Genomic DNA, 71684 nt, shown 5'->3' on the forward strand with positions numbered 1-71684 from the left:
AGCTACAGTGGCTATTACTTCTTAGTAATCCACCACCAAGTGCCAGCTGTCTAAGTCCAAGGCTTGAAGTGAGACTCCATGGAGTCAAGGTTTTTAGCTGTTTGCAAATATGAAAAGAGAAATCACCTGGGCCTGGTGCTGCATGGAAGAGATTCTGGATCAGCCTTCAGGGACGTGCATCTCCTGCCCATCACACTGCCCCTGAGCACAGGGCAACCTGCAATGATCCATCTCATCTACCGTTACGTCCACCCCCAGAGCCACGCTTTTCACACTTCACCTACTATGGTCAAATGTCAAAAGTGATGTGGGAATTTCATCCTTCATTACTCAGCATGTGGAAAAAAGCCAAAAGAAGGCTTTGAAAAAGTCAAAGTTATTGTCATCACCAAGCGCAATCACCAAAGCCTTCATTCATGGCCATAACTCACATTTGAGACAAAATTTTAACAAAGTTAGTTATCTGATATTCCAAATCACCACAGATTAGATATAATGAATTAAGAGGGGACAGAAATTTTGAAGGCAGATGATAGTAACAAGAAGTGGTGGCTGACAATGAGAAAAGAAATGGAAACACTATATAAAGCATCTAAAAGATTCTAAACCACACAGCAAGCTGAGGCCAGTTCTAACAGAGGCATCATCTTCAAGAGGACAAGGCAGAAAGAAATGACGAAAGGGTTGAGGGCCACAAGTGATCCTCTGCACAACCTCATCTAGCTCAAGACTGAGCCGGATCTCGGATCTCGACTGCCCAAGCCTCTGAGGGGTGAGGTGACCTGCTCCTGAGGTCACGCAACAAAGTAGCATAGAGTCAGGATGAGGAACACATCTCTAAGTCCCCAGCCACTGATTCTTTCCCCACCTCCTCTGCTTCATAAGTTCAGAGGTGCCAATGGCCTGGGGCAGTCCCAAAGGAGCGTCTGGGAGCTCGAGTTGACCAATCAGAGGGAGGAGGGCATGAGAGCTCAAGCTGACCAACCAGACGCCCCTGTGGCCTGAAGCTCAGACAGGAGTGACCGGGCAATATGAGGGACCCCAGCTCCTCGGCCAGTCTTGGACTCTACCTGCCTCCTGATTTGGATGAGCTTCTTAACCCCCTAAACCCCAGTCCACTCAGCCACCAAGTAAGGATTAGAGTCCCTGTCCTACCTGCCTCATGGGCAGTCTCAATGGTTAAATTTGTTAAATGTCAGGGAGCTTTAGAAACTGTTATTGCTGTGGGGGCAGTTGAGCACAACAGAGGGGAAAAGACTAGACTCGCTGGCTCACAAAAACAAGACAATTCTGCATATTCCACGTAATCATCGAGCCCGCCTGCGGGAATATCCAGGAAGATTGCTCAGTGACAAATCGATGCTGGAGAAGCTTTTGTTCTAAAACAGAGCAAAAGGAAAACTTGACTACAAAACAGACTACAAAACTTGACTACAAAACACTGGCAGGTTACTCTATCACAATAGAGAGTCTGCAGTTATTTTATTTATTTATTTATTTATTTATTTTTTGCCAAGCAATTTTTACAATATGATATATTCGTTTTACAGTTTTGGATTTTATTTTTCAAAGAGATGTAGTCCTTGTAAACACTAGGTGCGATTTTCACATAGTTTATGTTAAATCCAGTGTGACCCATTGAGGTGAGTTTTACTTTGATCCTAACAGAGGTCATTCATGAATGTCGCCCTGTCTCTGTTTCGGTGGATCATCTGAAGACTGGTTGGATGAGAAAACTGAGGTCCAAAGCGAGTATGGAGCTGGCCAACCAAGGCAACTGAATGAAAAGATGAGATGTAGACCAAACCTTCTTTACTTCAAAGACTTTGTGGGTGTGATGGTAGCTTTAAGGGGGGAAAGAAGGCTCAGAGCAGGGAGGCCAGGGCTGAAGACTTGGACATTTTAATTGACACTGTACATCTGAGGGGGTTGGACATTTCATCCTCATCACGAGGAACCTATCTTCTTAAAATTTCTTTGAGAAAAAAACTGTGTTACTCTAGCATATATTAACTTATGGTTCAGGGTTTTAGTCACCCAGTGATATTCCAGGTGGGTCCTCTCTGGGCTGCTGGAAGTTTCTGGGAGGAGTCCCTGAGTGCATATTGAGATGATGTTTGTGGTGATCTAGAACAGGAGCCTTGCCTTGGTGTCAGAAGAACTGGAAGCTAAGACCTGAGAGGACATTTTTCCTGCTGCATAGAGATAGCCTGTTGGCAGCAGGAAGAAATGGAGCCCTTTGGAGATTAGCAGAGAACTAGGGAGATGGGGAGTGAGACAGAGAGCATCCTGGTACCACCAAAAGCCTTCTCCTCCCGCTGAATCAGCTGCTCTTCTTATTCACAGTAGCTGTTCCAGCCTCCCTCCCCCATCATTTGATGCTAAACTCAGCCCCTTTTCCAGAATCCAATGACAACAGGCACATTGAACTTGTGAAGCTTTTATGAAGATGGCGAGGGGTCGCACTGCAGGGCAGACAGATGGTGCTCCATCCCTAAATCCCACCACCAACTCCTTCTCTCCCTCAGTCTCTCTCCCTGGCCCAATTACCTGATAGCCCCATGGCCTGACTGCCTCCTCCCCACTGCCAGACACTGGTTCTAAAACTAGGAAATCAATGGAGGGGAGCTTTAAAAATTGCCGGTGCCCCAGTTCTAACCCAGACATTCTGATATCACTGGTCTGGGGTGTGGCCTGGAACACTGAAATTTTTTAAAGCCCATAAGGTCACAGCCACAGACTGCGGGTCCCCTCTCAGGCTGGGCCATTCTGCCCCATCCCTGGGCTTGCAGCCCCTACTCCTCTTGGAGTCAACTGGGCATGTGATCTCCAATTTTCCACAGTCCCCACCTCTCCTTGTCATCTCCCCACACTGAGGCTGGGCATCCCTGATTTTTTTTTTTTTTTTTTGAGCTGGAGTCTTGCTCTGTCACCCAGGCTGGAGTACAGTGGCACCATCTTGGCTCACTGCAACCTCCGTCTTCTGGGTTCAAGTGATTCTCCTGCCTCAGCCTCCCAAGTAGCTGGGACTACAGATGTGTGCCACCACGCCTGGCTAATTTTTGTATTTTTAGTAGAGACGGGGTTTCACCATGTTGGCCAGGCTGGCCTCGAACTCCTGACCTCAGGTGATCCACCCACCTCGGCCTCCCAAAGTGCTAGGATTACAGATGTGAGCCACCATGCCCAGCCCCTGATTCTTATGGTAATGATTGCCCTGTCAGTTTTCCTACAGCTCAAAAGAAAGGGGTGTGTTTATCATCCCCATGTCTATCAAAAAAGAGATGACCAATGAAGCTGTAGATGTATTCCACCTGGCCTGCTTCATTCATTTACCTTGAGGGCGTTTCAGTTTGTGACCCTGACATGGTTGTCACATCATCCTATTATTATCATTCCTCTTTTACAGGCAAGAAAAATGAGGCTCAAGGTCATACACCTTGTGACTAGCAGATTCTCTCAGGTCAATTGACTCAGAAGCCCAAGCTCTTAAGATCTACAGGATTCTGCCTGCTTCGAGTGAACTACCCTAGGAACCTACTCTGCACTATTCCCGGAGAGCGCTGGCAGTTGGAAATTCCTCCATAAATGAAGCCCCCAATCTGCTTTTCAGCTGCAAACATGACACTCACATAGAGAGAGAGGGAGGAAAAGTGAGTTTAGGGGCCAGGTGAATGTTGGCTGACCAGCAAGTGCCGCTCAGCTGGGGGCCAGCAGTGTCTTCACTATCTGGATGGACTGCCCTAGAGATGGGGCCCCAGGATTTCCACGGAGCCGGTGGCTGTGGGCTGGAAAGGAATCGAGGAACTCACAGCCAACAGGCAAGAAGCACAGGAACCTCTGGCTGACCAGAAGTGTGGGATTGAGGGGAAACAGGAAAGGCAGAGAGGAGGCGAGAACCTGGATCACAGCACCTGATTTGGAGCAGAGGTTGAAAGGATGCCCTTTGGAGATGGAAGAAGGAACACAGGTGACCTCTGAAAGCTAGAAAAGGCAAGGCCACCGATTCTCCCCTAGAAACTCCAGCAGGAATGCAGCCCTCTAATGCCTTGATTTGAGGACTTGTGACCTGTAGAACTGTAAGAGAATACATGTGTGTTGTTTTAAGATACATTTATGGTTATTACAGGAGCAATAGGAAACCAATACAGTTAGAAGTTTGGGTCCTTCTAGCATGTATTAGTTTGCTAGGGTTGCCATGACTACCGACTGGGGGCTTACATAGCAGAAATGTATTGTCTTACAGTTCTGGAGGCTGGACATCCGAGATCAAGGTGGGCAGACATGCTGCCTCTGAAGGCGCCAGGGTAGGCTCGGTTCTAGGCCTCTCTCTGAGCTGCTGGTAGTTCCCTGGCTTGTGGCAGCAGAACTCTAATCTTCACATTGCGTTTTTTGTTGTTGTTGTTGTTGCTTTGTTTGTTTGTGTGTGTGTGTGTGTCTGTATATTCAAATTTCCCCATTTTATAAGAGTATGATATTGGCTGGAATCTAATATTACCAGTCATATTGGATTCCAGCCCACCTCAATGACTTAATAGCTTCATCTTAACTCTGATCATCTGCAGACATCCTATTTCCAAATAAGGTTCTATTCACAGGTACTGGAGGTCAGGACTTCTACATCTTTTGCAGGAATACAGTTCAACCCCTAACACACGATTATTACTAAGAGTCGCCATCCTCTACAAATCGCAGGGGAGGAGGGCAATCATTATTTCCCTGCAAGAAAATGACCCTCCAACTTCCTCTGTCTGTTCCTCAAGCTCCCTGTCTCTGTTCCCCAGAGGCCAAAGCCCAGTGCTCTGGGGCAGTGTTCACCGCCCGCCCACTCACTGGAACTTCAGCACACGCTGCAGGGATCTGGGGGTGCTCAAGGGCCTCCCTCATTCCTTGCAAGACTGGGAAATCCTACCAGGCAGGAGCCATGTCCGTCCGTGATCCTAGGGCTTCCTCCCAGTGTTTGCCACCTGCCTACGCCAGCAGGAAGTGTGCCAGGCCCTCTGTTCATCATTGTTTTATCTTGTCTGCCTCCCCAGCAGAACTGTGCAATCTGCCAGGTTAGGGTTCAAGTCTTCTTCACTGTTTTATCCTCAGCATCTGCTACATGCTGCACACCCAGTAAGCGTTTGTTGAAATCATGCATTATTCATCTTTGTTTCCCATCCACCAAGCCTAGGAAAAACATCAGCCTGAAGTCACTATGTGTTGAATGAAAATATGGCCCCAGGAAAGCTTCCCTCAATGCAGAAGAGTTGAGTTCAACCTGTTTTCAAGAAAGGCAGTGTGGTGTATGAGGTGGGGCGTGCTCTGAATCTCTAGGACAGCGTATGTGGCTCACTTCTGAGGCTCAGGCCAGATGAAATTGAAGCCAGCTCTTCTTGACTCAGAAACAAAGATCCTCTGGGAGGCTAAGTAGACAGAGACAAGGAGGAGTGATGACTTCTCTCTCACCCTCACCCCTCGTGAATTCTGCAGAATGAGGTTTCAGACAGAACCAAGAGCTCATCTTCAGGGCACCCAGTCTCTGGAATATCCATTGGGTCTGCGGTATACATCACGGATCTCAAAGAGATGTGCGGAAAACCCAGCCCAGAGAACCCTGCCCAAGCATCAGGACTCTGTGGATTCATAAAGATGTTCTGAATGCCAAAGCACCTGGAATTCTCAGAGACTGAGGCCCACCCTGGGCCTTACTGAAAGAAAACAGCAAACGCTGCTCCCACCCACAAGAATACATGCCCCTTCCCGGGAGCCTGCTCCAGAATGGTCTCTGAATGGGGGGTTTTCACTGTTGGTCCTGGAGGCTGGAAAAGTTTCCATCTCTTTTCTTGCACGGGCCAGTCTCCCCTGTCCTGGCAACTGCTCATGGAGGGGAGTATGGCAGTTTGGGGTTCACTTACTCCTTCTCATTCTCTGATGGAAAATCAAGGTCAGGGTGGAAGGAATCCCAGTTAGATGTGGTACTCAAGTCAGAGCTATTTTCCCCCAGGTGGGGGAAGAAGGTAAGGAGAGCGAGTCTGCGCTGGCTCGAACGTGAAACCGAGGCTGTCCAGACATGGCTCGGGACAGCACCAGACCAAGGTGGCTCCGATGACCCGGGACTCTAAACAGGGTCTGCAAATTACATACGGACCATGAGCCAAAATCTCGTTTTTATGATCTGGCTGCCGCTTATTTTTGTAAATAAAGTTTTACTGAGACACAACCATACCCCTTCATTTATGCATTTTCTGTGGCAGCTTTTGAGCTACAAGGGCAGAGGTGAGTACTTGCGACAGAGACTATATGGCCCACGGAGCCTGAAACCAGGGCAGTGCAACCCATATGGCCCCATGCTTGGGAGATGCCACAGCTTGATTTCACCATGTTGAAATTTTTAATCATTTTTTAACAAGCGCTGATTTTTGGTTTTTCTCTGGACCCCTCAACTTATGTAGCCAGTCCTGCCAGAAAGATTTACTAAATGGTCCTACAGTTTGCCCTGTTCCTCTACTTTTTGAGTCCTTGGTTCCCTTTTACTCCTCTACCTTAACGTTTCTGGACCCAGGAAGCCAGCCCCTTTCTGAAGCAGTCTACTACATCTCCGGAAAACGTCGAGGCAGTCCTTCCTGGTACCCTTACCGAGAACTATATCAGCTATCATTATCAGTAGGGCCAACTGTGACCCAGACCCTGGGTTGAGTCAAGCCAAAGTCTGCCACTTACTTACCAGCCCTTGGGACCACCCAGAATAAATCTCATCCCTTATGCCTTCAGAGATTTGAGGAAAGTTCTTCTGTCCCTCTCGCTGAGTCTTCTCTTTAGAACCCAAATTTGTTCTGTTTCTCACAAGACATGTTTCAAGCTCTTTCTTAAAGGAGCTTCCTTCCTCTATAGATATGATCTAGTTTCCCAAGACCCCTCTTCAAGCATGGAGCCCCAATAGAGCTCCAAGTGTAGTCTGACCAGTGCACAGCTGGGTAGGATAGTCACCTCCATTATTCTAGAGTGTTTATTGATGCATCCTGAGATCACTCTGTCTATTTTGGAACCCATTCCAAAAATCTCCCAATTCCCTCATGATAGGAAAAGATAGTCTGTTATGCTCATTATATAGGTGAATAAACCGAAGTTTGGAAGGGAGTGGCCTGTTCATGGGCATATAGCAGTTCTTCTGTCTCAAAATCCCAAGCTCTCCAATCCACTAACTGAGATTTTTGGGCGCTCAGTTTCTTCATCTGTAAAATGGAAAAGCTGTGTCTCTTCCACGCTCGAGCAGACTGTGTTTTGTTTTCTAAATACAGACCCCAAAAGCCAAGTCATGAAGAAAATAGAAGCTCTCAGCCCAGATCTAAAACTTGTAGGAAAAACAAAAAAGCTTCCTTTCCTGCTGATCATTCTAGACTTACCAGCCTTGGGAACATCTGCGTGAGTCTTGCTTGTTAACAGTAGCCCTAGACTTGCTAGTTCACTGAGTTTTCAGTCCATGGTACCATCACTTTCTTAGTAAGTCAGCTTATGTAAGCTTTCCCTTTCCTATTACTTCCCCTGTTCACACTCCACAAATTTGACTTCCTGCACATCCCATTTTCAAAATTATTTTCTCTCTCTTTTCCCTGACAAGCCAAATAATAACAACAACAAAAATCCTTTAAAATAAGAACGCAGAGTCCTCTGTAAAACCCCAGAAACAAAATGGGCTCTGGAAAGCCACTTTCTCTCCTTAATTGCTTTCTCTTGTTAGCTGCATCACCCCAGGGTTGACTTGAAAGTTTCATCTGTCAGTACGTTCTCTTCGTAACATTTTATCTGTGAGTACACAGCCCCTCTGGTGCCCCATTAGGTTTTCACACTGTGTGGAGGGGCACAGACTCATACGTGGGGAATACAGGCAGGTTTTACCATCCAAACTTGACAAGTAAGGGCCCCAAGACTCAGAGAGGGGGCTCAGAGCTGCTTCGCGATGGGGCCAAGAAACAACTAATGGTTCCCAGCTTAAGTGCTCTTTTCACCAGCGAGGTTTTGGGAAATACAGTTGTCATAAGAAAATGAGAGATGACTCTTTCTCTGCCTCTGACATCTGGCCCTTTCTTCTCTGCCTCTCTGATTCCACTCATCCTTCTGGTCCAGCTGAAGCACACTTCCTGTGAAATCCACAATGTGTGTTAGTTGCTCCACTCCCTTGGCCCTCAGCAGTGATCACCAGCTAGGGGCAGTGACCCTTTCAGATAACAAATGAGCCTCCTTACACACACTAAGGTGCCTTAGAATGAAGCCAAGCACGTCATGAATCTCAACAAACGGTAGTTGCTATTGCCATTGGCGCTCATTGTTTCAGTGATTATGGTTGTGAAACAAGCTCCCCCAAAATCCAGTGACATGAAAAAATGATTATGATCATGAACTCTGTGGTTTAGATATTCAGACAGGACACAGAGAAGACAGTTTCTCTGTTTCATGGTGTCTGGGGCTTCAGCTGGAAGACAGGAAGATTGGGGATGACTTGAAGACTGGGGACTGGGAATATCCAAAACTTTGTTCACCCTCATGCCTGACGCTGATGTTGGCTGACAGCTGGAGCCTCAGCTCCTCTCCATGTGGTTTCCCCACATGGGCTGGTGTGGGCTTCCTCCTGGCATGGCGACTGAGGTCCAAGAGCAAGAACCCTGAGAGGAGAGAGCCAGGAAGCCAGCCAGGGAGGGAACACAGACCCTTCCTTTTGGTGGAAGGATTGTCAGTCTCGTCATCTTTGGAAAAGACGGCCTTCCATCATCATTATTACTATGACGTTATGATTACTTCCCTTTAGGATGATGAGTTCTTCCAGGTGGCTCTTCCATCCCTTGCAACAGGACTGCCATTAGTTGGTCCGTCTTTCACCAGACAGATCTGGTTCTACAGTACACAAAACTTAAGCTCAGGCTTAGATCCCTGCGGCATCCCTCGTGAATACAAGCAAGAGTGTTCTTTTTGTGTTCCAATCTCTTTGCAGAATATTCACATACCTGGGACCAGGGGGACCTGGGGACCCAGGCAAGGAATGGAAAAGCAACAAAAAATGTTAACTCTTAATCCTAAGAGACTTAGGGACATTTTTCTAGTTGCCTGCCATTTATCCCTAGTAACACTGTGGGGGCTGAAAATGTACTCAGCTAAAAATCTATAGTTCCATCATTGTTTGCCAGGACAGGAGTGACCAATGAGATATAAACAGAAGTAGCTGGGTGGGACTTCTAAGAAAGCTTTCTAACAGAGCCAACTCAGTTGGCAGATGTCATTTCTTGTCCCTGCCCCTACCTGTTTCTTCTTATCCAGACTCAGAGATGATGGCTGGAGGAGCAGCAGCCATCTTGTGCCTATGAGGTAGCTTCGAAGCTAGCAGAACAAAAGGATGGGAGTCCAGATGTCTGATGACATCATGGAGCCACTATAGTATTTCTGAACAATTTGTGTTAAGTGAGAGAAAAAAGTTCCTACCTTATTCAAGCCACTATTATTTTTGCATCCTTGGTATTAGTAGCCAAATGTAATTATTGATAAAGCCTTAATCACCTCTGGTTTTCCCCCTCCTACCTCATACTTCACTCAGCTCCAATCTACCCTCCAGCAGGCCACCGGTCCTGCTTTGAAGCCTTCAATGGCTTTCCAGCAGCCCTAGATAAAATCCACATTACTTAGTATGATATTTGGGATACTGCACCCCCTAGGCCTGAGCTGAGCTGTATCTCCTGTCTCAAACCCAGACACCCTGTGCTCCAGTCACTCCACATTTTTCAACATTCTTGTCTATACTACTCTTCGATACCCATAATCCTGTAACTTGAAGTGTTCTAAGTGGTGAGCTCCTGCTTGTCATTCAATACATATCTGCAAAGTCACCTCCCACAGGAAGCCTTCCCTGATGTCCTCAAAGTCACTGACTCCTATGGACTTCTAAGACCAGTTCTTTGTAAAATATCTCTGATGTGTGGCACTTACCACACAGTATTATAATCACTTATCGTTTCAACTGGTCTCCCCCCGCCCTTGACTGGGAGCACTTCAAGGCAGAGACAGAGCCTTGCTGCTCTGTGTATCCCCGGCTATTAGCAAATCCTGAATGAAGGAGTGAATAGACAGGTACATGGAAGCACAGCCCCTGACCCCTGCGGATTCAGAGTTGCCATCCTTCACGCTGCTGGGTCCCAGGGGATGGCTGAGCTAGAAGAGGGCACAGAAAAACCGAGCAGATCTCTAAGAGAGGTGCACCCCACTCATGCATGTGGAGTGTCTGGGGCCCAAGAAAATCCTGGAAGCTGTCACTAGGGCGGGGTGAAGGGTAGCACGAACATGAGCTTCATGTTCCCCGCACCGGGCATATCCCAGTGCAGGCTCCAGACGGCAGATGAGGGGCAGTCCCACAGCAGCTTCCTCTCCCTGTTTCATCCCCAGCCTGGCCCCACACCACAGTCCATCAACTCCTGCTCCAGGTGAAAACCTCAGAAACCCACAAAGCTTAGACCTGCTCCAGGTCACCAAGCAGCAGGGCCAGGCACTGGCAATCCAACGAGAAGCCCCACAACATCACATTTCCAGCTCCTGAAGCCATTCCTAGGGTAGGAGAGCCCTAACTGTTATTATCTTGTCCCCATTTTATAGATGGGGACAGAGTGACCCAGAGAGGTGAAGTGTGCCAAAGGTCACACAGCCAGCCAGAGGCAGAGGAGGGACTAACTCCTCTTCCCTCCATGGGCAGTGCACCCCAAAGGAGCCCAAATGCTGATAGCAGTGGGGCAAATTCCAGGGGCCCCAGAGCGACAGCCAAGTTGGCCACAGCCACACAACGCATAGGAAATGCCAGGCCCTCTGCACCCTCTCTTGAGGCCCAGTGCCCCAAGGCAGCCCCCTTTAAGGAGTGATCGGCCTTCCAGAAGAGCTCCAGTCTTAATTTTAGCTTGGAGGCCTGCCACAGGAGGCTTTAGCGAGAGGCAGGCTGAAGTTATGTGGGACAGCTGTCAGCCGGCATGCTGGGTGGGGCCTATTCAGCTGGCAGGGACATAAGTCTGGGGACAACTGAATTGGTCTCTCTGCCCCAAGGATTTTCAGCCCCAGCCGGCCACACGGCGCGGATCTCCTCCTGTGGATCCCCCCAGCTCCGCGATGATGGCAGAAGAGCACACAGACCTCGAGGCCCAGATCGTCAAGGATATCCACTGCAAGGAGATTGACCTGGTGAACCGAGACCCCAAAAACATTAACGAGGACATAGTCAAGGTAGGCTCTGCGGGCCTGCCTAGGCGGGCGGAGGGTGTCACGCTTGTGAGAGGTGGGCGCTTGGCAGGGGAGGGTTTCTGCTGCAGACACAGCTTGCCTGAAAAGAGACTTGTTGCTCTGTTGTCTCTGTATCACCCCACCCCACTCCACCCCGCCCCCCAAAAAAGGCTTGTAAATCGCCCAAGGACCTTTAGCAAAATCAAGAGCAAAAAAATTAGCCTCATCTCCATGACCTAAGTGCTAATCAGGGCGGGAGAAGCGAGTCACAAAGAAAATCCCTCCTTACTACTGTGACGTTCCTGCCACTCACTCCTGGCCCTCATCCTGGGAGGAATAGGAACGGGCGGCCAAGTTGGGCTCCTTTCCATGCCAGGGGGCATTTCTGCGGTCTCTCTAGTGGGTACAGGGTTAATCCCCAGAGGGCAGCTCCCAGCAGGGCCGGCAGCCCCTCGAGGTGCACTCACTCCCCCAGAGCACTGCCCAACATCTGTCCCTAAGGCTGGGGGCCATGCCCAGCCCTCCCCCAGCTCCCTCCTCACCCCAGGTCTAGTGGCCAGGACAGGGCAGAGGGCACCTGGGACCCTGGAAAGGAATGCTCAGAGTTGTCCAGCCCTCAGGGAGTCTTCCAATGTCTGAAGTTGGGCCTCTTTCCTCGCCCTTTCCTCGCCTCTTTCCTCGCCCCGGTGACACTAACAGACCTGCTGCCTCCAGGCCCACACCTTCAATCCAACTTCCACCCAGTACCCAGAGGGATCCTTCTTTTTTTCTTTTTGAGACAGTCTCGCTCTGTCCCCTAGGCTGGAGTGCAGTCACACACTCACGGCTCACTGCAGCCTCAACCTCCCAAGCTCAAGCGATTCTCCCTCCTCAGCCTCCTGAGTAGCTGGGACCACGGGCAAGTGCCACCATGCCCGGCTAATTTTTGTATTTTTAGTAGAGACCGGGTTTCATTATGTTGACCAAGCTGGTATCAAACTCTTGGGCTCAAGTGATCCTCCTGCCTCCCAAAGTGCTGGGATTACAGGCACAAGCCTCCACACCTGGCGCAGAGGGAACTTTCTAAAGCAGAATTCCTCCAAGAAGGGTCCCCGGCCACCAGCATCAGGGTCACTGGAGGGGCTGTTAAGAGGGCCAGTGTCTGGGGCCTCTCCGATTCTACTGAAAGTGCTGGAATCTCAGGCCAGGGCTGTCCAATAAGGATACTGTTACCACAAGGAATTTTAAATTTTCTAGCAGCCACACTTTAAAATGCAAAAGCGAACAGGTGAAATTAATGTTCATGATATTTCTTACTTAACCCTATATATTTAAAATAGTATTATTTCAACATATAAGCAATATAAAACAATTATCAATGAACTATTGTACAGTCTTCAAGTTTAAAATCCAGTGTGCTTCCAACACCCATAGAGTATTTCAGTTCAGACTTCACATTTTCATCCAACATGCTTGTTCTGCATTTACATTTCATAAAATGTACATGTGAAAATCAATTCACATGCCTGTACTGTTTCAAACATTCTGTAAAAATTTTTCAATAATGAAATCAGGGTTTACATTTTAATTAAAGTTAAACAAAATATAGAATTCTTCAGTTTCGCTAGCCACATTTCAAGTGTTCAAAGCTCCTGGTCACTGGATCAGACTATGTGGCTGAGGACTTGTTCTAAAGCACAGGCCTGTATTGCGGTCTTTCAGTGGGGCACCCCTCATGCTGGAGAAGCCTAGCCTGTCCATGTGGCTGTCCAAACCCAACACAATCTGGCCCCAACTTGCTTCTTCTGCCTAGTTTGCTCCCACCTGCCAGCCCACCCACCAGAGTACCTTCCTGTGCCATTGCCAGAAGTGCATGTCCCCTCTTTTCCAGGTGGTGAATGCCTCACTCAGCCTTCAAGGCCCAACTCCAATGCAACCTCCTCCAGGAAGCCTTCCCTGACTCCTCCAGGCAATTAGTTGCTCCCACTTCTGTCCCCCTGCTTCACTCAGGGCATTCCTCCACAACAGCTCTTATTACACTGGATATTATATTTCTATACATTATGAGTGATGGAGATAGAGTACATAATATAGCTCTGTGTGAAAGTTGCAATAAGGAAAATTAGGAAACAAATTTTACAAACTGTAAAGCACTGTATACATGTAAATAAAATTGCACATGTAAAATATTATTAGTTATGGTTTCCATCAGTGTGATCTAGCAGGAATAGTCCTGGATTTGACTTTAATAGACTTGATTTCAAATCCAGTCCGTTTTACTTAAAAATGATAACACTAGACAAGCCAACCAGGTTTTCTGAGCCTCAGTTTCCCTGTAAAATAGGAATAATATAATTTACCTCCACCAGGTAAACGAATCTCAAAGCAGCACTGTACAATATAATGTGAGGATTGAATGAGATGAAGGGTTTGAAAGTGTCTAACACAGTCCCTGGCACCCAGCAAGGATGTGACAGTGTGAGTCAAAGAAGGGTCTCAAAGAGCTTGCAATCTAGAGGCAAGAGAACTAAGCCGGGAGCCTGTGTCACGCCCAGGTAACCATCTGGTACACCCTGGTGGGCTGCAGGGGGATGGGAAAGAGGACCCCACGGGGGAACATGGTTTCTAAAGGACACCCACAATGAGTGGTAAGTACAGAGGGAGCCCTGGAGGGAGCCAGCTGCAAGCCACAGGCCTGGATTATGACACAGAGGGAGCAGCGGGGGCGGCAGCACAGATGCAGCGGCTTTACGCAGCCTTCCTGGGGCTGAGAGCTGTCGTCTCCTGGAGGCCCTGAGCCCTAGAAAAAATAGCAAAGGCTAAACAAGGGTGCCACACATAATTTTGTCCAGAGGAGGTGGTTATTTGGTATGTTTTGGACATTCTCTGCTTTAGGGATTTATTTGACTTTTTCTTTCTCTTATTTTTAGTGAGTGAGAAATGAAAAAAGTTTACTGCAGAACAAGGATCATAAACCAGACTCAGATATATATCAGATTTAGATAGATTTCAGGTCTATGTTACAGTCTGTTAAAGAATAAAGAAAAGAAAGAAGGAGAGAGGGGACTGTGGCTAGGAGGGATAAAGCCAGACTGTTCAGCTTCTCAATTGCCAGGATTTCACCACTGATGGAGGAAAAAAGAGATGGGAAGGAAAAGGGAATGAGGAAGACAGAGAGAGATGGAGAAACCGGACAGAGGCTGAGAGGAGGGTGCAGGAGGCCCTGGCAGTGCCCCAGGTGGCAGGTGGCAGGGTGGCCTCACAGGTGGTAGCAGGTTCCTCGTGGGCTAAGATGAGTGACACAGAAAGAAGGCTGGAATAGGACCTGGTTACAGAGACTCGAGTTCTGGTCCAAGACCTGACAGTAACTTGCTGTGTGACTCTGAGGAAATCCTTTGCCCTTTCTGGGCCCAAGTCCCTGGTGCCACCAGCCACTTCTGTTTCACATTTAAAAAAGCCAAGGATGAAGAGTAGGAGATAGACATACTACATCCATGGATTTGACCCCCAGTAGAGGGGAGGCACCCCTTTTTGGCCCTGCCCTTAACCCCAGGCAGCCAAGGACAGAGGAAAAGCCCCGTACACCCCAACAGACTTCAATTGTGGTCTCCAAGGCTGGGGGCCCAGGGCAGTGTAGAAGGTCATGGAGATTGGAGCTGAGGAACTGGGGGGAGCACACCCCCATTCCTGTTGCCACTTGCCTCCTCACCAACACTGATTCCACAAATCGCTACTGAATGCCTGCTCAGCACAGTCACTGTGCTATCCCAGAGGACATGGTGATGAGCAGGACAGGCTCACTGCATGCAAGCCCTCCAGGTTGCGGGGTTGGGAATGTCTGCCAAAGGTCCTCAGGGTTCTCAGCTCACCAGTGGGTACACCCAAGGATGCCTCAACCTTCAGAGCCAGGTTGGAAAGGTTCTAGCCCCAGTACAGGTATACCTCAGGACCTCAGAGCCACCCCACACCGTCCCCAAGTTATTTCTGAGAAGGCTTAGGGCCACCTCACTGACAACGCTCTCTCTCTCTCTCCTCTCTCTTCTCTCTCTTTCTTTCTCTTCTCTCTCTCTTCTCTCTCTCTCGATCTCCCTTTCTTGACTCACACATAGGCCCCCCAGGGTCCTAAAGCAGTGATGCTTGAACCTGAGAGTCATGCAGGTCCCCTAGCTTCTGTAGTCAACTCCTCCCTCTCGAGCTTCTCTCTAGTTGCCCTTCAAGCAGGGGAAGGAGATAGACAGGATCCCAGCTCCTCCATGATACTACTCCCCACCCGCCTCCACCCACATCTGCCACAGAATGCCTGCCTTCTTCAGAAAAACAAACTCCCATTTGCCCCTCGGCTCAGGCTACACAACACCCAGAGGAACCAGATGCCCACCAGCCCTACAAACTCTTGTTCCAGATTTGTGCCCATCAGGGACACCCTGTCGCACAAAGATGAAACTGACCTGGTACCTCCCCTGCAGAGGAATCCAGCCCTGGGGAGAAGATGAGATGAGAACATACAGGAGAAGGTGCTGAACACCATAAATGAGTGCCAGGTTAAGTGTCATGGGAGGTTAGGAGAGGAAGAATTACTTTCATCGGGAAAAATCAGAAGCCAGCTTTATGGAGAGGTGGTATCCATGGTGCATTATAAAAATGAGAAAAATTAAAAATGTGAAATGGAGGAACAAAGTTTTCCATGAAAAAATGGAATAAGCAATGGCTTTCCCAACACTGGGAAGAATGTTGGGCAGAGTCGGCAAATGTGAGAGACTGTCATTACCACTGCCCCTTCCAGTGTTCATGGCAGACATGACTAATGGATCACAGCACTGCTCCATGGAAGCCATGAACTATCAGCTAGTCATAGTGGGTACAACAGATAACACTTCACTGCTGCTCTGTCTGCAGGAGAATAATGAACTATCAAAGAGGATTAGGACAGAGTATCTGAAAGGGAATTTGTGGGAGAGAAGGCAGGAAGGGCAGATTGAAACTAAATAATGGAGGGTCATCCAATCCACCTGTCATTCCATATTGGCAATTCCTTCCTTTTGGAAATGTCTTGCCCTCTGTCAATGACCTCTAAGAAAGGCTACATCAGACTAATTCACACTGAGGTATTACAACTTAGTGTTATGAGGACTCCTGGGTATCAACTGATCTAGAGTTTTTCAAAATGCAATCCACTTTCCCAGGGTCCACTGGTGGGAGCGCTTATTAAAATGCAGATTCCTTGGCCTTGACCCCAGAAGTTATTCAGCTGAGCTGGTGAATGTTTGCATTTCATGTTTGAGCATAAAAGTTTCATGCTCAGGCCAGGCACGGTGGCTCATGCCTGTAATCTTAGCACCTTAGGAGGCCAAGGCAGGTGGATCACCTGAGGTCAGGAGTTCAAAACCTGACCTGGCCAACATGATAAAAACCCATCTCTACTAAAAATACAAAACAATAGCCAGATGTAGTGGTGGGCACCTGTAATCCCAGCTACTCAGGAGGCTGAGGCAGGAGAATTGCTTGAACCCAGGAGGTGGAGGTTGCCATGAGTCAAGATCGCACCACTGCATTCCAGTCTGGACAGCAAGAGCAAAACTCCTTCTCAAAAAAAAAGAAGAGTTTCATGTTCAAACTTGTCAGCTTGTCAGCAACCAAGTCCCATTCATCCTACAGAAGACACCTGGGGCCCAGAGTTATCCCTTGTTTTCCTTAAAGACAGACAGTATCAGTTATCAATTGCTGAGTAACAAATCATTCCAAAACTTAATGGCTTAAGGAAACAACCATTTTTTGATTTCTCACAGTTCTGTGGGTTGGCAGGGCTCAGTTTGGCAGTCTTGCTGGTCTCACTGGGGGCCTCTCATGTGGCTACAGTCAGATGGTGGCTGAGGCTGCAATCACCTGGGGGCTCCACCAAGCTGGAACATCCAAGATGGTTCACTCATAGCCCTGGAATACTGGCAGAGATGACTGGGAGGCACAGCTCAGCTGTGGTGCTGGGGTGGCTGGCCCTCTATCTCTGTGTAGTTTCAGGCCTCCTCATTCACATGGCCTTGCCATTAGTCTCTCAAGCAGCATTCAGCAGTGCGTTTCTAATTCTACCAGTCTCCGGAGCAAAGTATAAAAGTGGACTTCTAACATGGGGACTCAAAGTTCCTAAAAGCAGAAGCTGCTGGTCTTTCTGAAGGATTAGTTCTAGAACTGGCACAACATCCTTTCTGCCACATTCTTGTGGTTAAAGTGAGTCACAGGGCAAGCCCAGACTCAAGATGGGTTGAGACTACCTGAGGACAAACACTGAGAAGCATGACTAATGGAGGGCCATCTTTGGAGACCAGCAAACCACCCACTGAAAGCTCGTGCACAGCCAAGCCTAGAGCTCCACCCAAGGTGCTTCTATTGTTCCCCATTCCAATATGCACCAAATTTCTTAAAGGCAGAGACTGAGAGGGCAGAAGAATGGATGGGAAGGGACAGGCAGTGAGGCAAAGATCAGGGCTTAGTGGATTGCTGAGGAGCTTCTTCTGGCAGGTTCTTCTCCTCCTCTCTCTCTTTGCAGCCCTCTGTTATCTCAGTCTCTTCCCAGCTCCTTTACATAAACCCAAGTCCTGTTGTGCCCCAGCCCAGGTGCCCTAGGTCCCCTAAGGTAGACCTGGAGCTGAAGAGAAGGGCTGGAGGGCACTAGGATGGGGTTAGGTATATGGTCCTACCTAGGACGCTCTCAACTCCAAGAGCATCCTCTTGAAGGATGAGTCAGAGATATTCTCAACTGCAAGTTCCAGATGATGCCTGGCCACCTCCTCCTCCCATCAGAGCCAGCCTGTGCTGTGTTCTGTGCCTCAGGCCCTGCTGGGGTATCTGGCCCCTTCAATGACCCTGCTGTCAGGCTGACCTGAGCATCACCCTGCCAGTCCCTTACATGCCATGTGAAATAACACATGTAAGATACGTGACCCCAAACTGGCATGCATAAAGGGCCAAATACATTGTGTGTGTTACCATGGTTATCCCGGGTTGTACAGAATTCTATTATTTTGTTGCTACCAATTATAACAAAAGATGCAGAGCTTCGTCATTTTTCCAGTTTTTGCAGCTATCACCTCATTTTACTTCCTGTTTTATAGGCCAGTGCCTCTAAAACTGAGTGAAGGACCAGTTTTAATATTACTATTCTAATCCATTGTACAGCTCTACTTTTGCAAAATATAACAAAAATTAATCACTGGAAAAATGAAAAGAAAACAGCCGTGCAGTTATAAGCACCAATTTGTATTGTTAGATTCAATAAACACAAAATTACTGCATCAAATTTCTATGAATATTTCTAAGCACTCTCAACTTCTATAATTACCTTGTTGGGAGACAGGGCACACTGATTGTGAAATGCCTTTTAAGTAACAAGGTAATAGGGGAGGAAGCTGGGACCTGGCAAAAGCTAAGCCCCTCGCTTGGGTTTGCTGACTCTGAAGCTAACTCCGTGTCACTACAGATCTTGGCCCAATCGTCTCTGTGTAGAATTGAAAAAGAAAAGCAAACAAACAAAAAACCTAGCATCTCAGAGAGGGAAAGTACCATGCCCCAACTCACACAGTAACTCGGTGGCCAGTGGATACTGGGACCATATACCTATCCCCCTGCTAAGAGCTATTTCCCCAGCCGCAGATATCCTGTTTGAATTGTCCAAGGCCCTGGATGCCTACGGACTGAGTCATGCAGGACTCTGGGGGAGGTATTTTTGACCATGGGTGATTGCTGTCCTCCCCCGCATCCTCAAGCAATCCACCCCCCCTGCACTTTCCCCGCCCTCTCAGAGACTGCAGAGACTGCACTGGCTGGTTTCAATTAATCAACTGGGTATCTTGCTGTTCCAAAAATAAATATGCCAGAGAAGGGGACACCGACAGAATGTGCATCATCGTTCCCCCTTCCTCACCCTCCAGCCCCTCTCTCCAAATGCACACAGTGTCCTGAGCCTCAGCCCGCAGATGCAGGCTCCCAGCCCACCACCCTCCAAGAAAAAGCCATCTCCTCTCTGCTTCTGGAAAGGAATTAAGAAATGAAGTCACTGTGTGCTTGTGCTCTGGCACGACTGCCTAGAGCTGCCTGAGCCGGGCCTTATAAATATCTCCCCAAACTAGCATGCTGTGGCCAAAGCTCTCTCAATGCTCAAATCTGAGCTAGGGGAACAGCTGCCTCCTCCAAGCCCAGCCCAGCCCTCTGAGAGCACGTTTTCTGAGATTCACAGAAAATAGAGCACTTGCCCCACACACAGCCCCCAAAGGCAATCCCTGGCAATAATTCAAATGTTAGCACCAATGGCTTCTGCAAACACCAAAAAAAGAAGAAGAAAGATAATTAAAAGACACATACAGAGGCCATTGGCAGTAGGATCATTACTGTAAGTACTGTAATTATTACTGTAAGGAAAGGAGGACTCCATCCATCTTATCAGCACAGAACTGAGACACACACACACACACATTTATAACTAGTTAGGCTGGAGAATAATCCAGGATGTCAAAAGAATTTCTGAGATGTATTTTCGAAGGAAACTTCAGAGCACCTGAAGGAATAATTACCATCATTGAGCAATATTACCATCACAATAGCACCACGTGCCAAGTATTGTGCTAAGCACTGCTCAAGAGGTAGTGTGCCTAGGTGAAGTGGGAATCAATCAGTATTTATTTGGATGTGTAGGTAGGTGGATGAATAGATGGATGTGGACGGATGGATGGATGGATGGAAGATAGATGAGCAGGTGGATAGGTGGCTAGATGGATAGATGAATGAGTGGATGGATAGATGGTGAGTGTCAGTCCATTTCGCATTGCTATAAAGGAATACCTGAGACTGGGTAATTTATAAAGAAAAGAGATTCATTTTTGTTCACGGTTCTGCAGGCTGTATAAGAAGCATGGTGCAGGCATCTGCATCTGGTGAGGCCTAAGGAAGCTTCCAATCATATCAGAAGGCAAAGAGGGAGCTGGCGTATCACATGGAGAGACAGGGAGCAAGAGAGATGCCGGGCTCTTTCAAACAACCAGCTCTCATGTGAACCAGCACAGCAAGAACTCACTCATGACCACAGGGAGGGCACCAAGCCATGGTGAAGGGTCCGCCCCCATGACCCAAACACCTCCCACCAGGCCCCACCTTCAACACCGGGGATCACATTTCAACATGAGATTTGGAGGGGACAAACATCCAAACCATCTCAGTGGGGCGTGGATGTATGGATGAATACATGGAAGAAAAATGATCTCAATCAGCAGGATCAAGGCCCTGGGGGTTTGACTAGAACCTCCATAGGCATGGGGAGTGAATATGACTTTTCCATCCCTGTTCCAATCCCTCAGTCCCCCAAATTCCCAGCCAGCCACCATCTCCTGGAAGCCCTCCAAGAAGAAGTGACATCCTTCCTGAGAAGATGAGGCCCATTTTCTTCCTCTCCTCCCATCCACAGGCTTGCATAACAGATTAAGTCATCTCTGATGAAACCTGCAGCAGAGAAATCTGGGGGCCAAAATTATACAAGGAAGGTCTTGGGAGGCCCTACTGACTCAGGTCAGCTTTTTCATATCTCCTGCAGCCCAGAGTCTCACCCTGTAAACTGTGCTGCCTGCTAACACACCGCCCCGAGTGAGGCCTCATCCTCAGGGATCCCCAGCCTCAGAGCACAGGGAATGAGGGACCTGAGGTGGGGTGCAGGAGCTCAGAAGCTAAAGTCACATGAGAAAAGGGGGCCCAACACTGTCTGAGCAACATAGTTCTAGTCACTCCCTTCCCCAGAAAACATTGTACTGGAAAGAAATACCCAAACAATCATATCTTTAGTATTAGAGAAATACAAACCCAAGACTCTTTTCTTTTTTCTATTCTATTAATTCTCTGTGATGTGGCCATTTTTTTAATAATGAAAGTAATTTTAATAATGGCGATGCAATGGAGGAGAGGATCCCCTCCCCATAACCAAAGTGGGAAAGGGACTAGCGGGGAAGATTGAAGCTGGAGCCTCGGCTGCAGACCCCCACACAGGCCCCTCCTGTTGATCTGATTAGTCGGTACCTCCATTCACTCCCTTTTTATTTAAATAGCCCAGGAGCACTGCTAGAAAGAAAACATCTCAGAACAGTTACAGGCATTAGCAAACATCTCTGCAACCTCCCACTTGGCAGGCTGTACTGGTAACAACCATGGAGCAGCTAAGTTGGTTCACTGCTGTTTAATTGACCAGTGGAGTTTTTTTTTTTTTTCCCCCAGACAGAATCTCTGTTACCCAGGCTGGAGTGCAGTGGCACGATCTCAACTCACTGCAAGCTCTGCTTCCCGAGTTGACACCATCCTCCTGCCTCAGTCTCCTGAGTAACTGGGACTACAGGTGCCCGCCACCACGCCCGGCTAATTTTTTTTTTTTTTTTTTTTTTGGTATTTTTAGTAGAGACGGGGTTTCACCATGGACCAGTGGATTTTACAGCCTCACATCCTTTCACCCTCATGAAGGTGAAACCACTGGAAGATTGTCATTGACTCCATCTTACAGACAAGACAGCTCAGGCTTAATGATGCTAAGTGACATCACCCATGTGTAGGCAGCTAGGAAGGTGCTTCATGCACAGCAGGGCTCGAGAGAGGTTAGGTAAGTGACGTGAGGAACCTCTGCCTGTTCACCGTCCAATCCACAGGTGCCAGTAAATCGCTGCAGGATGCATATAACTGTCCAACACCCTTCAAACCATAAAACAATAGAATTTGAGAGCTGCGGCTGTAGCACTGCCACTGAGTCACTGTTGGCTTTAAGCAAGTCACTCACCTTGAGGGGGTTGAACGAGCATGCTGTGTTGGTCAGTGGTGCCCAGGAACAACAGCAGCTTGGGCTCAACACGGAGCTTGTTAGAAATACAGAGCCTTAAGCCCCACTCCATACTTGGGGAGTCAGAATCCTGGGGTGATGATATGGTCTGGATCTGTGTCCTCTCTAAACCTCATGTTGAAACATAATCTCCAATGTTGGAGGTGGGGCTGGGTGGGAAGTGATTGGATCACAGAGGCAGATCCCTCGTGGCTTAGTGTTGTCCTCACAATGGTGAGAGAATTCTTGTAAGATCTGGCTGTTGCAAACTGTGGTACTCCTCCATCCCGCCCAGCTCTCTCTCTTGCTCCGACTCTCACCATGGAAGACGCCTGCTCTCCCTTCTTTTGCCATGATTGAAAACTCCCTGAGGCCTCACCAGAAGCTAAGCAGATGCCAGCACCATGCTTCTGGCACAGATCATGACCCATGGGCCAATTAGACCTCCTTTCTTTATCAATTACCCAGCCTCAGGTATGTCTTTAGAGCAACGCAAGAATAGCCTAATACAGGTAGGGTCCAGCTGCCAAGGTTAACCTGACCTCTAGGGGATTCTGACGTATGCACGCACACACCCAAAAGCTTGAGAAGCGAGTGGCTTCTGTGAGTTGAGGCTTCCCCTTGCCGCCCCTGCAGGTGGATTTCGAAGATGTGATTGCAGAGCCCGTGGGCACCTACAGCTTTGACGGCGTGTGGAAGGTGAGCTACACCACCTTCACCGTCTCCAAGTACTGGTGCTACCGCCTGTTGTCCACGCTGCTGGGTGTCCCGCTGGCCCTGCTCTGGGGCTTTCTGTTCGCCTGCATCTCCTTCTGCCACATCTGGGCGGTGGTGCCGTGCATTAAGAGCTACCTGATTGAGATCCAGTGCATCAGCCACATCTACTCACTCTGCATCCGCACCTTCTGCAACCCACTCTTCGCGGCCCTGGGCCAGGTCTGCAGCAGCATCAAGGTGGTGCTGCGGAAGGAGGTCTAAAGCCAGGTGGGGCAACGAGGGTGGCAGGGCAAGGGGCGTTGGGCCAGGCTGGTCTCCGGGGAACTTCTTCACAGGGGCTGTTGGCGAGCTCTTTCTCTTTAGGGACTGCTCTATACCCCATGATGGAGCACACAGTGTAGGGAAGCCAGAAAGAAAAGACAGCCCAGCCACGGAAGCACAGTGGCCCTTCGCTCTCCCCCAGCCCCACCACGATGCCCCCATGCCTGGGCGTGAGGGAAGATCATTTGCTAAGAGGCAGCTACTGCAAGTCTTTGCGTTCACTTGTACTGTAACAACATAAACCAGCACGCAGTTCCCACCGGGGGCCAACCTGTCCACGCGCACTCAGGAAAGTGACCAGTGACCACTGGCATTAGGAGGGTGGCTCCAATAAAGGATTTTGGCTGCATTTGGGGAATGCTGCATTTTGTTCATGCCTGTAAGATTGGTCTGTGTCCTGACCAGCTCCAAAAATATACTTCACTGCCCTGAAAAACAGATACAGGGAAAGCTGGTTGTCTCTTCACTTGGCCAAATCCAAGGAACAGAACAGAGTCTTTTTCTTCTTCGGATTCTATTGTTTGCTGGGATTGTACATGTTCCTTGGGAGATCATGTTCGAGTGACTCCTGTTGCCTGAACCCAATAACAGGCACCAATGGAGGAAAATGGCCCTTGGGCTGGCAGGGGCAGTGACCCTCCCAGGGTACCACTGAGGGCAGGGCCTGGGTTCAAGCCTCCCTGAACCTCCCCTTTGGCTAACTGAGCCCCTGAAGTGCACAGCACTGCCATTTGACATGAAAGTACCTTCGGCCTCAAGAGATGTGAAGAAGTCACAAGGTCTAATTTGTGCGTGTGTGGACTCACTGTGGAAATAAAATGCAATAGAAAGAGCATGTATCGCTTCCTTCCTCCTCAAACACACACACATACACACACACACACACACACACACACACACACACACACTGCTCTTATCTTCTTTAGGGCTGTCTTTTTCAAGTGTGCTATCCAGAACTTAGCCATTAAAAAAGAAAAGATGGGGACGGGTGTTAGCATCTGTGGTCCAGTTCTTTTGGAAATGTATATTTCTCTCACAGATTCTCAATAGGCATTGGCACATTAAAGGCTCTGACAAGTCCTGCAGTAGAGCACACCGTGTAAGGAAGCCAGAAAGAAAAGACAGCCCAGCCACGGAGCACAGTGGCCCTTCGCTCTCCCCCAACCCCACCACGATGCCCCCATGCCCGGGCGTGAGGGAAGATCATTTGCTAAGAGGCAGCTACTGCAAGTCTTTTTAGACCAGTATCCCCCAATTCTATCTGACCTTTTTTTTTTCTTTTCATGTAACGCCCATTTAAGTCTCATATAATTAAGGTTCCACAGCACTTGTCAGGTTTTCGGAGACATTATTCACGCCTGGCCATGAGCCCAGTGGTTTTGGGAGGCGGTGTGGTGAAGTGGACCGCACACAGCTTGGGAACTAGGACGCAGGCAGCCTTGGTTCCAGTCCTGCTTCTGCTCCTGGTTGCCTTCTCCGCCTCAATTCATCATCCACAAAATGATCTCTAATGTGCATTTTGGCTCTAAAATTTTACCCTATTTTGGTTTTCTCCTAACATCTTATGTAAATTTCAAACACAGAGAAAAGTTGAACAGCTACCTACCCATCTAGGCTCTAACATTAACATTTTTCTACGCCAACTTTCTCACGTCCCTATCCATCTATCCACCCCTCTCCATCCCACAAATCTCGTCTTTATGCATGTTTAAATATGTTGCAGAGATCAGTATATTTCACCCCCAAACACTTCATCATTCATCCCTTGTTTCTGCAGATGAGAAAGTTACAGTCCAGAGAATTCAGCAACCTTGCCAAAAAGCGCCCACCTAGCCAGCATTATCGCTGTGGCTCCAGCCTGCTGCCTCTGCTCTCCCTTGGGGCTCTTCCACATTGTCGGGGGCTCAGCAGGCCTAGGCTCCCCCCGCTGAAAAGGATTAAGGCTGATGTTACTTATGTCTTCCTCAAAGGGCCTGCCCTTTCAAATGTGTCTTGAAATCATGAGGCCATCCGTTTCAGCCTTGGAATCTTGGGTTATGTAGAGAATTTGCCATCTTGGTATTTGTTATAACTGGATTTGACGATGACTCCAATTTTTCAAGCTCACTCTCTTTCTCTAAGGGCAGACTATGGTCGGTGCTTAATTACCCACAAAGTTCACAGAACTGGAGGCAGGACACACATCTGAGATGCATGGGTGTCCAAGGAGTTCTTCTCCCTGCAGGAATCCTCTTGAGAAGTAGCAGGCAGAAAATCACATTAGGGTATGATGAGAACGGGCCTGAGGCAGGAGGATGGAATTCCCTCTCATAAGATACATAGGGACCACCAGGGACTCCTGTTTAAAATGCAGGTTCCAAAGCTCTAGCTCCAGAGTTTGATTCAGTAGTGGGGCCCAGGAATCTGCATTTTAACACAAACTCATTTGTGATGCTGCAGATGGCTCCCAAATCCACTTTTAAGAAATATGTGTTAGTGTTCCTTCAAGGTAACAGTCTAGAATCCTATTATCCCCAGAGTTCAACTGTGGTTCAGAGCAGGTTCGGGGACAACATACAAATGCTTGTTCCTGAATCTTAGGGCATCTTCCCATAGAACTCTGACAAGTGAGTGCACCTGTGATTCCAGAGAATGGGACCAGGGTCCCCTTCCACACCCTGCCACAGTCCATGCACCTGTGCCATAATCAGGCCAATAGCTCTGAAGTCCTGCAGGGATCTGGGTTCTACAAGCCACGTGTTCCGGTCACCGTTCTTGGGAGGAAGAACGGGGACAAAGCAATGTATGGAAACAAATGTTTATTAAGTGCAGTCTCTATCAAGCAGCTGATGAAGCAGACACCTTATGATCAGCCATGCCATTCACCAACTGGCACAGTTACAGAGGAGTGCCAGAGCAGGTCACCACAGTAGAACAAAATCAAGGTGTTCACATTTTGCCTTAAGTGGCGTTTCATTGCTATTGAATACAAAAAGGGTTAAACACTTTGAAACCAGGATTTTCTTAAAAGACAGCCTGCATTGTCCCTTTACATTTCCTGAAGTGGCAAAACATAGACCCAACCCAAAAGGGGACCAAAGTATGTGTCAGATTTTTTTTCAGCGCCTAAAGAAATAAGACTCAGAGTTTCCACATTCACTTTTGATGATCAGAGCCATGAAACATTGCAGAAGACAATCTGCAGCTCCCACTTCCTGGCAACCCCAGCCATGCATATGGTTGTAAACAAGTCTGAAACTGTAGGGAAAGGTGGTTGGGAGACCTCAGGCATGAGGTCTGGGGAGGAGGCCAAAAACAACTGAGCCTGAGGTAGCGTTCAGAACCCCTGTGCTCATTTTTCTAGGCTTTATTTGGGGAAAGACTAAGAAATGGTGAAAATGCTCTCAAGGAGATCCAATGGGACTATTGAAATTGAATGTCACTTATTTGCCATAAAAGAGACTCCTGTGCATAATGTGAAACCAGAGCTTTCACATGAAGAGAATGACAAAGCATCCCACTTGGTTCTGATGTCCAATAATCTCATAACTCCAGGGTTTCTAGGAAGGCTGTGCTCCTGGTCAGAAAATCTACTGTGAGTTGCTGTCTATACCTAGTGGCCCTGTTGGCTCCTAGGATGGCAACTTCCCTGGGACCAGCAGAGACCTCGGGTATCTCTGGCTGGTGGGCAAAGAGGCATGGATGCTAACAGACACCACTACTGCTGCATTTGCACCCAGAGCACACAAGTGTTCCAGTACATCGGCACAGAGGCCCCAGAACAGCATCCTGTTAGCTTCCCAAAGAGCAAGGACTGGCTGGTGCTGACGCTCTTCATGCATGTCCCAGCAACACTGAGCAGTGCCTTGCAGTCCAAAGATGATACTATCTTCAATCTCCAGGTAATACTGAAGACCTTGTGCTAAATCCTTAGACTTTGAACATGGACATTTCAGTGTATGCCTCTCTTCTCCCAGAACATCTAGACAATGCTAGCTCATTCTATTGTGTGTGTATGCGCATGTGTGTGGCTATGTGGCTACTGCAGCATGGAGGAAGAAGAAAGTGTGTTATAAAGAGAGAGAATGGATCTGTGGCCTTTGAGAGTGCTCCCGCTGTATCCCAGTAAGTACAACAATGTGTCTAGAAACTTAAAAGGCGCCCCACCATGCACTGAGCTGGCCAGTCCCTGACAGTAAACCTCTGATCAATAGTGTCCTGTATTTAGTGACAAAGTATTTCTTAGACGTGTTCATGTCCTAACCTCAAGGCTGAGAGGACATTTGAGAACATGTTCACTAAGTAAGAAAAACCTCTGACACCCCTAGTGAATTTCTATTTTATATAAAACATAACAACCTGTAGCTACAAGGCATCACTTGTGCCTTTACAAAGTAGGGATATTATCATTGCTGTTACTTTTTGCCAAACAGAGACATCATCTCTTGCAGCAAAATCGAGTGAGAAAACCACGAGATCCCTCTCAAGCCGTGAGCCACATAGAGAAACGAAAGCTCGAGAGGCAAGAGATTCCAAGGAATTCATCTGTCAAGCTGGCCTTCTCTGAATTCATCTGCTGAACATTTTTTTGTTTATTTTTATTTTTTTAAAGTTCATTGGCTTTTAGTATATTTTCAAAATCGTGCACCATCACCACTAATTTCGGAACATTTTCATCACCCAAAAAAGAAACCCCAAACCCTTAGTAGTCACGCCTCATCTCCCACAGCCTCCAGGCCCTGGCAAACACTAATCTATATTCTCTCTATATAAATATTCGTCCATAAAAATTTGTCCATTTTAGACATTGCATTTCAATGCAATCAGACAACATGTGGTCTTTTGCAACTGGCTTCTTTCACTTAGCATAATGTTTTCAAGGTTCATCCACGTTGTGGCATGTGTCAGTACTTCATTTCTTTTTAGAGTTTAATAATGTTCCATTGTATGGATAGACCACATTTTATTTCCCATTCATCAGCTGATAGACATTTGGGTTGTTTCCAGTTTTTGGCTATTACAGATAATGTTGCTATGAACATTGGTGTACAAGTTTTTGTGTGTATGTGTGTTTTCATTTCTCTCAGGCAAATACCTAGGAGTGGCATTTCTGGGTCATATGGTCACTCTATGTTTAATTTTGTGAGGTACTGCCAAACTGTTTTCCAAAGCAGGTGCACCATTTATGTTCCCACCAACAATTTAAATTTCTACAAGTTTCTCTACATCCTCACCAACACTTGTTGTTGTCCATCTTTTTATTGTAGCCATCCTAGTGATTGTAAACTGGAATCTCATTGTGGTTTTGACTTGCATATCACTAATGAATAATAATGTTGAGTATTTTTTCATGTGCTTATTAGCCATTTGCATATCTTTTTGGAGAAATGTCTATTTAAATCATTAGCCCATTTTTAAAATTGATTTATTTTTCTCATTGTTGTGTTATAAGAGTTATTTGTATATTCCAGATACAAGTCCCTTATCATATATATGACTTGCAAATATTTTCTACCATTCTGCAGGTTATCTTTTCACTTTCTTGATAGGGCCTTTTGAATCACAAAAGCTTCAAATCTTGATTAAGTCCAATGTACCTATTTTTCCATTGGTTGCTTGTGTCTTTGGTGTCATATGTAAGAAACCACTGCCTAATTCAAGGTTACAAAGATCTAAGTCTATGTTTCTTTCTAAGATTGTCTAGTTTCAGTTCTTATATTTAGATCTTGGATGGATTTTGAGTTGATTTTTGCACATGGTGTGAGTAAAGGTCCAACCTCATTCTTTGGCACATGCATATCATTGTCTCAGTGCCATTTGTTGAAAAGACTCTTCTTTCTCTGTTGAATTGTCTTGGGAACCTTGTCAAAAATCAATTGACCATAAGTATAAGTGTTCATATCTGTACTCTTTATTCTACTCTGTATGTCTATCTTTAAACCAGTAACACACTGAGCTAATTACTGTGCCTTTATCATAAATTACGAAATCAGAAAGTGTGATTCCACCAACTTTGTTCTTTTTCAAGGCTTATTTGGCTATTCTGGGTCCCTTGCATTTCTTTATGAATTTTGGGACTAGCTTATCAATTTCTGCAAAGAAGCCAGCTATGATTTTCATAAGGATTGCACTGAATCTGTATGTCAATTAGGATAATATTGCCATCTTAACAATACTAAGTCTGATCCGTGAACACAGGATGTCTTTCCATTTATTTAAGCCTCCTTTAATTTCTTCCAAATTTTGTAGTTTTCAGTCTTGCACTTGTTTTGTTAAGTTGATTCCTATTTTATTCTTTCTGATGCTATTATAAATGGAATTATTTAACTTTGTTTTCATATTGTTTGTTGCTAGTATAAAGAAATACAATTCATTTTTGTATATTGATCTTGTATCTTGAAACGGTGAGGAACTTGCTTATTAGTTCTAATAAGCTGGGTTTGTGTGTGTGTGTGTGTGTGTGTGTGTGTGTGTGTGTGTGTGTGTGAATTCCTAGGATTTTCTATATACAAAACGGTGTCATCTGCAAATAGTTTTACTTCTTCTTTTCTAATCTGGATGCATTTATTTCTTTTTCTTTCCCAAACGCTTCTTAAACATTAGCTTCTTAAACATTTTTAACCCAAGTTCTAATTGGTCCGCTGTGCCAGATGGTCTTACAAGGTAATCCCCTTCTAGTGCTACCCTCTGACAAGTTGGTCCCCAAGGACCCCAGCATTTGTTCGCTTAAAGGCAAATACACTTTGAGGTCAGGAGGATCTTAACACCACCCTCCCCATCTGAAGTCCCAACCCCACTCCTTACCCCAAGTCCAGAACACTGGACTTCCTGACCCAATTGGTCACCAATCCTATATTTCCTGCTTTTCACAATAGCCCGGAATAAAGAAGTAAAAAGATACTGGCGTGAAATTGCAAGTCCAGGAGAAAAAATAAGCCACCCACTGCCCAGGGTAGCAGTGGGTTCAGGGTGGCAGAAGTACGTGTAGGAGGTGAGGGGGTTGCCTGATGGCTGAGTCCCCTATCATCTTCCATCATGGAGACCACTCTCTACCCCACTGAAGCCACCCCAAGGAGTGGAGGGATACAAACTGATAGGTATACCTTACACACAAACATACGCCATCACCTAGGGGCAGACCACTTATGCCAGCACAGCCCAAACCTCAGGAGGCAGCCCTGGCCCTGGCTGGTAGGTCACGCCGTGGATGGTTGGGAGCAGCTCCTCTGGCTGGAGCTGCGATGGCTCAGGACAAAGGAAGACGAGTTGCTCTTTTTGCTGGTACTTGTCTCTCCTAGGCGGTTGCCCTTTAGGTAGCTGGCGGAGCAGCACAGGAAGCGCTGCACGAGTTCGTGGAAGAGGTGACCCGTGAACAGCATGTAGATCCAGGGGTTGCAGCAGCTGTTGAGGCTGGCCAGGAGCATGACGATGATGAAGGCCGAGGCTGAGGGGGCGGGGGCAGGAGAAAGGAGAACAGGGCATTAATTAACACTGGAGACACTTCCAGACCTATCTGACTTAAACACCATTTCCTGAGTGACAGGCTTGTCCAAGTACTACATCCCGAATCACAAGATGAGGTACTAAAGAGGCAAAGTTTGTCTTCCTTCTTCCTCCTTGTGCTGGACATGCTCTCAGGCTGTCCTCCAAACCCTCCCCACCAGGCTCAGCCCAGGCTTGGAACTGTCCCTGCCTTTCTCTCACCAGCAGCTTTCCCACTGCCTACCTCCCTCTATCTATCACAGCCACCTTGTCATGCATCACTCACCCAACCAGTGTTGAGCGCCTACAACTTCCAGCGTCTACAAGCACAGCACCCAGAAGCTGCAACACCCAGTTTTCATGCTAGCCTCACCAGCGCCTAGTTACTTGAAGTCCCTAAGAAGCTTCGGTTTCCTAATCTTAAAGTGGGCGTAAGGACAGTGCCCAAACCTCTGAGGACTGCTGCTAGGATTAAAGAGTGCCTGATACACAGTGAGTGCCCAATAAATGATGGCTGCTATCATGACCATCTGCCGGACAAATCAATCAAATAAAATGAGAAACACCATGATGTGGACATCTTGTGAGTTAGGTAGGCACAGGAAGCGGGTGCCGCTGTGAGAGTCATAGCCGGCCCCACAAACGGGGCATGTGAGCTGATTCCCGAATATGCCTATGGTTTTTCCAGGCAGAGCAGGGAAGAAATGTGCTCCAGGCAGAAGGAATGGCACCAGCAAAGGCGTGGCAGCAAGAAAGTGTATGACATCTTCACGGCTGATCAACTGTGGAGATGATCAAAGCATCTCCATGAAGCTATGCCTAAGAGCACTACTTCAGCATGACAATAAGACTCATGCAGGAAAAAGAAAGTGACATGAAAATTATCTGAAGCACTCTGTAAAGGCTATTATACTGAGGACTCATGGAGTTGCAGTCGAAATTAATGATCAGAAATCAGCTTCAAAACATTGCCTGTCACAAACCAAAACTTCAAGGAGGAAGAAAAAATTCCTAATTCTAGGTACTTCCGAGCACAGGGATAAAAATCTGGCTTCTTTCAATGGCCTTAAATCTGAACAGTCAGACATCTCCTGATGACAGACAAGGCCAGGCAACATCTCCAGAAACCTACAAGGAAAACAGCTAGGAATTCTGTTCAGCCGCCTCCTTGTGTGTGAAGGCAACTGCAAGAAGGTGCGGAAAATCCACTAGTCTTCTTTCTGTCTGCTCTGCAAAATTTTTCGACAAATAACTCTAGAGTTCAAGAGCTAAATCCAGGGAAGGACTCTTCACTGGGGATGCTAGAGAGGTGCAAAATCTAGATGTGGCCGCTGATGAAGAGAACAGAGATGTTTATCAGCAAAGTCTTCAAGCACCAAGGAAAGAAAGGTGGTTGGTTGTTGGTAAGTCTACATGAGTGGCTCTCAAAGTGGGCTCCCCCACCCAGAGCGACACATCACATGGGAACTTGCTGGAAATGCACATTCTCAGGCCCCACCCCAGAACTACCCTCTGGAGGTAGGGCTCAGGAATGTTGTAATTCTAATGCACCCTCAAGGTTAAGAACCACTGGTCTAATTAATTGGTGCACCTGTTGGAACAAAAGCAAGCTACGACAGACAGAAAACAAAATTCTTGCAAAAGAGAGTTTTTAGAAAGCAAAGAATGGAAATTTAACTCTTAGTACTAGAATAATAAAGAATAGAAAAGAGGAAAAGTGAAAGAAAAATGACCAATATTACTAAATTCATTGCTTTTAACAAAAAATATTTTGTTAAGAAATTTGCTTTGATTTGGATGGATAAGAAGATGAATTTAAGTTAGAAACTCTGGTGCAATATTTCACCAACAATATTAAAATTCACCCACAAGACTAAAAACAGAATGTCTTAGAAATAATGAAAGAGGCAAAAATCAACATGCAACATGCAAAAGTCAACATTTACAAACTACCAACCACAAAGGGAAGGACATAGGTATATAAAGCTTTGCAATGAGATAGAAGGAAACATCAGGAATGAAATTAACAGAAAGACACCGTGTTTTGCCTAGTTGGACACAGTTATTTGGCACAATCTTACCTGTTTATGTAAGCCATTGGTCTCACTCTTTACTCTTTGGATCTTTCCAATTTTTTAACCTACTTTTTTTAAAAAAAACTACAGAAACATCAACAACAAAGAAGAAAAGAGTTAATGAATTCCTAAGTAGCCACCAATCCTTCTGCCTCCAAGAGGCCGGTGTGGGTGGGAGAAGTCTAACCAGCAACTCTGATCCCACCTGGTGGCCACAGACACGAGTGACCTCGAGTGGGTCCTCAGGGGATGAAGGGCCCTCTCTAAGCTGAACCTGCTCATGTCAAGTCACCAACACTAAGGGCACATTTGGCTGTTCTTAATTTGTCAATATCCTAGTCATCCCAAGTCGTTAAGTTTCCAGGAACAGCACTTCAAAGCTCTACCATCACGGGGAGATCTATTTAGGAACACAAAGCAGGGACTATGAAGCATATTTCAAAGGGGTGAAGCAGCAGGAATAAAGGCCCATGGTTGAGAACAGCCAAGATCATTCAGGGACTTCCCAGGAGGCAAGAAGGGAAAGGGGGAGTTTCACAAGAGAAGAGGTTGGAAAGATGGTTTGGAACCAGACAGGAGGATCTTAAATCCAGGCAGAGTCTGTCCACTTGACTGCATGGGCAATAGGGAGCCATTGATGGTTACTGAGCAGGTGAGTGACTACGGATTCCACTTCAACCTGCTTTCTGCACTTACTCTATCTTGTTTAGGCCATAGCATTCCCCTTTCTGGTGGCAAGAAAGGCTTCACAGGATTACAGACGACTTGGAACAGAACAAAGCATGGAAAACATTGTCCTTACATTTCACATTTTCCATGTGAGGATGTGACAATGTTGACCCTCATAATCACTGCTCGAGCCTGCCCAGAAGAGTACAGTTTTCAAAGTAGCCTTACCCTCATTTTATAGATGAGGAAAGTGAAACTTAGAGAAGGAGAGTCACTTCCCCAAGGGCACACAGCAAGTCACCCTGTGTTCACACATTAATGAAGACTGATTACTTTTAAAAACAGGTTAGCATCCTCGCAGGCCAGGTTGGTTCCAGTTAGTGAATCCTGTCTGTCCCAAAGCCAAGATAGAAGGTGGTTAGGCAGTTTGCCTAATGCTATCATTTGAGGGACAGAGAGCAACCTCCCTGTTCCCAAAACAAATGTGGTCCACCACTGAGAGTAAGCACTGCCCATTCCCCATTTTTGATGCTGTGGATGCTGTGGTCCCCCCTGGGCACCCATTCCTCCAGCTGCCCAAGAGCTGCCGGCCAAATGCTCACAGCTGAGCTCCTCTCTGGGCATTGCCTTTGGCCAAAAGGAGCTGCCACACCCAATGACTGCTTAGTGCAAATGTGCAAAGGCCAGGATCCTTGCCTTCATCTGGGCTTCTCTGAAGGGCCATGGCCACTCCCAAGCTACCGGAGAGACTGGCTTCCCTCCCCATTTCCGCACAAAGCAACCACAATGAAGTCAGCGCAGAGAGGAGGACCTGCAAGTCCTCATGGGCCTGACCCTTCTCCGGGGTCCCTCAGGAAAGGAAGCTGTTCACAGTGGGAGCCCCTGGCCCACAGAAACACTGGCTGAGAGGCAGGGAGGAGAACCCAGGAACTCAGGATCTGCACGCAAAGCCCTGGGGCCTGGATCCCCCTCCCACCTAATCACTCTCTGAACTACATCTACTGCCTGAGCCTCAGTTTCCTTATCTGTAGTATGGAGGCAGTAATCATAAGGCTATTGAGAAAATGGAAAAAAAAAAATTAAAGATAGTGTAAAAGGGCTTTGTGACTGGCAAAGTGTTTTTTCAAGTAATTGTTATTAATATTAGTATTAATGCTTGTGAGCTATGACCAACTACAGCAATTCTTTACAATCCAAGTCTGGAGACTCCCAATCCCAGAACAATTACAGAAATCATCCTCAGCCCATTTTCCCTACACTGCTCAAAAGCTAAAAAAAAAAAAAAAAAAAAAAAAAAAAAAAAAAAATCAAACCCCAGAGCCCTCGGATTGAATTACTTGACAAGAAAGGAACTCTAACAGTCAATTTTGGAAAAACTTATTCTACCAGTGACCTAGAAATCCAAAAGGGAAGGTTGCTGTAACTGTGGGCAGGAGCAGGATCTCAGGGTCTTCGATGGAAGAGCCAGTTCTAATCATGTCTCTCCCACTTGCCTGCCATAAAAATCACATCTAGCCCCACGATCGAGCCCTGAGTATGCCAGGACTGCAAACTTCCTCTCTCCCGTCCTTGCTGGGAAGGGAGGATGAAGAGGAGGTGCCGTGCACCCGGACTCCCCGGGGGCTGCTGGTCTCATGCTTATGGCATTTCTCGGAGGAGGAAGAGGTCAGACATCCATCTTTTCATTCTGCCTCCACTCCATGCCATGCACTGAGTAGGTGCTGGGATCTAAGGGCAGTCCCTGCCCTCAAGTGATTTCCAGACTCAGGATGAGAGAGACTGAAAAGACCAGCAGAATATTAAACAGGGGGTAAAGCATTTGGGGAAGGGGCTGCTGGGCACAAGGCTGAGGACTAGGGGTGGTTTTCAAGTGCAGTCTCTTATGTGCCAAGCGGGGTACATGAGCAGAAACAGCCACACACCAAACGCCAATATCCCCTGCTGGGCAATTCTGCCCCTGGGAGAATCAACTCTGCATTTCTACGTGGCACCATGATTCATGGAGGGGTGGGAGGCAGAGGTCTATGTTCCATCCTTTCCAGCCTGGCTTTCCTCAAGCCCCAGGAACTCCCCTGTTCGGATTTCCCGGCACTCTCTCCACGCCAGCACTGAAACCCCAAATTAGCCCAGAACAGCTGACAGGCAGCTGGCCATGGCCTCTCTGGGCTGTGCTGTTCCTGAGGCTACTGGCACGTTTCACATGACTCAAAGACGTACAGTCGAGATTGGCTGGGTCAAAGCAAGCCCGTCAACTTTACAAAAGGCCTGCACTTGAGAAACCAATCATTTGCTACGGGGCCTCCCCAGAGTACCAGGAATTCAGACGTAAGTCTCTTATTCCTACAGGACCGTGCGGGCATCTGGGAACAAAACTATGGAAGACCCTTTCTTAAGAAAATGATTTTTGAATGTATGCTTATAGAAAGATTGAGTCACAATATATACTATAGGGTGCCTTCTTAGAAAAGATTTTTCTAAAAATCACAGATGTGTGATCAGCCTGTGTAGCGCAAGGTCTGGGTGAAGAGCCAAACGGGCGGGCTACAGAGTTGAAAATGGGTTTCTCCCACAGCACTGCTCCAATCTGGTAGGTGTGCTGGACTCACTGGGCTGGGCCTGAGAATAACCACATTCTGGAAGAAGACAAGCCAGGGCCTTCCTGCAAACGACCAGCCCTTCGCTACCCTTCAAGGAATGACAAGGCCCTCCAGCCAAACTGGACCACATGTGTAAAGGCAAACAGTGAGTGCTGGTAAAAGATAATATATTAAAGCTTTGCTGCTCAAAGTGTAGCCAGTGGCTGGCTACAGGGCATCTGATAGGCATCACTTGTTTCCTCGTCAAAACTGCAAACTCTTGGGGCCCCACTGCAGACCTACTGAATCAGAATCTGCATTTTAACAAAATGCACATTAAAGTTTGAGCAGCTTCCTTCCAACTGGCTCAAATCTTATAGATAGGAAAGAAGAAATGAATAAAGTAACCGTCCGTCGTTGTTGATCTCAGCGTGGAATGTGCATCTGCTTCTTTGCATGGTAAGCTCCTACTCATCCCTCAAAAACCCTTTTCAAATGATACTTCCCCTCTGAAACCCTCCTGCTTTCTTCCCAGGGAGACAGATCAACTAATGCCATCTCAGGGCATTTGCAGCACTTGGTAAATAAATACCTCTATAACAGCATCACCCCATCATATTGTCATTATTTTTTGATACTCTTTGGCCAGGGACTGTGTCTTATTGGTGGCTCTGTCCTTAGGCTGCTAACAGCTACTAGAAAATAGGAAGAGTTCAATAAGGAACTGAATTGAACTGAAGCATGAAATTAGAGGCAAGAGGTCCTGATAAATCAGCCACTGCTGCCGGTATGTTGGAAGGGCTACAAATAATTTCCCTGTTCAACCACAGGATATGGCCTCCCAATAAGGTGACTGGACTCAAATGCAATTCCCTCTGGGAAAATTAAGTTCACACTCAGATATGGTCAGGTGGAGAGAAAGGGAGAGAAACAGAATGAGCAAGAGTGCTGTTGGGGTGGGAGATATGGGCTGGGAGGGCAGAGGCCCATAGTCTTGAAGCATCTGGCTAAAGGGCAGGAAGCCTTAGCTCCTGGCTGAGCACAAAAGGAGATACTGGCAGAGGCTGCCCCTCAGTGCAGGAATCAGGAGTAAGGATTTGGGCCTTGGGGCTGGGACACAGGAGACCACCTGGTTACACCTCCCTCCCACCCATACCTTAGGCAAGACCCAGTCTAGGGTACCTCTAAACGAGAGCTAGAACCTTCCACCAGCCTTCCGGTCTCCTCCAGGTGAGACAGTTGTTTCTCTTTCCTTTTAATACTCTTGTTCCCAGTATCCTTAGACTTGCCACCATGCGCCAACTGAAACTGCAGCCCATTTGCTAAAATGCTAGGCCTGTGCCCAAAATAACACCCACTCCATCAGCTGCGCTGACTTGCACCAGCAGGATGTTCCACCTTCTTTACAACCTAAGCCCTATTCTGAACTTCGGAAACCTGAGATTCTGAATCCCAGAAACCTGAGTAGTGGGCAGGCTCAGCCCCATACCTGAAGAGTGTGGGGCTGCCGCTCCACTTGACACTAACCCAGCAGAAACTGGGGGTGTCCCTCCCAGAGGTCTGTGGGTGTGCCCAGAACTCTGTGACCAACCTTGACCAGACTGTCCCACATTTATGCATGCTAGCATCTGGCCACAGGAGGGCAAGGGCTTGGGAGGGCCCCTTGTCAATTCTCTTCACTTGGGGGTTGACAGATGAAAGCAGAGGTTGTGTGGACAGGAGCCTGCAAAGGCATCAGTAACTGTTTTTTTGAATGAATGAGTTAGCATTCAGAGGAAGAAGCTCCTCCAAAGTGGGAAAACAGGGATGGCTTCTTGAAAGGGGCACCGGATGAGGCTGCCAAGCTCACTCGTTCAGGCTGTGCACTGCACAGTTCCTAGGAACACCCTGCTCATAGACCATGAGGTAAAAGGCATCCCCTGGAGTTGTGCCACAAAGTAGCCCACACACTGGACTTGGGCTTCAAAGGATGGGAATCCATGGAAGAAACTGGGGTGGGTGTTCCCATGGCACAAACAGTATTAGCATAGGTGCAAAGGCAGCAAGGCCACAGGAACTTGTGGAAAGTGAAAAATCATCAGGCCTGGCTGGGGGTACACGAGGCAGGCTAGCCAGAGACCAGGGCAGTGCTAACAAGAGAGTATTCATTTGTTGGGTATTAGTTTAAAAAGCAGAACAGTGGGTCTAAGCCAGCAGTTCCTAACTAGGGATGACTTTGCCTCTTAGTGAACTTTTGGCAATGTCTGGAGACAGTTTTGGTGGCCACAGCTGGCAGGGAGGTTGCTAGTGGCAAGTAGCACGTAGAGGACAGGAATGCTGCTAAATATCCTACCATGCACAGAACAGCTCCTCCCCGACACACATACACATACGCCAAAGATTATCCAGCCTAAAATGTCAGTAGTGCCAAAGTTGAAAAATCATACTCTAAACCAAGAAGGTGATAATGGAAAGAGAAAGCAAACTGCCCACAGGAGGCATGTGGTGCAGCTAAGATGATGGAATTGGTGGACACAGGGAGGATGCGAGGGGCGTGGCACTGAGCCCAGAGTGCTGGGAGGGCAGTGCCATCAGCAGATGTGTACCTAGGTGTGTGTGTGTGTAGGTGTTGCAGGAAGAGCCCAAGATGTCAGGACCTTGGGGCCAGACAGCTGGGGAGGGCTTGACTTCCATGGATCTGGGGCAGGTCCAGCAATCTAACGAGCATCCAGGAGATCCCCAAGGTGAAGGTGTAGATCATCGGGAAAACTGCTAGCCTAGGGCAGGGAGTTGGGGTAGTCATGCAGTGTGTCAGTCTCTAGAGTGAGATGACTGGGTTCCAATCCCAGCTCCATCACTTACTCAGCGGTGATCGTGGGCAGGTCACACCTCTCTAAGCCTCGGTTTCTTCATCTGTAGAAAAGCCATGATGGGCCCCTGCCTTGCTGCATTAGGGTGAGGAGCAGAAATGACCCGGGCACAGGCCTTGCTCAGAGTGGGCACTCAGTCAGTGGTGGCTGCTGTTACCAACTAATCCCACTCCTCCCTTCACCAAAGCTGAGGCCCAGAAAGGGTATCGAGTTCCATCATGAACTGTTATCCCTATTGCTCAGATGGGAATGGCAGAGGTCCAGAGGCCATCAAGAGACATTGCCCCAAATGACACAGATGGCAACAAGACCAGGTCCCAGAAGGGGACTGGCTACTTCCCAGCACTGTCTCCCGGGGCTGGGGGCTCTGGCAGGTAGGGTCTGGTGTATACGGTCTGGCTTCAGCCCCTGGGAGGGAGCCCCATGGGGTTGTCTTTGCTTTCAGAAGTTGCTAGGGCAAGGTGGTAAGGTCAGCAGGTAAGCCAGTGCCTCAGATCACACTTAGACATGCCAGCCCCGGGCCACAGACCTGATCCAGCCTCCACAGACAGCGTGAGGCAGCCAGGGCACCTGCTAATCTCCTCCTGATCCAAGGCCCTCCACAACCCCTCTTCCCCTCCTCACCCCTCCCGAAACCCACACAGACAGCCATCAAATGGAAACATGATGTAACAGGGCCTCACTCAAGAGGCTGGTTTGGAGTTTGTTTTTCTTTGAGTTTTTTGGTTTTTGTTTTTTGTCTTTTTAGCTATTATTTATCAAACCTTTGGAGGGAAAAATGGAAAGTGAAATCACCTCAGGGCAGAAACCCAAAGGGAAAACATTAACATTAGCTAAGAACATAAAAGAACACACTATTACCAAATCATATAAGAGTCTGAAGTTAACTGTCCATCTCACTGTGATTTATACCCAGAAGGGCCGAGCTCGTGCACGGTTCATGGCCCAGAGTGAATATCCTATCCCAGCTCCTCCTGCCGGCCCACCATGCTCTCCGCATCGCTGGGTCACCTCAAGAACAAGCCCCTCCAAGGGCCCTGGTCCCCCACACCTCAGGCACAGCATTCACAGAAGGAAAGGAGGACGGGACATGCCAGATGGTCCTCAGTCCCACGGAAACAGGGAGGGGCTGGGAAGCTCATTCTACAGATGGGGAAGCGGTTCAAACCAGGCCTCCTGTGCCTGTCAGCCTTCCTCCCGGTCCAGCGCTCCTGACAGATGTTTGGTCGCCCCCAGCGATGGGGCGCTCCTTTCTTTCCCAGGTTGCCAGTTCCGTTTTGGAGGGCTACTTAGAAAGTCCCTATTCTTCCTGAGTCCAGCTCTTCATGCCCATCCCTGCCCCATCTCACTCACCTCCCTGCTCCCATTTTCCACATATTTGGCAAGCACTGGTTGAGCTATCAGTGACTGTGCAGCCTTGTACCAGGCATCCCCTGGAGTAAAAGGCACCCCCTGGAGTAAAAGGGATCCCCTGGGGTAAAAGGCATCCCCTGGGGTTGTGCCACAAAACAGCCACACATTGGATTTGGGCTTAACAAGTAAGGAACAGTCCACCTCTCCAGCCTTAACAAGCTTCTCTCCCACCTCCCAACCTCCCTGTGCCTGCTGTCCACTCCCATTCCCTCCACCCAGGCTCAAGACAAGAATCCCCACCTTGTCTATCAGGAAGGGGCCATGGGTCACACCATTTAATCCTCACAACCCCACGCAGTTTGAGCCATGCTATCCTTATTACATGGAGGAGGAGGCAGAGGCTCAGAGCAGATAAAACAACTGGCTTAAGGACACCAGACTGGGCATTTTACCATGGAGATGCTGGAAGGAGAAGATTAGAGACAGAGACCCCATATCCTGTCCACCACACTCAGCCAACATCAACCAACCCTAGAAATACAAACAGCCCCACTCTACCAAACTCCCTCCTCATCCTCATCTCCTCCCTCAGAACGGCCCCAGGGTCAGAGCCCCTGCAACCAGCGGCATAGCAAATGCCACTGGGTTCGAGGGAAAAGGCTGGTGCCAAATCTTTGGCTTTGGAATTTAATTCTGGAAGATATATAAAGGGCTCATCAAACCCTGCATGGGGTATCTAGTCTCACCAGCCTCATCAAGTCAGCACCCAACAGCATCCGGCTGCTTTGAAAAATGGATCTCATTAAATTACTCAGATGCTCCCATTGGCTCTTTCTTCCGAATCATTAAGCTTTCTTCCGAAATATTTAAGCTCAAAGTTTTCCTCTTTGGTACTTATAAAAAGTAACCACGTGTAGAGCTTGTCTATACACAGAGAGACTTTATTATTATTAATAGTATTATTGCTACTATTATTGTAATATTTTTATTTTCCTTTTCTTCTCCCTACCGCCTGCTTTATCCCAGTTTCCTCATATCTTTTTTATCTTGTTGAGTTACCTAAATTTTTGTCCACCACCACACATTACTTTTGGAATAAGGTGAGCTCTAAACCCATAAAGGCAGTCCTTGGTATTTGTGAAGGTGTATGAAGGAATGAAGTCGCTCAAGGGAGAGATGGAAAAGAGAGAGCAAACGCTGAAGGAGAGAGGGATTTTGGGTCCCCAGGCCACCACATCTGCAGCCACCAGAGGCGTGACATCCCACCCACTCTGGCAGCCTTGATGGTGGCCATTGACTAAGCTTCCCTACCTCCCTGGGGTTTTCATGATAAAGCAGGAACAGACCCATGTGTGCCCCACCTCTCCTGCCTCCCTGTGAGCCTGCTCCGCCCGCAAGCATGACGTCACACTGTTAGCCACAGGCTCCAGTACTGGCTCCTCAGGTGACGAGTGGAGTAAGGGCCCCAGTCTAGATATTTCTGCTTCTAAATTCTGTCCTCTTGGAGAGGAAAGTGAGGCTGCGCATTAATTCCACTTTTCCGATAACAACCTCTCGAGGTAGCTCGAGTGTGGTTCTCTTTTATTCCTTCCTTAGCACTTGCTGGTGGCCTCTGGGTTGAGAGGTATCTCGAAAGTGATGTAGACACCACTTCCATCTGCTACTTGCAATTATCCAAATTAAGCCCAAGTGGACACACGGCTGGTGTTCTAACTGAGCTCACAGCCACTCTGACCCTTGCATCCCTGAGGCCTGGGCATGATGTGGCCAGGCTGGTGGTGGCCAGAGTCCACGTCGTCACCTCGGTGTTTGATGAGGCGCTCACATCTGGACTGGGCTCCTGCTCCTGGCTGTGTGCTTGGGGTAGCAGGGAGGTCCCAGCTGCAGCAGCGTCATGAATCCCTGCCAGTCTGTGTTTGGATTCTTCTCAGCACCCGGGACAAAATGCCAAGGAGGACCAAGAGAAGCCCCGGGGTTTTCATGCAACACCCACCCTTCCCCATGAATTCCTAAAGGAGCAAAGGGAAGTAGGACCTGAAATACTTAAAGTCCTCTTCTTTCCCTGCCCCTTGGGCTTGAGCAGGAGCCCATCTCTACTGAAGGTCTCATCCCCAGGAAAATCCTCAGAGGACCACAAACACTCAAGAGGCCTATAACCTCCACTCTGGCCAGGATCTGTGTGCGTCTGTTTTTTTCTCTCTCTTTTGTTTCTAAGACAAAGAAACCAATTGTTGACATGCTTTTAAAGTGTAGAAAAGATCTAAACTTCGCTTCATGGTACATGTGACGTGGGTGTTGCCCACACACTCTCCTTCTTTAGGGAGGACACACGGTGAGAAGAGGAGTAGAGGTGACGGGCTGAACAGCAGGAAGCCATAGAGGAGGGAACTGGGAGGAGAGGGAAGGAGAAAAATCACCAGAGACTCGAGACATGAATGGGAGAGGCGAGGGGACCCCAAGGAGAGAGGAACGGAATGTCTGTTGAATCAATTAACTGAATGCTGAAATGTCCTCATTCTAAAAGCAAGACACTAAGGCTCAAGGGGAATAAAGGGATCTCTCATCTAACATCCCAAAGCTAGTAAGGGCTGGAGGAGGACTAGACCCCACATCTCTCCAGCATCTACTCCAAGGGGTGCTGGTTTCACTTCCTTGACAGTTGGTGCTCGAGCTCCTCAAGACGTGGATCTGGTTTCTTCAGATCAGCCCAGGAAACAGGTGTGGCCTAAGGCCTTACTTAGAGACTTCTACTACTGGCTTTTGCCTCCAACCCCACTCCCTCATCACGTGCCCTTCATAAGAATCCTGGCACAGGAAATGCCAGCTCTTCCTCTGACTTGCTGTGTGACCTGGTGCAAGTGCCTTCCCCTCTCTGGGCTCTAGAACCCTCTCTGTAAGGTGTGACCAGGGGCCACACAGGTTCAGTAAATATTGAATAACCAGTGTCTTGGCCACTAAAGCAAACACTGAGCTAACTGGGAGGGTTCCGTAAAGCCTGGAGTCTGTGATTTCCAGAAAGGACCAAAGCAAAGTTACCAAACTGAATGAAAGCAGCTGGCACTGAAATTTCAACTTCCCAGGTGCATGTGTTTGAAACTATTGGGCGCAGTGGTGAATGCACACAGAAATGGGACATTTGCAGTGTCTGGAGTGCAAAAAGGGTGAAAGCAAATCCTTTGGTCTTTCTTTACAAACATTTGAAGTCCCCGGCATCCAGCACGCGTTATGGAATTACCTTCAAACAAAAACTTATAAATCATTCACCACCAGCAATCACCCCTCCTGCTCTTTCCACATGAGCTACCGGAAAGGGGTTGTGGGGTAGGGAATGACAGGAAGCTGTCTGGTGCTCTGTGCCTTGGGGACAGCCACCCAGCACCAGTCACAAACCCCAGAGCCCTAGGGTGCCTCTGTTCCTCCAAGCTTTCTCCCTAGGTCGCCCTCTTCTACGCCCTCCTCCTAGCTTTCTGGCACAGGCCAAGAATGGACAATTGCCCCACCCTCAGCCTTGTTCTCAGCAGTCCTCCAACCTGGAAGGCACATTCCCCGCCTACAGAAATCACCCAGCCTCCCCCTCAAACTTGAATGTCCCCCTCCAGGCTTTCTTCTCTTTTCCCCAAGTAGTAGAAGTGAAGTCTCAGTCCTGGGCACTCTCCTCCCTAAGCCTGCCCACCGCTTTTTGCAGTACTCACCTCTCTGCATGGAGACTCATCACCTCCACTCGATGAGGGGTTCGGGGATTTGTCTTCACCTCTCCCTTGGAATCCTCTGCCCCCCAGCACCCCCTTCAACTACTAGGGGCTTGGCTGGACAAATCGCCCACCCCTGCAAGGCTGTCCTTGTCCAAACCAGACTTCTTGGCTTCAAATGGATTTCTTGAACTTAAAGTGGAAGTTCAGCTTAATGTGAACTTAAACTTGAAGGAGTTTGAGCCTGGCCAGGGGTTCCAAACTTACCTCTGCCATCTCCTCCTAACTACCTCCTCCTAACCACGTGGGAAAGCAGATGGAGTCCCTTGAACCTGTTCCACCACCACAGTAAACCATACAGCCCATATGCAGCCCAAGGACTGTGCTAAAGATTTTAACTGCATTTTCTCATGGCATGCCCCTATGCCCGGTGACAGTTGGTACTTTTATCCTTATTGCCACCTCACAGATGAGAAAGTGGAGGCTCAGGGAGGTTAATTGCCCTAAGTCACTTGGCCAAGGGATGATGGAACAGTGACTCTGTGGGATTTCAAACCCTCTTATCCCCCCAGGAAGTCCACAGACCCCTGGACATTCTGAGGCAGCAAGATAAGGGCGTCCCCCAGGCACCAGGCTCCCTCCTCCTGGGTCTCCCAGCCCTGGCTACCTTCCTTGGGCGCGTTGGCATCCCAGACGCTCCACATCTGCACGAAGAAGAAAGGCGTCCAGCACACGATGAAGGCCAGCACGATGATGAAAGTCATCTTGACCGTGCGGATCTTGGCCTTGGAGATGAGCTTGACGCTGCTGACACGTGCCAGGGCCATGCGCCCCCCATCGCCAGCCGCCGCGCCCTCTGGCGCCTCTGCCGCCGCAGCTGCAGCGGTCTTGAGCCGCAAATTCTGCCAGATCTTGAAGCAGATAAGGCCATAGCAGGCAGCGAGCACGATGACCGGCACGATGTAGACAGCTAGCGTGATCCACGTGATGTAGGCCTTGGGTCCCCAGGGCTGGATGAAGACGGCCCAGCAGTCGAAGACGCCGTCAGCCACCTCGCGCAGAGAGAAGATGTGCACCTGCGGCGCGCTGGCCACCAGGCAGCCGAGCCACGTGGCGAGCACTGCCAGGCGGTCCGTGCGGCGGCGCAGCGAGCGCAGCGGCTGGCAGATGGCCAGGCAGCGGTCCAGGGACATGAGTAGCAGCAGGTAGGTGGAGGCGAACATGCCCACCACCTGCAAGTACTTGACCAGGCGGCACAGCAGGTCGGGCCCGTAGAAGCGGAAGGTGATGTCCCACAGCAACTGCGGCAGCACCTGGAAGACTGCCACCACCAGGTCGGCGATGCTTAGGTGCTTCATGAAGAAGAAGAGGCGCGAGTGCTTGTGGCGCGTGGTGCGCAGCGCCAGCAGCACACACGCATTCCCGCTCAGCGCCAGAAACAGGATGAGACAGAGCACCGCCACCTCCACGCGCGCCAGGGCCTCGTTGCGCCGCGGGGGTCCGGCGGTGCAGTTGCCCTCGGCCCCCGGCGGCGCGGCGCTGGAGTTGACTGCCTCGGTGCTCCAGTTGGCTGCGAGCTCGCCCTCCATGACCCTGGCGGCCGCGGTGCGCCCCGGCCTTCGAGCCCTTTACGGCTTGGAGCGGCGGGGCCGGATCCGGCGTGTCGGAGGGTGTAGAGGCGCCTGGGGCTCCTCCTGGAGACTCCACGGACGGATCTGCTGGGTCCACCCTGAAACAAACCGGGAGGGCCGTGAGGAGACCGCCGCGTTTCTCTTCCGACGCGGGTAGGGCGTGTTTGTTCCATTCCCAGGAACCCAAGTCATCTGAAACACGGGGCACAACCGCCGGCCTCGGGTTCCTCAGCCGCCACCCCAGAAATCCCCGTTGGAGGTACCTCCTCTGAGCCACTGCAAATGAGCGGGAATCCTCTAGCAGCCACAAGCCCAGAGCCCCCAGCGTGCCAGTTCCTTGGGATGTTCAGCGGCTTCCACTGGGGGAGATGGGAGGGTCAAAATCAGCCACTTTCCTCCGGGACTGGGACTCTAAAACCAAACCACCTCCCCGAGGGATCTCCAAACTACCTACCCGCCCCACGCTCCGACCCTCAGCATATCCACCTCCCGCGGGACCCCCATACCAGCCCACTTGCCTGGGAAACCCCAGCTCAGGGCCATCCCCGTCTAACCCCACTTTCTGAGACGCTCAGCCGTCACTACCTGAACTTCCACAGCACCTGCTTCGGTGGAAACCCGGTTCCGCAGTCCCTCCTGGGGGAACCCCTACTTCAAAGACCAGGATGCCCAAGCGCTGTTCCCAGACCCTGGCAGAGACACTTCCCGCGGAACTCCTCCCCAGCCCGGCAGCCTCGAAGGTTCAGGAACCCCCGGCCTGCGCTTTGGACCCAGATAATCAAGGACTCTGGGTCTCAATCCCGAGAAGTCACTTTACAATCTCTCGGAACACCCCGCGCTCCGCCAGGAACAAGGAGTGCGAGGCATCCCACCACCTCCATTCGGGTCCCGATGGCTCCACCGGCCCTAGCCATCCCGTCCATCCCTGCTTAGCACCCAGCTACCTGCACCGAGTCCGCAGGTGAACCTAAAGTTGACTCCCCCCAGGAAAGTTGCACGGCGACTGACGGCCCCAGTGACGCGTGCGCTCCCGGCCCGAGTTGGGATGGCCTGCCGGCAGCACCTAATGTGATGCTAGGCTGAGGTCTCTGACTCTGGAGCCTCGGTTGTAATCCCCTCGCTGCAGCCTGGCTGGTCGCTGGATGGGTACAGGAGGTGAGCGAGGAGCGCCGCCGGGGATGAGCGCGCGGACAGCGTCTGGATGCCGCGCTGTGCTCTGGGGCAGAGGCTGCACTATCGCACGTGTCCGCTAGGGGGCGGACGAGGCCAGCCGCGCAGACCCCTGCGGAGCGGGGCTGGTTCGCCCAGCGTTGGTCCCCGAGACTTAACAAACGGGTTTATTTTGCAGTGGTTTAAAACTGCGAGAGGGAGGGAACTCGTAAATAACCCGCCCGTTTCTTCCTTTCTTGGTTTGGAAGCTCCTGACTCTGAGACACATGGGAGGCTTGAATAATAATGTTTTTCCCCGGGTAGATAGTGATGAAGTTACAAAAGCATTTAAACTGATTATTTTCCAAAAATGATGTTAATTTTCAGCCTTTTCTCTCCCCCCACACCTCCAGCTTGATGTAGTGGCTTTAGCAGTGAACTCAAGTAAGTCTTTGCTTTGGAATACTTTTGTTCCTATTCCCGTTAATGAGGAATTAGAAATGGCCTCTATTCTAAGCAGTGCTGGGAGAGGCTTTATTCTTTAGGTAGTTTTAGAGGAAATTCTGAAGCATAACACTCTATCTTCATTTAAAGTGATTCTGCTTGTCTGCGGCCAAGAGCCGTTTCTTCCTCCTTGTCGTGCTTCAGAATTAAAATCCTAAATCATGCCAAAGGAAGATAAAATGTTAAAGACAGCTTCTCAGCCTCCCTGCCCCTTCTCTATTCTCAAATCATTTTTTGAAGTAATTTACAGTGGCCAAGAATTAAGTCAGAAAAAAGGCCAAGATTCAAAAGTAAACAAGGCTCCTTAAAATGCATTAAATGTGTATTTTCTCCTGACATTTCACTTCTCCCTCTTTTTATTATGTGGAGAGAATTGAGTTAGCCAAGGACTGGGTTTCCTCAATCCACAATTACAGGCCCATGCCAGGATATCCCAGGGGCCAAACTTACAGCACCTGGATCCCAGGGTTCTAGCTGAGTAATCATTCCAGAATGGGGCTGGGAATTTTGGCAGCATTGCCAAGGGGTGGCAGGCAATATTAATCAATATTACTCAATAGTACCTATCTACCTCGAAAATTACAGATTAAAGTTACAGATCACTCAGGTGAGAATGAAGTGACCTTGGGCAAGTCCCTTCTTTTTGGGTCTCAGTCTCCTCATATGTAAAATGAGAGGACTGGTCAAGATAGCTAATGTCTGAGGTTCTGTCCCTCTGGTTTTCTGAAACGGTATAAGCTGTGCACTCCAAGAGTTTAATCCTAGCAGGTAAAACACCCCTGCCTCACTCCATGGCTGGATGAAGGGAGATGTTTCCCTATGAGCCCCTGATTGGCAAATGTGGGAAGGAAAACACTGGGCTGTAGAACCAAGCCTGCTCTTCTTTCTCCTGGAAGACAGCTGCTTTCTAGGGAGCAAGTTTACGGAGCCACTTCGCCAAGGACAGACTCTTCTACCCTTTGTAGGAAGCCTGCCTACCTATGTGGTCCTTGCATAGCCAGTGAGACAGCCTAATTCTGGATTCACCTAACAGGGCTATTTAGTCTCACGCAAAAGCTAAATTCTCTAATTTAGTCTTAATCTAAAAAACAAGAACAACAACAACAACAAAAAATCGTAATAGTGTGATCCCCATTTCCTGTCTTTTGTTTTATTTCTCATTGTGTGCAGAAATCAGGCAGGAAACAGAGAGGTCCCCTTGAAAACTCCTAACAATGAATAAGATATGCTCCTTCACCTTTGAGCTTCAGCCAAGGAGAAAAACACATATTAGGTTGGTGCAAAAGTAATTGTGGTTTTTTTTGTTAAAAATAATGGCAAAAACTGCAATTAGTTTTGCATCAACCTAGTATTTGCAGTGTGACAACAATAAATGCTGTTACAGAAGTGAGGACTGCTGGGGGCTGAGGTAATACTTTGAGACCATTTTACAAAGAGGTAGCTGGATTTCAGAGCTCCAGAATGAGTTCTCCAGGAAGCAAAGAAAAAAGGCGTACTTCTCAGAGAATGGTACAGGGGAATCACTTTGGCGTTTTGGAGGAAGGACTAAAGATGAATTGCTTGGATATATACGGTTGGCCCTCTATATCCCTGTACCTGTGGGTTCAGTGGATTCAAATAATCATGGATTGAAAATATTCAGGAAAAAAAATCCTCAAAGTTCCAAAAAGCAAAAATTGAATTTGCCATGTGCCACCTACAACACTGAATGCACACAAATGCAGTGATGAGTGACACTGCATTAGGTATTACAAGTAATCTTGAGATGACTTAAAGTATGTGAGAGGATATGCACAGGTTATATGCAAATACTGCTTCATTTTGTATCAGGGATTTGTGTATCTTGAACCAATCCCCCATGGATACCAAGAGATAACTGTACTTATTGATGCTAAAGGATCTTCGAGGTCATGTAAAGTAAAGGAGAATGGGTTTTATTCTGTAACCCAACATTCCCCAAAATGTGGGATAGAATACTTTCTGATAGTGTTAAATGTGAATTTAATATTCAGTGATACTGAATAACATAGGGAGGAAATTCAGTTCTCAGTTCTGTTTCTTTCCTTTTGACGTCAGCAAAGAGAAAGTCTGACATAACAAAAATCGCAAAGGTGCTAGTGCAAAGATGACTGAGGTTAGAAGGCATTGATGGGGAAGGTGGGGCACCTGGAAGGACTGCAAGCAAAACAGCGTACTCAGATCTGTACTTGGTGACAGAATGCTGGTAGCCACAGGGAAGATGGGAAAGGAGATACTGGCATTATGAAGGCCTTGCAGATCCAGGCAAGAGATGCTGTAGGCAGGGACCAAAGACATGACGTTAGAAGAACAGAACTTCCAAAAAAACAGAACCATCGGGATGTATATATGTAGAGAAAGAGAAGGAATCGGTTCATGTGTTATGGAGGCTGGCAAGTCCAAAATCTTCAGAGTGAGCTGGCAGGCTGGAGACCCAGGGAAGAGCTGATTTTGCAGGTCAAGTCCAAAGGTCCTCTGCTGCGGAATCCCTTCTTGCTCAGGGAGGTCAGTCTTTTGTTCCATATAGACCTTCAACTGATTGGATAAGCCCACCAATGTTATGGTGGGTGATCTTTACTCCAGATGTTAATCTCATCCAAAAACACCCCCACAGAAACACCCAGAATATTTGACCAAATATCTGGGCACCATGGCGCAGCCAAGTTGACACATAAAATGAACCATCACAGACAGAGATTCAGCAATTCCTGATTTACAAATGTCCTCATCTGTCTGAGTATCCAGGCATCTTTTTTTTTATTATTTTAAGTTCTGGAGTTCATGTACAGGATGTACAGGTTTGTTACATAGGTAAATGTGTGCCATGGTGGTTTGCTGCACCTATCAACCCATCACCTAGGTGTTAATCACAGCACACATTAGCTATTTTTCCTGATGCTCTCCTTCCCTCCACCCCCATGACAGGCCCCAGTGTGTGTTGTTCCCCTCCCTGTGTCTGTGTTCTCATCATTCAGCTCCCACTTGTAAGTCAGAACATATGGTGTTTGGTTTTCTGTTCCTGTGTTAGTTTGCTGAGGATAATGGCTTCCAGCTCCATCCATGTCCCTGCAAAGGACATGATCTTGTTCCTTTTTATGGCTGCATAGTATTCCATGGCATATATATACCATCTTTTCTTTATCCAGTCTATCATTGATGGGCATTCCATGGGTCGATTCCATATCTTTGCTATCGTGAATAGTGCTACGGTGAACATACACATGCAGGTATCTTTACAATAGAATTATTTATATTCCTTTGGGCATATACCCAGTCATGAGATTGCTGGGTAAAATGGTCTTTCTGGTTCTAGGTCTTTGAGGAATGGCCACTCTATCTTCCACAATGGTTGAACTAATTTGCATTCCCACCAATAATGTAAAAATGTTCCTATTTCTCCAGATTCTTTACAGCACCTGTTGTTTCTTGGCTTCTTAATAATCACCATTCTGACTGGCATGAGATGGTATCTTATTGTGATTTTTATTTGCATTTCTCTAATGATCAGTGATATTGACCTTTCTTTCATATGTTTGTTGGCCACACAAATGTCTTCTTTTGAGAAGTATCTGTTCATGTCCTTTGCCCACTTTATAATGGGGTTGTTTTTTTCTTGTATCCAAGCATCTTAAAGGTGGGGCCAATGTTGTCTATACCTGTACTTCGAAAGGCCTAGGTCACTGTAGAATAGGCAACTTTCAGGTATTTGTTAAATACAGAAGGATAAAAGGAAGGGGAAAAGGAGGGAAGAAATAAACATCTCCATGGGCAGTTTTCCTCTCTTAAGAGCAGAACCTTAAGAGAGGTATCTTGGGGAAGGTATCTTGCCCAGAGAATGACCTGTCCTGTACCCGCTTCTACCTCTGGGAACTGGGTCTGAGTTTTAGCATCTTGGGAATTTTCCAGTACTGGCACATTTATTTCAACGGGGATCCAAGCCCAAGTGGCCTTTGCTCTATAGTCAGAGTGGAAATGAGTTGTAAACACATCCAACCTACTCCCTCCCTAACATCACCCCTCTCCCTAGCCTGCCCCCAAATAACTTCTCAGCCTCGGCTTGGGCTTCTAGATCCAGGAGGGGGTCAGTGACATGCTCTCAGGCATAAAGACTGAGAACACATTGCAGCAATCAGCCTGCTGCTGGCATACTTGGCCTTCTTACATTTATAGTTCTGTGCAGATGCAGGAACATCAGGGCATGTGGGCTGACCTGGGAAGTTCCTGAGGCCGTGCCAGGATGCTGTGTCAGGCAGCCACAGCTTATAGGTGGAACTTGCATGGATTCCTTCTAGCCTGTGTGATTTTGGACTTCCCAGCCTTTTTTTTCATTCCTGTGTTCCATGGAGGGTGGAGAAAGAAAGAAAAATGTCCTTTCCTATTGGAGAGAGCTCTGAATCTGCAGCAGTAAGTGCTTGCTAGCATCTGGATTTTACCACGTTCTGTCGGCGTGGCAAAGGTACTGAACTTCTCCGAGACTCAGTTTCCCCAGGTGCTGATCACATGAGGCTGTGTGTATAAACCAAACTTAATGCACATGAAGAGTGCTTTGCAAACAGCAGAGAACTATACAACCAAATCTTTATTCCCATGCTGACAATCCTGACCCTAGGACCACTCCATGAAAATATTGTCTGATCGAATCAACCTCCATCTGATTAGTCTTCTGGATAGAGTTCATAATATTTTCAATTTAATCAGACAAACTACATCTTGGCAGATGGGGGGAATGTCACTGTGTCAGGCAAGGAAAGTAACTCCTTTGAACCCTAACTGGTGAAATGGGGATACTAACTGTTTACCTTTCAGGGAGGCCTTTCCTGACCACCTTGGCCCACTGAGAACTCATTATTTTCTGAACCTCTCTAGCATGACCAAAAACTATACTTGTAGTATGAATGTGCTCAGTCTCCCCAATCCAGTTGTAAGTGCCTAGAATTAGTCCCATATATCACAGTCCTTTATATATTTGCCCATTATTTTCCTATCATGCATGCCTATAAATGAAAATGTGTTGAGAAAATGGCTGATGGATTGCCCAAGAACATCCCTTAGCAAATGAGTCACCCGAGTCAGACCCCTGCTTCCTAGAATAATATTTTTATGAAAATCAAGTTGAAGGAGGGCTCTTTGTGAGAAAGGATGTTGTTGATCCCTGTGTGCCATTCTCCCTGAGAGAAAGCGATGACAGAGATAAACATGAGGCTTCTAATCCCATAGACATGTTGTCAATTAACAATGGATGTGGCAATACAATCCCCGTTAATGAATTGGCCTAAACCATTGCATTCTCTGTGTATAGACACTGTTGGCCCAGGTTAAGGCATAACATGGCATCACTGGAGAGAAACAGCTTCCTTTAGGAATCTCGGAGCTTGGAATAAAAGCAGGCTGTTCTTTTGCAGAAGGAAGGGCTTGTTGAGAAACAGGATCCTTGGAATATGCAACTCTTTTGGAGAAGTAGAACCTGAAAGAGATGAGAGTCATTTAGAAGTGGATGTTAACTTCATAACAAACAGAATGACTGGGATTATTACAACGTCTGTTTTACAGATGAGGAAACTGTGGTTCAGAGAGGGGAAGGAGCTTGCCCAAGGCCACACAGCTGGGAAAGGAGGTCAGCGTGGCTGGAGCAAAGCACAAGAGGAACAGGGACAGGCCACACAGATCTGGTGGAAGTGTAAGGGACTTTGCTGTCTCTTCTAAGAGGGCTGGGAGGCTTGAGGGGTTTTAAGTGAAGGAGTGATAATGCACTAGCAGGGGCACAGATTGGAGGGAGGAAAGCAGTTGCAAAGAGATGGATTAAAAGGCTGTTGGGCCGGTATGGTGGCTCATGCCTGTAATTCCAGCACTTTGGGAGGCCAAGGTGGGCAGATCACGAGGTCAGGAGATCAAGACCATCCTGGCCAACATGGTGAAACCCCATCTCTACTAAAAATACAAAAATTAGCTGGGTGTGGTGGTGTGTGCCTGTAGTCCCAGCTACTTTGGAGGCTGAGGCAGGAGAATCTCTTGAACCCAGGAGGCGGAGGTCACAGTGAGCCGAGACTGTGCCACTGCACTCCAGCCTGGGCGACAGAGAAAGACTTCATCTCAAAAAAAAAAAAGTTGTTGTCAGCACCCGGGGAGAGGGGCGCAAGTGTGAACAGGGTGGTGTCAGGGTCGATGTAGCAAAGACAGGAGAGTTGCCCAAGGTCCCACTGTGATCAGAAGCGAAGCCAGAACCAAACTCAGGTCTTTCCATTGACTCAGCCACCTCGTGAGTCATAAAAAGCCGGGGCAGCATTGAAAAATGTTCTCAAGAGACAAGCTAGAAAGACTTTTTGATGAAGTAGAAGGAAAGAGGGAGCTAGCTGAGCAGAGACAATAATAACAATGGCGTGAGACAGTCCCCAGGAATTATTCAAGAGTTCAGGCCAGGTTCAGATAGGAACACTCAAAGAAAACAAAGCTCTCTTCTCTCCTTAGCTCCTTGCCCCTTTTCTATCAGGCCATCTCTGGTAGGAGAAAGGCACCTAAGGGAAATTCCAGTGACCTGACGGCTCCAAACACATTGTCTCAAGCCTCAGGCAGCCCATCTCTCCTCCTCCACCAATTTCAACAGCCCACTCATTTTTCTTTTTCATTAAAAAAAAAAAAAAAAAGGCATTTCTTCCCAGAAGGGCACCCCACAGAAGCCTGACTTTCTTCCTGGAATATTGAGCACAATTTAACAGAATGTACTGTTTCTTCTGTTGTGTTCCACACCAACATTCTTTCAATAAGTAAGTTCTAAAGCACCTACTCTGTGCCCGTTGGGATGTCCCCTGAATTGCAGCACAGGGAGGCTGTGCTATTAGCTCAGAGTTGAACTTGACCATCAAGTGCTCCTATGCTGGGTGAGAAAATCAAAACAAATAGAAGCCAAATCCCTGCCTTCAGAGTTATAATTTCACCGTGAATGTGCTGCCCTGTGTGACCATGGGCAAGTGCCCACATCTCCCTGGGCCTCAGTTTCCCCTCCTTAAAATGAGGTTATTAGACAATCTCTAAGATGTTTTACAGCTCTAACTTTCTATAATGCTCTAAGTCTGGAAGGCAAAACACACACCACAAAGCAGTGAGAGCAGAAAGGACCATCTGATGAAGCTTCCCCAGTGCTGACCACAGCACAGCACGTCGTAGGTACTCAATAAATATGAGAAGAAAGAATGAGTATGCACTGTACAGGAAAGGCAGAAGCACTCTGCCACGAGTGAGTTTTAAACAACTGAAATGTCATTTTTCACCTAACAGACTGGAGAAAATGGAAAAAGAGAATACCCTGGGGGAATCTGGAGCTCTCAAACACTTTTGGTAAGAATGCATTTTGGAGTAGCCTCCTTCAAAGGAAGAAATTTAACAATATATATAAAACTCCTTTAAAATGTGCATGCCTTTTGACACAGTAATTAACCCTTCCAATGATGTAACTTGAGGAAACTATTGGACAAAAATGCAAAGAGGTATGTATACAGATGGCCGTTAAGCATTGTAGAACAAGCAGAACAGGAGTGTTTATTATGTACATCCTGCTAAAAACTGGGTAGAGATTAAAAATGAGAGGATGGATCTTTGCTAATTGACATAGGAAAGTGTATATGTCTGTGTGTGAGAGAGAGAGAGAGAAGAAGGAAGAAGCAGCTACAGAACAGGGTATATAGAATGATGCCATTTATAAATCCATGCACAGAGAATGGTCTCAAAAGGATGTTACAAACAAATTGACAGCAATTATCTCTAGATGGTAGGATTATGTTTCCAGAAAGTCTCCACAGACCGGCCTGGGTATCTCCAGCCTCCACCTATTGCTCTTTTTTAGCTGTGGAGCATGTGCCTCCCAACCCTACCCCAGGGTGCTGGGGAAGTGGGAGCATCCCCTTCAAGTGTTGTCACAGTTTTCAGCCAGCTGGCTGGAGTGTCTACAAATAACAGCTTTGATAATCAAGATGCACAGCCAGCCAGGAGGAGGCTTCCCACCCGTGAAGGGTGGACCGGCTCTTTGGGGTCCTGGTGTGAGCAGGACAGTCACGTCCAAGGCCACCAAGAAAACTGCTGCTTTCATACCCCCAGCTCTTCCCGTGGTTGCCTCGCACACAGCACTTTCTCTCCACGTTTAAGGTGTTCGTGACATTTCATAAAGTTTCTTAAAGGTGCCCAGCTCCAGCAACATTTCCTTGCAGGACAGATGCACCAAAGAAGGACAGAACAGCCAAGGGCTCCATAGCTGGTGTACTTGGGATGGTCTACAAGCGGAGGAGAGCTTCCCTGTATGATAACATCAAAGAGCTGGCCCAGGATTCCTGAGGGAGCGAGGCACAGCTTGCCACCCCACCTGAAGGACAGGGACCCTAGGATGCTAAAACACTAGGACCACGAGGAACACAGACACAAGATTCATCTCACACTTGACGATGTTGGGATGAATGCAGCCTCAGGGTGCTGACTCAGCTCCCAGTGACTGAGTAGCCTCTCTAACACAGCAGAAACCCGTACTCCCAGTCCTTAGCAGACTCTTCTCAATTCCACTACACAGTTGCTTCTGTGCCCCTGGCCCACCCTATCTGCATCCTTTCCACCCACGCTGATCTCCTTCCTGTACCAGGCTTGGCTCCTCAAGCAGGTCTCCCAACGCTCCTGTGCACACCATCTCCAGATCCACACTCAGCCTATTCCCCCTACTAGGAATGATATCCCCACCCCAGTTTGCCCCCCTAACTATCAAATGTCTTACCTTGCCCACTTTACAGATGGAGAAACTGAGGCTCATGATTTAAGATTGCCTGGCTAACTGGGATCAACCAGATCTCTGACTCCCTCCTAGCCTTTCCTCCTAGCCTGTTGCTTTTTTTCTGAGAACCATGCTTTCTGGAACTCTGGAATAGGGTGCTAGAGAGTGGACATTCTCTGTGCTTTCTTCAAAGTGGTTGATTCCTGAAGCCTTGGCTTTTCTTAGGGACTCTTTATTCCTGCCTTTTGGAACCGCTTAAAGTTCAAGGATAGCAGAGGAGGAGTTGATGCATTGATTCATGCAGGCTCACCTCAGGTAAATGCACTGGTCCCAGAATCAATGTTGTATGGGGGAGTCACACAGACTTGGATTTAAATCTGGATACCATCACATACTAACAGTATTACCTTGAGTGACAGAGCCAACCTCAAGGTGCCTCAGTTAACCCGAATCACAAATGGGAATGATAATGATACCCATGTGTTTCAGTTTCAGTTACTGTGGCTACATAGCAAGTTGCCCCAGACTGTAATGTTTTCAAACTTATTTTGCTCATGAAACTGTGAGTTGGGGCAGGGCTTGGCAGGGACAGCTCGTCTGTGCTCCAGTAGACATTAGCTGGAACAGTGGAAAGGTGGGGGCTCGAATCATCTTATAGATTGTGAGGCCTGATATCCCACATAGATCGCAGTCAACTCTGGCTGTCGCTGGGAACTTAGTTGGGGCAATGGGTCAGACGCCAATTCTTGCTGTCACTGAAAGCTTAGCTGGGGCTGTGGATTAGATGCCTATGCATGGGTTCCTAGGCTCCCTCAGGAAATAGTGGCTGGTTTTCAAAAGCAAGTATTGAGAGAGAGAGATGCAGAAAGAGAAAGAGATAGAGTCCAAGACAGAGAAAGTCAGAGACAGGGAGACAGAGAGAAACAGGGAAATAGAAAGAAAGAGGCAAGAAAAAGCCATATCACCTTTTGTAACAGCCTTAGAAGTCATATTGCATTACTTCTGCCATATTCTATTCAATATAGCAGTTACAAAGACCCACCAGTTTCAGGAAGAGGAGAAATAGACCCTGCCTCTTGGAGAAAAAAAGCAAGATATTGGAGGCATCTGAGACCAAAAGTATTGTTATGCCATTTTGGAAAATACATGATTATACCATTTCACTCAGTTGTTCAAGTTGACTCAATGCATGGTGCCTGGCACATAGTGGGTACCTATACAAATACTAGCTATTATGTAGCTGCCTATAAGAATGCCTAAGAGTATGGGGGCCATAGGTTAGAATCAAATGACCAGGCCAAGTAGACCAAGCTGGAGTCTGTTCTCTATACCCCAGGCAAAAAAGCTTTAGTCCACTCATAGCCACCCCAATTTGAGTGAACCAGGGGTCTGATGACAAGAGCACTAGAAATCCATGGTAGTGAAAGTCTTCCCCATGTGCCCCCAAGCCCACACATCCATCATACCCTGACAGTATTACCCAATGTCCCAGATTAGGAGCCAAGTGTGTTGGACCTAAGCAAGACACAAAGTACTGAGCAAACAGCCTAGAAATGAGAACAGAAACTTCTGCATACTGCAGGGCCAGTGAAAACACAATGCATCTTCCAGAAAGAGAGGGTCAGATGTCTTATATCTTACCAAAAACAGCCCCTGCCAGTACATGGTGTTGTTGGCCCACCCCCAGGGGGCCTGGGCTGTGTAGCCCTTGGCCAGACTATCAGTGGGGGTCTGTCTTCTCTTAAAAAGCCTTTCCCCCCTTCTCCCAAGGAGATCATGCCATTAAAATTTTAGCTGAAAATAGTCACAAATATCACTTCTCCCAGATGTATTTATATTTTGACCGGGGACCTCATGGTGCATTTCTCTCTAATAGTGGAAAATCAGGCACCATGACAGGGAAGACAAGGAAAGGTCCTTCCTAAGTCACTCCAAGCTGATATCTACACATCCCAGCAGTCCTAAGTGCCTAACACAGCACAGGAAAGGGCTATTGAAAACTAGAACAAAGACAGCAGGAAAATCATAAAGTTGTTAAATGTTGGAGCCAAAAAGTACACCAGAAATTATATTTTATAATCCCTTTGCTTCTCAGAGAATAAAAGTGAGGTCCAGAAAGGGATTATAGAGGGTCCTGGTTTCCCCTGGTTCCTTTGAGGGCCTGATCCCAATGGCTGAAATCCCACCCTGTCCTCAGCTTGATGGCTCTGGACAATGAGCCCCTGGCTGCTGGGCCTGGGCTGCCCATCCAGAGGAGTTGGTTGAAAGACAGCCTGGAACTACGGCAAGGACTAAGATCCCTAGTTCCAGCCCCAAGGGTTGGGCTGGCTACATAATTTGCAGGGCTCAGTGCAAAATGAAAATACAGAACCCCTTATTTAAATATTATTGGGGATTTCAAGACAATGACAAAAGAACGTTAAACTGAATTTTTTGTTGAAGCAAGATGGAAGATCAGGAATTCACTCACTCATATCCTTGGGACAGCAAACACATTAATAATTTGGAGACATTCAAGGATAAAAGTGCCTTTGTGGGAGCTTTGGGATCCAAGTAGAAAGTTTTGAAATCCCAGTGGAGCCCAGGACCAAGAAGAGCCATTCTGAAAAGGCAGGTGCACACCCAGGTGGCAGGCTTACCAACTATGATCCCAGCCACAGATCTAGAAGCAGCCCCATTCCCTTGTGGATTAAATTACAGCCCTGTCTAATCTTGGTCCTGTCACTAGCACCATCCACCAAGGGACTTTGGAGAAGCTACACCCCCCTGTGCTGTGAGTAACAGGCCCACTGACCTCAGTATAGCTGTAGACACTGAAGCAACCCTGTGACTCAGTTCCAGCCCCTCTTAGCTGCAGTCCAAGGCCAGTCCTGCCTGCCTATTGACCCACTCAGTGACCTAGTAAGGGCCACACCTATCTGGGCACCTGGTGAAAGGCCCACATGTGTGAACCCAACTGCAGATCCCAAAACAGAACCTTGTCCCTGAAGCCACCCCTACCAACCAAGGTCCTAGAAGCAGTCCCATCCATCCATGGACCAGGCAAAATCAACACCCATCTAAGACCCTGGTAACAGACCCACTAACTACAGACCGCACTGCAGACTCAGCAGCAGGCATGTGACTTGGCTCCAACTCTGTCAACTGTGATCGCAGAGGCAGTACTTTCAGCCCAGGGACCTGACAAAGGAAGGTCATTTCTGGCTGAAACCAGACATTAAAGACTGGAAGAGATATTTGCTTCAGACATTAAAGACTGGAAGAGAAATGTGCAGACACCAACCCAAGGTTACACAGATCATGAAGAATCAGACAAACATGATACCTCCAAAGGCAACTAATAAAGCCCCAGGAACCAACCCCAAAGAAATGGAGATCTGTGAGTTACCTGCTAGATTATTCAACACAATCATCTTAAAACTTAGTGAACAAGAGAACAGATAGACAACTAAACAAAATCAATAAAACAATGTGTGAAGAACATTAGAAGTTTAATACAGAAATAGAAAACATAAAAAAGAGCCAAACAGAAATCTTGAGCTGATGAATAGAATGGTAGAACTAAAAAATTCAATAGACATCTTCAACAGCAGACTCAATCATGCAGAAGAAAGAATCAACAAACTCAAATAAAGATCATTTGAAATTAGGCAGCTAGAGGAACAACAATAACAACAACAAAAAGATTGAAAAAGAGTGAAGGAAGCATACAGGGCCCATGGGACACCATCAGATATATGAATTTATGCATTATGGAAGTCTCAGAAGGAGAAGAGAGAAAAACACAGAAAGTTTATTTAAAGAAATAATAGCTGAAATTTTTCCAAATTTGGGATGAATATGATCATTCAGGTTTATGAAGCTCAAAATTTCTCAAGCAAGATCAACCCAAAGAAGATTACCCAGAGACACATTAAAATCAAATTGTCAAAAGTGAAACACAAAGAGAATGTTGAAAGCAAGAGAAAAGCAGCTCATTATATACAAGGGAACCTCAATAAGTCTATCACTGGATTTCTCAGCAGAAACCTTGCAGATAATGTATTCAAAAAGGCTGGGCAGAAAATGCCAACCAAGAATACTAAACCAGGTAAAGTTATCCTTTATAAATAGAGGAGAGCTAAAAACATTCCCAGACAAACAAAAACTCAGAGTTCACCATTACCTCACAAAAAAATGTTAAAGGGAATTCTTCAAGTTGAAATGAAAAGATGCTAAGTAACAACATGAAAACATGAGAGTACAAAACTCATTGCTAAAAGTAGATAAACATATTCAGAAGTCATGTACCACATAACAATGTTTTGATTAACAACAAACTGCATTTACAATGGTGCTCCCATAAGATTATAATGGAGCTTTTATACCATATTTTTACTGTGTCTTTTTTATGTTTAGATATGTCTAGATGCACAAATACTTACCTTTGTGTTACGATTGCCTATAATATTCAGTACAGTAACATGTTGTACAGGTTTGTAGCCTAGCAACAATAGGTTATATTGTATAGCCTAGATGCATAGTAAGCTATGCCATCTCAGTTTGTGTAAGTACACTCTGACGTTTGCACAACAAAATTGCCTAACAATGAATTTCTCAGAACATATCCTTGTCATTAAGCATTGCATGACTGTACTCTAATACTGTAATGTTGGTATGTAAATCATTTTTAACTCTCATACAAAATTTAAAAGACAAAAATATTAAATTAACTATAGCTATAATAATCTGTTAATGGATATACAATATGAAAAGATATAAAATGTAACCAATAGCATGAAATGTGGGGACAGGAGTAAAAGTGTAGAGTCTCTGTATGCAATTGTAGTTAAGTTGTGACTAGCTATAAAATGTTTTATGTAAGCCTCTTGGTAACCACAAACGAAAAGCATCTAATAGATAACTAAAAGATAAAGAGAAATTAATCAAAGCATATCACAACAAAAACTCAACAAATCTCAAAGGAAGACAACAAGAGAGGAAAAGGAACAAAAAATCCACAAGACAGAAAACAATTAACTAAATGGCAATAGTAAGTGTTTACCTATCAATAATTACTTTAAATATAATTATTATGTAAATGTATTAAATTATCTAATCAAAAAATAGAGTGGCTGAATGGATTTAGAAAACACATGATCCGACAATATACTGCCTACAAAAGGTTGACTTTAGATTTAATGACGAACACAGATCAAAAGTGAAGAGACACAAAAAGATATTCCAACATGATAACCAAAAGAGAGCAGGGCTGGCTATATTTATATAAGAAAAAATAAATTTTCAATTAAAATCTGTCACAAGAGACAAAGAAAGTAACTATGTAATTACAAAGGGATCAGTTATCAAGAGAATATAGCAATTGTAAATATATAAGCATTCAACCTTGGAACACCTAAATATATAGAGAAAATATTAACAGAACTGTGAAGGGAAATATAGCAATATAACAATAGGAGAGAACTTCAATATCCTGCTTTTATTCATGGATATATCATGCAGACAGAAAATTAATAAGGAAATAGCATAGTTGAATAAAACTATAGATCAAACAGATCTAATAGACATATTGGGACCATCAGAGCATTCCATCCAACAGCAGCAGAATACACATTTTTCTCAAGCACACGAAAAACATTCTCTATATACTAGTCCACAAAACAAGTCTTAACAAATTTAATAAGGTTGAAATTATATCAAGTATATTTTGTGACCATAATGTTACAAAACTAGAAATCAATAACAGGAGGAAAATTGGAAAATTTGCAAATATATGGAAACTAATACTATACTTCTAAACAATCAATGAGTCAAAGAAAAAATCAAAAAAGATATTAAAAAATCTTGAGACAAATGAACAAATGAAAATAGAAACACAATATACCAAAACTTATGAAGTGCAAGAAAAGCAGCTCTCAGAGGGAAGTTAATAGCAAAAAACAAGCAAACTATACATACATATAATTTGTGTATATATACTTATACATGCATAATGAGATATACATATATAGTTTGTATACACATACACTTACACATATATAATGAGATATACATATATAATGAGCTATATATGCTTTGTGTGTATATATATAAATACACAGATACATATATAATAATATATATAAAGAGTGTGTGTGTGTGTGTGTGTGTGTGTGTGTGTGTGTGTATGCCTACTTGAAGTAAAAAGATCTTACCGGAGTAACTAGGCAAGACAAAATAATAAAAGGCATCCAAGTAAGAAAGGAAGGAGTGAAATGGTCTCTTTATATATGACATGATCTTATATATAGAAAACCCCAAATGCACCACCAAAAAAGCCTTTAGAACTAATAAATGAATTCAGTCAAGTTGCCAGATACAAAATCAACATACAAAACATCAGTTGCATTTCTATATACTAACAACAAGCCATCAGAAAAAGAAATTAAGAAAACAATACCATTTACAATAGCATTGAAAATAATAAAATACTTAGGAATAAATTTAACCAAGGAGATTAAAGAACCAAATTTATATTGTTAAAATGCCTCTATTACCCAAAGTGATCTACAGATTCAAAGCAATCCTTATCAAAATTCTAAAGGCATTTTAACAGAAACAGAAAAAACAATTGTGAAATTTATATGGGGTCAGAAAAGACTCCAAATGGCCAAAACAATCTTGAATAAAGACGAAGCTGGAGGCTTTGCACTTTATGACTTCAAATCATATCACAAAGCTTTAGTAATTAAAACAGGCATAAAAACATGGTACTGGCATTAAAAAAAAATACATAGACCAATGGAACAGAATAGAGAGCCCAGAAATGAACTCATACAGATATGTTCAATTAATCTTTGATAAGGATTCCAAGAATACACAATGTGGAAAAAATAATCTTTCCAATAAATGGTATTGGGAAAACTGGATATCCACATGCAAAAGTATGAAATTTGATCCTTATACTGTGCACAAAAATTAACTCAAAATGGATTAAAGATTTAAATGAAAGACTTGAAACTATATATTCCTAGAAGAAATCACAGAAGAAAAGCTCCTTGATGTTGACCAGGACAATGATTTTCTTTGGATATGACATCAAAAGCACAGGCAACAAAAGCAAAACTAAACAAATGGGACTACATCAAATTTAAAAAGCTTCCAACAGCTAAGAAAATCAACAAAGTGAAAAGGCAACCTACATAATAGGAGAAAATATTTCCAAAACATATATATAATAAGGGGTTAACATCCTAAATATATAAGGAACTCCTACAACTCAATAGCAAACACACACACATACACACACACCCATACACACATACACAAAATTTAAAAATGGGGAAAGGGCATGAATAGACTTTTTTCAAAAAAAAGACATACATATAACCAACAGGTGTATGAAAAGGTTCTCAACGTCACTAATCATCAGGAAAATGCAAATTAAAACCACAATGAGATACCACCTCACATCTGTTAGGATGGCTATTATAAAAAAAACAAGCAATAACAAGTATTGGCAAGGATGTAGAGAAAAGAGAACCCTTGTACACTGTTGGTAGAAATGTAAATTGGTACAACTATTATGAAAAACATTACAGAGTTTCCAAAAAAAATTAAAAATAGAACTGCTATATGATCCAGCAATCCCACTTCTGGGTAATCAGCATCTTGGTATCTGTACTCCCATGTTTATTACTGTATTATTCACAATAACCAAGATGTGGAAGCAACCTAAGTGTCCATCAATGGATAAATGGATAAAGAAAATGTGGTGTGTATATATACAATGAAATACTATTCAGCCATAAAAAATAAGGAAATCCTTCCACCTGCAACAATATGGATGAACCTGGAGACATTATGCTAAGTGAAATAAACCAGGCACAGAGAGAGAAATACTGGATGAACTCTCTTATATGTGAAATTGAAGAAAGTCAAACTCATAGAAGCAGAGAGTAGAATGGTGATTGCCAGGACTGGGAGTGAGAGTGGGAGACAACAGAGAGAGGTTGGTCAAAGTGTACAAACATTTTCAGTTGTAAGACAAATGCATTCTGGAGATCTAATGTATAGCATAGTGACTATAGTTAATAATACTATATTGTGTACTCGATATTTGCTACGAATAGATCTTAAGTATTCTTACCAAATGCAAAAAAATGGCAACTATGTGAGGTCATTGATTTGTTATTAACTTGATTGTGATAATCATTTCATTATATATGCACATCAAATTATTACATTGTACAACTTAAATATATACAGTTTTTTTTGCCAATTATATCTCAATAAAGCTACAGTGGGGGAAGAAGAGCATTCAACCAAGCATGGGAACTCTGAGTGTGGCCTCCATGCTATGCACAGGTTACATGCTCATGAAGCCAATCTGCCCAGGAGCTTTCTTCTCACCATCTGTCCCACCTCAAGAACTATCCATCTCACATCCTAAATGTTGCTTGAAGTCATCTGCTCCCTCCTTCTTTATGTCACTGCTGCAGTCTAAGCTGCCACCCACATCCACATATACTCTCTGGACAGATGCAACCCTTCTCGTCCCCTCCCTCTTTCTCTCCATACAGCAGCCAGCTACCTTTGAAAATGGCACATGTGATAACATCACCTTGTGTTGGGAATAGTTTAATGTTCTCTCCCTGCCCTGGGGGTAAAGGTCAAATGCTTTAACATGGTCCATGGTCCAGTCCCAGATGATCAGGTCAGCCTTTATTTATACCACAGTTCAAATTCTCCAAGCTTCAGTCACTGCCCACACAGCCCTGGGCAAGTTACAGCTTGATCATGTCTCATATCCCAGCAAATCTACCAGGTCCTCCAAGCTCCTTCAGGGTCTCTTGTAATACTACAGACCTCTCCTTAGCACCTTCCAAATGTGTGATTTTTACATATGTTTGTGAAAATAGTATTCACCATATTGTCCACGCCGAGCACATTGTGTGTGCACTATTCATATGGCGAATGAGTTAGCTAATGAACCAATGCCTGCCACATACACAAAAATCCCAGGACTGAAAACATGTCCAGCCATCCCATCAACTGCATCCAGATGATGAGACTACATTCCTTGAACAGGTGTTGTGAAGATTAACTGAGATTGTGTATAAAAAGCACTTCGCACTAGAGAGATGTTCAGTAAATGTCTATTAAATGTTTTTGAAGGGACACTGGGAAGTCTGTGATGGGGGAAATCAAGAGAACTGTTCTCTCTTCCCATCCCTTGTCCTGGAATCTGGGATTCTGGAAAGAAATTCTTAATTTATTTCTACTGTCTTATTAAAGATTTAATGCATTTCTGTTTCCTGAGGGAAATAATAGAGGGACCTCTGGAACTACCTTGGGCTGCAAAATATTCCTAGGCCAGGCAGGTGGGAGAGGGGGTGGTTCAAAACCAGGTGCAGCTAGTTCCAAACCCAGGTCACATTCTTCTATGCCAGATTGCCTTTCGGGCAGAATGCTTAACATAAATGAACTAATTTTAACCTAAATTAGGTTTATCCTGAATCTTGATTTTAATCTAAATTAACTAACGGTTAGCATCAAGAGAAGTGGGTAGACACCACCTTGCCCATATGCACAGAGCTGCCACAGGCATTGCCCAGCTCCCTTGCTCCTGAAAAGCAAGTTCAGACTCAATTAAAAGATTATTAAGTGGCCTGGCCAACTGAAACAGAAGCAGCATGGCCTCTCCCTGCCAGGCCTTCCACAGAGACAGAAAGCATCACAAAGACTGCTGCTGACCCTCCTGTCCAGCCTTACCTTTCACTTGCTCTCTCAGGCTGGGTTTGCAGTGCCAGGGGCCTCTCTGGCCTAAAGGCAGCTGGGCATTGTGTAGTCTCCCACAAACAGTTGCCCAGTGTGTCTAGAGAAGGGATGGGGGATGGACACCACTAACATCCAAATGAGGCCCCAGGCAGCAGGGAACTGATAGTGCCAAGCTCCTCTGAGCCTGCATAATTCAGAGTCTGCAGGAAGCCAAACATCCTTTAAAAAGAAGGCCAAATCATAACAACCTCCTGCATTTGTCCTGCTGTTGTTCCTCCTCAGAGCACATTCCAGTCTATTAGCTTGCTAGAGCTTCAAAAACAACCGCATGAAGTCCACAGGCAGGAATCATTATCCCCATTCTTGAGGAAAGGAAACTGAGACTCAGGGAATAATTACCAACAGTAGCAGCATGGCAGTCATTACTGAGTGCTCACTGTGTGCAGAGACCTTTGCATAAACTATCTCAATTAAATTCTGAGAAATAAATTTTATTATTATCCTCATTCTGTAGATAAGAAGTCAGAGGCTGGAGAAAATTAAATAATTTTTTCAGTTTACGCAGCTAGAAAATACCAGAACCAGCTGGGCGCAGTGACGCATACCTATAATCCCAGCACTTTGGGAGGCTGAGGTGGGTGGATTACCTGAGGTCAGGAGTTCGAGATCAGCCTGGCCAACATGGTGAAACTCCATCTCTACTAAAAAAAATACAAAAAATTAGCCGGGTGTGGTAGCAGGCACCTGTAATCCCAGCTACTCGGGAGGCTGAGTCAGGAGAATCTCTTGAACCTGGGAGGCAGAGGTTTCAGTGAGTGAGATCACACCACTGCACTCAAGCCCAGGCAACAAGAGCGAAACTCCATCTCAAAAAAAGGAAAAGAAAAAGAAAATAGCAGAGCCTGGATTTGAACCAGGTTTGCTTGACTGCAAAAGTTGTACAATGGGCTAGTATGTCAAACATTTCCTAGAAACAACCCATCTTAGAGGTGTCCACTTCAAGTTCACAGTAGCAAGAATACTTTCATTTCTGGGTCTCACCCTTCAACTAGGCTGAACCTGCTGCCAAGCTCCTCTCTCAGACCCCACATCAATCCTCAAGCCTGTGAACTCAGAGTTCTCACGGAAGCAGGGCCCAAAGCATAATCTGCATTCCCACCTTCCTGGAAAATGCTGCTGCCACTCTCATAAGTCCCCATTCCATAAAATAATAGGCACATGGAGCTGTTTAATACAATACAATCCTGGCTTTGAGGAATTTATAGCCCAGTGGGGTCCCTCCCACACCCAACCAGGTATGTGAACTCCCATCTTTACAATAGGCCTTAACAACACAACACATCTTCCACTATTGGCCAGGCACTGTTTCAGGCCCCTGGGACTCAGCCATGAGTAAACCAGACAAAGTCCCTGTCCTCATGGAGCTTACATCCTAATGAAAGAGACAGCATAAACAAATATTTAAATAAGATATTAATAAAGCAGCAGGAGGTGTTAAGTACTCTGAAGAAAAATATCAAGGCAAAGAGATGGAGGTAGATGGACTGCTATTTGAGATGTGGTGACCATGGAAGGTTGCTAATCAGCTAATGTAGAGATGTTCCTGGATTATATGGGTGGGACCCATGTAATCACAAGGATCCTTATAGTTGAAAGGCGGGTGGGAGTGGAGTCAATGTCAGAGTCAGAGAGATCTGAAGGTACTCAGATGGAGGAAGCCAAGTCACAAGCCAGGAAATGCACAGTCTTAGAAGCTGAAAGGAAAGAAATTTTCCCCCAGAGCCTCCAAAAGGAAGCAGTCCTGTCAAAACCTTGATTTTAGCCCAGTGAGACCCATTTCCAATTTCAGAACTATAAGACAATAAATTTATGTTATTTCAAGCCATCACATGTGTGAAACTAATACACTAACCATCAACACAATCAACATTGTGTTGATCAACATTAGAACATTTTTATCACTTTATGGTGAAACCTCATCTCCATTAGCAACCACTCCCCATTTCTCTCCAAACCTCTCAGCTCTAGGCAACTACTAATCTATTTTCTGTCTCTATGGATTTGCCTATTCTGGGCATTTCATATAAATGGGATCAGACAATATGTGGCCTTTTGTGTCTGCCTTTTTCATAAGCATAAGGCTTTCAAAGTTCATCCATGTTGTAGCATGTATCAGGATTCCATGTCTTTTTATTGCCAAACACTATCCAACTGCGTGGATATATAATATTTTATTTATCCATTCATCAGTTGGTGGATATTTGGGCTATTTCCACTTTTTGGTTATAATGAATACTGCTGCTATGAACATTCATGAACAAGCTTTCATAAAATGTGTATATGGACATATATTTTATACGTTATGTAGATGGACATATACTTTTATTTTTATTGAATGCATACTTAAGAGTGATACTATTGGGTCATATGATAATTCTATTTCTTACCTTTTGAGGAACTAGCAAAGTGGCTGCACCATTTTACATTTCTCCTAACAGTGTATAAGGGTTTCAGTTTCTCGACCTCCTTGTGGATGCTTGTCTTTTTTGATTATAGCCATCTTAGTGGATGTGAAGTGATATCTCATTGTGGTTTTGATTTTTATTTTCCTGATGGCTCATGACGTTGAGCATCTTTTTATGTGTTTATTGGCCATTTGTATATCTTCTCTGAAGAAATGTCTATTCATCCTTTGCCCATTTTTTAATTGGGTTGTCTGTCTTTTTATTATTGGATTGTAAAAGTTTTTTTATATATTCTGAATACAAGTCCCTTTCAGATATATGACTTGTTAATATTTTCTTCCATTTTGTGGGTTATCTTTTCACTTTATTGATGGTGTTCTTTAAAGCACAAAAGTTTTTAATTTTAATAAAGTTCAATTTGTTTATTTTTCCTTTGGTTGCTTGTGCCTTTGGTGTCATACCTAAAAAACTATTGCAAAATCCAAAGTAACAAAGATTTATGACCATATTTCTTTTAAGAGTTTTATAGTTTTTGTTTTTACAATTAGATTTTTGGTGCATTTTTAGTTAATTTTTTGTATATGGTATGAGGTAGGAATTTAAACTCATTATTTGGCATGTGGATATCCAGTTTTCCCAGCATCATTTGTTGAAAAGATTCTTCTTTTTCCATTGAATGGTCTTGAAATCCTTGTAGAAAATCAGCTGACCATAATTATGATGGTTTGTTTCTGGGCTCTCAATTCTATTTCATTTACCTATGTGTCTGTTCTTATGCCAGTATCACATTGTCTTGATTACTGTAGCTTTGTAGTTAGTTTTGAAGTTGGAAAGTGTGAGCTCTCCAACTTTGTTTAAGACTGTTTTGGCTATCCTGGGTGCTTTACATTTTTATGTGAAGTTTAGAATCAGCTTGTCAATTTCAGAAAAATAAGCCAGCTGGAATTTTGATAGAGATTGCATTAAATCTGTAGATCAATTTGGGAAGTATTCCCATTGTAGCAATAGTTAGTCTTCTGATCTATCAAAAGGGATGTATTTTCATTATTTAGGTTTTTAGTTTATTTCAACAATGTTATACACGTTTCAGAATATAAATTTTGCACTTCTTTAGGAAAAATTAATCCTATGTATTTTATTCTTTTGATGCTAATGGAAAAGGAATTGTTTTCTTATTTTTATTTTCTGATTATTCATTGCAAGTATATATTGATCTTATATTCTGTAACCTTGACTAACTTTTTTATTCTAATAGGTTTTTTTAGTAAATTTCTTAGGATTGTCTATATCAAGATAATGTCACATTCAAATAGAGATAGTTTTATTTTTTCCACTTTGATGCCCTTTATTTTTTTATTGCCTAATTGCCCTGACTAGAATTTCCAGTACAATATTGAATATAAGTGGTGAGAGCAGATATCCTTATCTTGTTCCCAATCTTAGGAAAGAAAGCATTCAATCATTCACCATTAATATGAGGTTAGCTGTGGCTTCTGTGGCTTCTGTGTCTTCTGTGGTGTGTGTGTGTGTGTGTGTGTGTGTGTGTGTGTGTGTGTGTGTGTGTTTTATAGATGCCCTTAATCAGATTAAGAAAGTTCCCTATATTCCTAGTTTGTTGAATATTTATCATAAAAGGATTTTGAATGTGTCAAATGTCTTGATAGGGTTTGTATGTTATAATGTTTAATTTTCTGATGTTAAACAGACCTTGCATTCCTGGAATAAATCCCACTTAACATGGTATGTAATGCTTTTTATATGTTTGTGGATTCAGTTTGTTAGTATTTTCTGGAGGAATTTTTGCCTATGAGGGGTATGGGTCTGTAATTTTCTTCTCATATGATACCTCTGTCTGGTTTGAGTATCAGAGTAATGTTGGCCTCATAGAATTTGGTGGGAAGTATTCTTTCCTCTTCTATTTTTGGAAAAGTTTGTGAAGAATTGATATTAATTATTCTTTAAATGTTTGGTACAGTTCACCAGTTAAGTATTCTGGGTCTGATCTCCTTGTAAGTAGTTTTGATTATAATTTTTTTTCACTAATTTAATCTCTTTATTTATTGTAAGTCTATTCAGATGTTCTATTTCTTCTTCAGTCAGCTTTGGTAGTTTTTGTCCTTTTAGAAATTTTTTCATTTCATCTAACTTTTTGAACTTGTCATACAGTTGTTCATCATATTCCCTTATGATCCTTTTAATTTCTGTCGGTAGGTCTGTGAGGTCTTTTATTCCGCTGATTCTAATAATTTGAGACTTCTCTTTCTTTTTAACTTGGTCAGTCTAATTAAAATTTTGTCAATTTTGTTGATCTTTTCAAGTAACTAACTTTTGGTTCTGTTTATTTTCTCTAAGAATTTTATTCCCTATTTTATAAATTTCTACTCTAATATCTATTATTTCCTTTATTTAGCTTGCTTGGGTTTAGTTACTCTTCTTTTTCTAGTATCTTAAGGTGGAAGGACATGTTATTGATTTGAGGTCTTTCTTTATAATATACATATTTACAACTGTAAATTTTCCTCTAAGTACTGCTTTGTCTACATCCCATACATTGTGATATGTTTTTGTCTTCATTTTCATTCATTTCAAAGTATTTTTGATTCATCTTTAGGATTTCTTTATTTGATCCATTGGCTATTTAGGAATATATTTTTAAGTTTCCACATATTTGTGAATTTTCCTAATTTTCTTCTCTATTGATTTCTAATTTTACTCTCTTATGTCCATAGAACACACTTTGTGTCATTTCCATCCTTTTAAAGTTATTAAGACTTGTTTTATGACCTAACATACGATCTATCTTGGAGAATGTTCCATGTGCATTTGAGAAGAATGTGTATTATTCTGCTGGTGGGTAGAGTGTTCTGTAGATATCTGTTAGGTCTAGTTTGTTTATAATGTTGTTCAAGTCTTCTGTCTCTTTATTGATCTTCTGCCTAGTTGTTCAAACTAGGATATTAAAGTCATCAACTATAATTGTTGAATTGTCTATTTCTCTCTTCAATTTGTTTCACTTATTTTGGAGTTTTGTTATTAGATGCATGTATGTTTATAATCGTTACATTTTCCTGATGAATTTACTCTTTCATCATTATAAATGTCTCTCATCTCTAATAATTTTTTGTTTTAAAATCTATTTGTGTGAGCCAGGAACAGTGGCTTACGCCTATAATCCTAGCAACTCAAGAGGCTAAGGCAAAAGAATCTCTTGAGGTCAGGCATTCAAGACCATCCAGGGCAACACAGTAAGGCCCCATCTCTTTAAAAATGAAAAAATCAGCCAGGCATGGTGTCACATACCTATAGTCCCAGCTATGGGAGACTGAAGTGGAGGAATGCTTGAGCCCATGAGTTAGAGGCTGCGGTAAGCTATCATCATGCCACTGTACTCCAGCCTGGATGACGGAGGTAGACCCTATCTCTGAAAAAAATATTTATTTGTCTGATATTAATATAGCCACTATGGTTTTCTCATGGTTGCTATTTGCATGATATATTTTTTACATTATTTTCCCTTCAACCTTTTATCTTTGAATCTAAAGTGTGTCTCTTGAAAACAACTTGTAGTTGGATCTTTTTTATCCAGTTCACAATTGTTTTTTAAATATCAGTGTATTTGTCAACATTATGAAAAAGATCTATAACGTATTTATATTGTTT

At 45.6% G+C, this 71684-nt stretch overlaps 2 protein-coding genes and 1 long non-coding RNA gene across 4 annotated transcripts; 2 read left to right on the forward strand and 1 right to left on the reverse strand.

The window, feature by feature from the left end:
• Nucleotides 1-11043: 11043 nt before the first annotated feature.
• Nucleotides 11044-23910, forward strand: CAV3 (caveolin 3). The gene is made up of 2 exons (XM_005547688.5): nucleotides 11044-11232; nucleotides 22679-23910. The coding sequence occupies exons 1-2, from the start codon at nucleotides 11119-11121 to the stop codon at nucleotides 23018-23020; spliced, it is 456 nt and encodes a 151-aa protein (XP_005547745.1). The 5' UTR covers nucleotides 11044-11118; the 3' UTR covers nucleotides 23021-23910.
• Nucleotides 23911-25861: 1951 nt separating this feature from the next.
• On the reverse strand, nucleotides 25862-46712 carry OXTR (oxytocin receptor). Of its 2 annotated transcripts, XM_045385855.3 has the most exons (4): nucleotides 46328-46712; nucleotides 45647-45742; nucleotides 44420-45481; nucleotides 25862-30503 (listed from the first exon to the last, which is right to left on the reverse strand). In XM_045385855.3, exons 3-4 carry the CDS (start codon nucleotides 45339-45341, stop codon nucleotides 30256-30258), a joined length of 1170 nt encoding a protein of 389 aa, XP_045241790.1. In that variant the 5' UTR covers nucleotides 45342-45481; nucleotides 45647-45742; nucleotides 46328-46712; the 3' UTR covers nucleotides 25862-30255. The 2 variants fall into 2 exon arrangements, with proteins under 2 accessions (XP_045241790.1, XP_045241791.1); XM_045385856.3 differs by lacking the exon at nucleotides 45647-45742.
• LOC141409704 (uncharacterized) lies at nucleotides 45367-47372 on the forward strand. Its single transcript, XR_012431377.1, has 2 exons — nucleotides 45367-45536; nucleotides 45983-47372. It is a non-coding gene; the product is annotated as an uncharacterized lncRNA (long non-coding RNA).
• Nucleotides 47373-71684: the final 24312 nt, after the last annotated feature.

Source organism: Macaca fascicularis, chromosome 2 (assembly GCF_037993035.2).
Source record: "Macaca fascicularis isolate 582-1 chromosome 2, T2T-MFA8v1.1".
Taxonomy (NCBI): domain Eukaryota; kingdom Metazoa; phylum Chordata; class Mammalia; order Primates; family Cercopithecidae; genus Macaca; species Macaca fascicularis.

Bases quoted from the DNA above. Each gene is read 5' to 3' on its own strand.
- CAV3 (XM_005547688.5), top strand. From the start codon at position 11,119: ATGATGGCAGAAGAGCACACAGACCTCGAGGCCCAGATCGTCAAGGAT. The intron at 11,233-22,678 runs GTAGGCTCTGCG...CCGCCCCTGCAG, and splicing joins TTAACGAGGACATAGTCAAG to GTGGATTTCGAAGATGTGAT.
- OXTR (XM_045385856.3), bottom strand. From the start codon at position 45,341: ATGGAGGGCGAGCTCGCAGCCAACTGGAGCACCGAGGCAGTCAACTCC. The intron at 30,504-44,419 runs GTAGCCAGGGCT...CCGCCCCCTCAG, and splicing joins TGCCAACGCGCCCAAGGAAG to CCTCGGCCTTCATCATCGTC.